This window comes from Lithobates pipiens, unplaced genomic scaffold (assembly GCF_037356315.1).
Source record: "Lithobates pipiens isolate NorthernLeopardFrog02 unplaced genomic scaffold, aLitPip1_a1.2 Scaffold_8, whole genome shotgun sequence".
In the NCBI taxonomy this organism is placed as follows: Eukaryota; Metazoa; Chordata; class Amphibia; order Anura; family Ranidae; genus Lithobates; species Lithobates pipiens.
In genome coordinates this window covers 626985760-627057848 of record NW_027507903.1, presented here as the reverse complement: position 1 = coordinate 627057848, position 72089 = coordinate 626985760, and the positions used below count along the sequence as shown (strand labels likewise).

Here is a 72089-nt window from a genome sequence, read left to right as displayed (position 1 = left end):
GCGCGGCAGGCCGCGCCGCAAATCGAGGCCCCGGCTTCGGCCTACACCGCTTCGGCCCCCGCTCCAGCCAGCGCGGCCTGCCCGGAGGAGCAGACACCAGCGATGGAGGTAGGAGACCCAGCACAAGGCCAGACGGCCTCCAAGACACCCCCTCCCATGCATCCACCTGCCTCCACGCAAGTACCTGGGCCTGTAGCACCTGCGGCCATGCTACATGCTTTGCCATCCCCACAGCTGCAAGACCCACAGACTGAGCTTCTGGCACAAGCCGTGGCTGCTCTCCTCTCCCCTATGATAGCGGCCTCTGTTGAAAAAGCTGTCACCCTGGGCATGCATAAAATTCAGGCCCAACTTGGGGAACATGCATCCAGACTTAATGAGGCTGAAAGTCGCATCTCTACATTAGAGGAAGAATTATACCAAACGCAGTCCCTGGAACAAGCCCAGGACAGAACCAACAAATTTATTTTGGAAAAACTCGATGACCTCGAGAATAGATCCAGGAGGAGCAACCTGCGTTTTGTTGGTATTCCAGAGTCGCTCCACCATTCTGCCCTATCAGACCTGTGTGCAAACCGCATCCCGGAGGCTCTGGGCCTGGGGGGACCCTTCGTCGTGGAACGAGCACATCGTGTGGGGGCGCCGAACTCGGAACGCAAGTCCCCACGCCCGATAATTGCTAAATATCTAAATTACGCAGACAAAGCCTCCATTTTGCAGCAGTATCGTCAGTCCAGATCGCTTCAAATTGATGGAGTCAAAATCCTGATTTTTGCTGACTATTCAGTGGATGTCTCTAAGAAGAGGAAGGCTTTTCAACATATCTGTACGGAACTATTCCAACGGCAGTTGAAATTCACTCTTGCATTTCCGGCAATTCTACGGATCAAAGCACCCAACGGAGAACAACTCTCCTTTCAAGACCCCGATGATGCATCGCGTTTTCTGAAATCGCTACGTTCGGGTCCTCCACTGAGCCCGGCTCCCAAGGCAGCCCCTGTCAATAGAGATCTTGACCAGAGGAGCCCACGGAAGGACTCCCCCAAGCGCTTCAGGGCCTCAGGTCCTGCCCCCCACGCTTTAAATGCTCGTTGATGAACACTTGGACCGTGTTTTCTTTTTTGTTCTCCCTTCTTTTTTAGGGACACAGCTTTACCTACCACCCGTTTCCACCTGGTAGAAGTGGCTCCTGTTTTGACTTACTCTCATCCTGGTCCACCCGCGCGCTGTGCGCACTCATAAGGTATTATTTGCCCAGGGCCGTGACTGGCTCTGGGCGCTGCACTATCTGTTCATATGTCTTCACCATGGCCCATGGGCCCTTGGCCTATGGATGTTTTGTTATTGTATTATTAGAACTGCATGTATCTTATTTTATTCCTCCTCTCTCAATATTTGTGTGTAGCCTCTCAATTCCCTCTTTCAGGTTACAATCACTAGTTCCCCTTGTGGGGTCTTCTGTGTGGACCATCGCATTTCGTTCTGACCCTTGCCTGGGGTGACGGCAGGCCATATCCCTTCTCTAGGGCAGCCGTAATTATATCAGTTCGATGGCCTGGTTCTGGGAGCTGGTCTACACAGTGACCCCCCATGCGGAAAAAAGTGAAGTTCACAGTGAGTTGTTTTGGTTGGCCTGTTTGCCACTCCCTTCCCCGTCCCTTCCTTCCCCCTTCTTATACAGCTGCACTTGTACCTGATGTATTCCCCCTTGCTGTCATTCTACCAAGGTTCATCCTGGCCTTCTCTGGAGCGCAGCTCCTGCTGTTTTATGTCCCGGGTCCTCCCGAACACATGTATTATCTGTTCCCGCTATCACTGCACTTAACGATTCACCATGCTACAAGTAGTATCGTGGAACGTTAAAGGGCTCCGTTCCCCCAACAAACGCATGAAGGTACTGCGTCACCTCAAGAGACTCAAGACTGACGTAGCACTGCTACAGGAAACCCATCTCTCTTCATCGGACTTTGTCCGGATGAGGAAGCTCTGGGTAGGTGAGGTGGCGGGCGCTGAAGCTGTGGGTCGAAAAGCAGGGGTTCTTATTCTTATCAATAAGAACCTCCCTTGTAAGATCCTTTCTACTGACACAGATCATCAGGGCAGACTCCTCACTATCAGGGCCCTCATAGGGACCAAGGAACTTGCTATTACAAATGTTTATGCTCCTAATAGTCCCACAAAATCCTTTTTTGGCACGCTGACCAGTTGGCTTCTGCGCTTCCCACACCTCCCACATCTGGTAGGGGGTGACTTTAATTCTGTTGCTCACCCGGCAGACGACAAATCCTCCCCCCCCCGCCCTATACTTTGCTCAACTGTTATCACTCCCACGACCCTGGCGCTGACTATGGAATCCCTCCACCTCCATGACATCTGGCGACTACACCACCCGACCGACCGGGAATTTTCCTTTTATTCCTATCCACACAATGTCTTCTCTAGGATTGACTATTTTTTAGGCTCTGACGATTTAATCCCTTTCCTTCCGACGGCGGAAATCTATGACATAGCCATATCAGACCATGCTCCGATATCAGTGACCCTAGACACCCCCGGCTTACACCCTAATCCCAGAATTTGGCGCTTCCCCTCCTTCTTACAGCACAATGCAGATTTTCAAACTTACATGTTGAAAGAGTGGGCATCATACTCGCAAACAAACGCAACACATGTCGACAACCCGCACTTGTTCTGGGATGCAGGTAAGGCGTTCCTTAGGGGACGCATTATCTCGTATGCCTCCTCTTTCAAGAAACACGCCCAGTCCCAATACAAAGCTTCCAGTTCCAGACTACATCTGGCCCAGCGGGCGCTCTCTAACTTAAACTCCCCTGAAAATCGCGAAGCTTGGCACACAGCCAAACAGTCATTTGACGCTTGGGCTGAAACATTGGAAACCACTAAAAGGGCCCACTTCGACGCCACGTTACATAAATTTGGCAACAAAGCTGGCAAGCTTCTTGCCAGATTGTGCAAGGGACCCTACCGTCCCACGGTCATATCGTCGCTACGCAACCCCGACGGCACGGTCATGTCTACTCCGAAGGGCATAAATGCGGCAATGCTCCGCTTTTATACCTCTCTGTATGCGGCGGACCCCATTGATCGACCCACTGCTCGCGATTTTCTTGATGGTACGCGCCTGACTCGAATATCTCCCTCTCAACTCGACTCGTTAAACGCCCCCATTTCCCCTTCAGAGATATCTGCCACGATCCGTAAGCTAGCCTCCTCCAAAGCCCCAGGCCCGGATGGTTTAACAGGCGAGTTCTATAAATCCTTGAATACTCTTCTAACTCCGACTCTGGCTGCTGTTTACCAACATATATGGTCTGGTGGCCCCTATCTCCCGTCAGGTAACCAAGCAATTATTAAGTTGTTAGAAAAAAAGGGTAAAGACCCGCAAGAGCCTGGGTCATATAGACCCATCTCGCTCCTTAATCTTGACGTTAAAATTCTTTCTAAAATAGTAGCCAATAGGCTGGCCGACATCATCCCCTCCCTGATTCATTCCGCTCAGTCAGGCTTTGTCAAGGGCAGAACGGCAACTATCAATATCAGGAAGGTGATGATGGCATTAGAATATGCTAGATGTCATCCAACCAGCGATCTGGCTATTATTACTCTGGACGCCGAAAAGGCATTTGATAATGTTAATTTTGAATGGCTTTCCATGGTACTGGGGGATATGGGCTTCACCGGACCTTTTCTGCACCTGATCAGCTCCATGTACACCTCCCCTGCAGCCAGACTGGTGGCCGCCGGCCTTCTGTCTGATGAGTTCCGGCTACATAAGGGGACCCGACAGGGCTGCCCCCTGTCCCCACTTCTCTTTAACCTAGCATTAGAGCCATTATCCAGACACTTGACATATAATGCACCGCTACACGGAATCAGAGTCTGGTCACATGAGTTACGAACCTCCCTCTTTGCCGACGACGTTTTGATATTTTCTGCCAACCCCTCCTCAGACATGCCCACGATCAAATCCATATTTGACCGATTCCGGCAGTGCTCGGGATTGCGTATTAATTACTCCAAGAGCGAAATACTCCCTTTAGGTTCCCTTCCACCTCCGACATGGGCAAACCACTCTATTTTTAAGGTAGCTAACACCCATATCACTTACTTGGGCATTAGGATAGGGAAGCTCCCCTCATCTCTTTATCACTTGAACTACCCCCCCCCTCTTTACTAAACTTATGCAGGAACTGGATAACTGGATGGATCTGCCTCTTTCGCTCCTGGGAAGGTGTCACCTGGTAAAAATGGTTAGTTTTGCTTGCCTTCTGTATCCCCTTCAGACGATACCTTTACTCCTCAGGCATAAGGATGTTAAACTTTTAAACTCATCAATTTCCAAATTCCTGTGGCGAGGTAAGAGGCCCCGCATTGCCTTTTCTAAACTTCACCTTCCTAGGAGCGAAGGGGGTATTAGTCTTCCCAATCTCAGAATGTACAATTTAGCATGTCTTTTAAGGGTAGGTTTGGACTGGATATCCCAAAAATCCCGCTGCTCCAACTATTCACTGGAAGCTGAAATGACCCATCCTTACTCCCTAGCTGCACTTCTCCACTGCAAATGGAAACAATTGGATCCGTCATTGCAACACAACCTTTTACTGCGAGACACGGCCATTGCCTGGAGAGAAACACGAAAGAGCCTTAAGTTGTCTCCCTACATATCTAGGCATCTCCCGTTACAAGGCAACCCGACCTTTACCCCGGGGCTGGACCGCCAACCCTATGATACATGGCGTCAACAAGGCCTTGACTCCTTTTTCTCATTGTGTGACCCGGACTCTGGTCGACCACTTTCCTTCCGCCAGCTAGCCATTAAGTTTTCTTTGCCGGATTCATCTGCTTTCCACTATGGTCAATGCCTCAGTTTCATGCAGAAAACATGCAGAACAGAGCACGCAAGATTCCAATCCTCGTTCATTGATGTACTCCTCCAGAAAGACTCTTATGGTATCTCAGATATCTACAAACCTCTATTGCTGAATACTACACCCTCTTTGGAACTTTCCTCGGTTTCTAATTGGGCTAAAGACTTTCCAAGTGTTGATACTGTGGGCAAGATCCTACAAGGACTACAATCAGTATACAAGTTGGTCCCAAATGAAATTTGGAGGGAAACCCAACTAAAAATTGTACACCGAGCGTACATACCTTTTCTATACTCCCCACCCTCAGGTCAACCTGCGATCTCTTTGTGTCCTCTCTGCCAGCATCCGAGACCTTCCCTTACCCATCGTTACTGGTCCTGGCTGGTTATCTCCTCATTCTGGGATGAAATTTTGGCATTTATCTTCAAGATAACACTTTTGAAAATCCCCAAGGATCCGCTACTCCTTATCTTTGGTCATTGGGACCCCAAACTGCTTCCTTGGTCGGCTACTTCCACACCTCTGGGCAAGGATTGGGCCTTGCTTTGTTTGTTACTCGCCAGAAGAAACATCCTGGCCAACTGGACTTCCACGAACAAACCATCTGTATCACAAGTGGACAGAGAACTCATGCACCTCCTCTTTCGGGACAAATTAAACACTAGCTTTCTGCACGCCAAAGCCAAACTTCGCTTCCACAATAGATGGGACTTATATGTGTCTTCAAAACTCACCCCCCAGGAACGAGCCCACCTTGAGGACCACTCCTTCATCTATAAGGGTCACGCATTACCGGCGCCAATCGCTGCAACCTGAAATCATACCATGCGTGTCTCTGTGCTCCTATCTATCTCCCCCTCACATGGGGCCTCATTCATGCATCGCCTTTCATGGACGGCCGGGAACTGTGCAGCACCTCCCCCCCCCCCCCTCCCCTATGTACTGCATTACTCCTATACTCTATGTTACCTTGTAGATTGTTCCTATATTGCACACCAGGTTATCTTCTAACCACCAGATCCATCCAGGGGAGGCTTCCCCTTCTCCCTTCTTGGGGGAATGGTGAATCCTCCTTTTTGTTATGTACAAATTGCTTAGTTATTATCAAACCCCGAGTTGCCTGATTGTTTTTATTTATTTTCTGCCTTTATCTTTTTTCTGTTTCAATGAGAAAAGTATTAGCCCGCAACTTTTGTACAACTTGTTGTATGCCTTTGTTCAATAAAATTTTATTTAAAAAAAAAAAAAAAAAATATTCTAAATGCATTTTTTACTTTCAACATTTTTATTGGTTATCAAAGATACAGAAATACAAAAACCAAAGCATAAAGGTACAAAGAATAATTGGGATGAGGCGAACCGCCTCGTATTGAGCATCAGTTACAGGGTAAAGTCTCAATCGGGCAAGATCATGGACCATAGAAATAATCTGTTGGTCGGTCTGAAGTTGCCGCAAGCTTCTAATCCCAGGTCCCCCAGAGGTCACTATGAGGAACCCTCGCCCCCACCCTTCTCTGAAAGGTCTGGTACTGGTGGGTCCTCCCGACACCCCTAATGGGAGCTAACTGTTCATGGGAGTTTTGAAGTGGAGTGCACTCAGAGCAGTCATCCCCAGGGAGGGGAAGACCCCCAAATCCCTGGGCTCCCGCTCCACAAAATAAGCTATACCCACTCCGTGACCATATCTCGCCCTCTCGAGGCGGACCAGAAAACATACTCTTCAGTACCTGAGAATCAATAAGGGAAAGCGTAGAAAAGACAGATAAGAAGGGAAGGAGAGAGTAGAAAAAGGAGGGGGGGGAGCCAACCAACAGGTGAAAGGTCTACGGAAGCAAGACGAAGCTCTAGGGTCACCGGTGAATACCTGGGAAAGGGGAGGTGCCAACATAGCTTGCCCAGGGCTCCCAGACCGACTCAAACTGTACCTTGGAGTCGAGGAGTACACTGGAAAGTTTCTCCTGGGACATAATCCAAGATATTTTATGTTTGGCTGCTGTGAACGATATTTAGTAGGGCTACCGTTGGAGTTCTAGCCAGCAAAAGGCCTGTTACTGTGTGAATTAAGGCGAACACCCTCCTCCAGAAAGATCTGATTTTAGGTCATTTCCACCAGGTGTGGGCCATGGTTCCATATAAAGCACAACCCCTAAAGCACAGGGGATTTGCAGTGGGGAACATGCGGGCCAGTTTGTATGGTGTAAGATACCATCTCGTCATGATTTTGAGGTTAGCTTCTATTAGGGAAATATTCTTGATACCTTTGTAAGCTCTGGAGAAGGATGTTCGCGATTGTTCTGGGTCACAGTTAATTTGGAGTTCATTCTCCCACACTGTCATGTAGGGGGTATAACCCATCTGATGAGCAAGGGCTTGTTAGATAACCGATATTCCACCCCTCTGATCTCCGGCCTGACCGGACCATAGCTCGTACTGGGTGAATCCGGGCGGGGAGGGTTTTCCCTTCCATAAATCGGGAAGGAAGTGTTGTATTTTATAAAATCGACAGTGTTCCCTCTCCGGAATTTCCAGTTTGTTTTTACAAAATGTAAGGGTTATTGGACCCGAGGATATGAAGAAATGACCGATCTGGTACAACCCCTTATCCAGCCACCATTTAAAAGCTTTTATGTCTTGTCCTGGGGGAAACTTGGGGTTATTGACGACATGGGCCAATGGGCAACATTCAGAGATCAGGAAGGGAAGGGTCTTCAGTTTATCCCATAGGGACAGGGATTGCGAGAGGATCGGGGAGAGTATAGGGGTCTATCCTTGGGGGGGGGGGGAGCCAAAGCAAATAATCCAAAGTATATGAGGGGATCACCTGTCTCTCAATATAAATCCAGTCCGGTTTTTCCCTTCTAGTGTAAACCATTGAAAGTTGGGCCAGTCTCGCCGCCTGAAAGTAGTGCTCCAATCTAGGGAGCCCCAGGCCCCCCTGAGTGCGCTGTCTGTATAAAGTGTTTTTCGGAAGTCCATGGCCTTTCCTGCCCCATATAAACCCATTCATTTTCCTTTGTATGGATTGCAGATGGTCCCTTCTCAGGTTGATCGGGATAGCCCTGAACAAGTAGAGGAGTCTGGGGAGAAGCGTCATTTTTTATCGAGTGGATCCTGCCTAGCCAGGATAGGTCTTTGTTGGCCCACGATCTCAGTTCCATTTTAAGTCTCTTGTATGCGGGAGGGAAGTTTGCTGAGTACAGCTGGTCAATTTTGGAGTTGAGATTAATTCCCAAATATTCTAAGTGTGTGTCGTTCCATCGGAATTCGAAGGAGCTCTTTAGATTTACAACTATAGAGTATGGAAGTGAGACGTTAAGGGCGTGGGACTTGCCGTAGTTTACCCTGAGACCCGATACCTTAGCAAAGTCGTTCAAAACCTGGCAAAGGTTAGGTAGTGAAGTGATAGGGGAGGTTATGAATAGCAACATATCGTCCGCGAAGAGACCACACTTGCGTTCCTGGGAGCCACAGTTGACCCCATGGATATTGGGGTTGGAACGAATCGCTATTGCTAACGTCTCTATCGATATAGCAAAAATTAAGGGAGATAGGGAGCAGCCCTGTCTGGTGCCCCCTGTATGCCAAAGGGCGTAGAGTGATGTCCATTAAGGCGTATTAGCCCTTAGGGTTTTGAGTAAAGGGAGCGTAAGGTGCCTAAAAATCGGTCACCAAAGCCCCACCGTTCCAGAAGGGCGAACAGATAAGGCCATTCAACAGTGTCGAAGGCCTTGTGGATATCCAAGGAGAGTAACATTCCTGCTTGTCTGGGGCTCCCTGATTGTAGAAGGGAGACTAGATCAATGGCTTTTCTAACCTGGTCTGGACCCTGCCTGCCTGGGATAGATCCCACTTGGTCCTTGTGAATGTAGCGATGGATGAAAGAGGACAAGCGGTTGGCCATGACCTTCGTCAAGCTCTTGAGGTCGTTATTTATGAGGGAGATTGGTCTATAATTACCAACCTCTTCCGGGTTTTTATTCAGTTTGGGGATTACTGTTATATAAGCGGTATTTAGATGGTGGTCTAAGGGGGATCCCTGCATCTTTATGTTAAAAAATTGAGCCATATGGGTTGCTAGAGTATCTGTGAAGTCCTTATAGTAAGGTACGGAGAGACCGTCAGGTCCAGGGGTCGAACCAGGTTTAAGGTTTTTAATGACCTCACCTATCTCCTCAACAGATATGCTCAACTTCATAATCTCTTTGTGTTCTTCTGATAAAGAAGGAATCGGAAGATCCTGAATGACTTTGTGTATTGAAGGGGTACTGATGTCCGGTGTCTTGCTGTAGAGTTTGGCGTAGAAGCTCCTAAATGCTACCAGTACCTTATTGGGGTCCATCGTGGGAGGATGACCCGCTACTCTGATCTTTGGAAAGCAGTAGTTGCGTGATCGAGGGGAAAGTTTGGAGGCCAACATCATACCGATTTTGTCCTTCTGATGGTAGAATTTAGCTCCACTCCAGCGGATACGTTTCTCCACTTTTACTGTGAGGGCTAGATTCAATTCTAGTCTAGTAGCATATATTTGGTCTAACAGTGCTCTTGTGTTGATGTTAAGGGGGGGGGGGGGGGACTTCTTTTCCATGTTAAGAATGTCTATTGACCGTTCTTTCTTTTGTTGTGTGGCTAAGCTATTAATTTTGCCCCTGATGGTGGCTTTGTGGGCGGCCCAAAGGGACTCTGGAGAAACATCATCTATGTTATTTAAGAGAAAGTATTCCTTCAGGGAATTATCTAGTTCGGTAATATTTGCGGGATCGCTCAGAATGGATTCATTTAGACGCCAGTGGGTGCTTGCAGGTCTGGGGAGGGGGTTTTCCATGTAAAGCAGGACTATAGAATGGTCTGACCATGCAGTATCGAGAACGGACTATTTGCATGTCAATGAGATAAGGGAGGGGGGAACTAGAATGTGGTCTATTCTGGCATATGACTTATGAGGGGCCGAAAAGTGGGTATAATCCCTTTTCGATGGGTTCAGTTCCCTCCATATGTCGACGAGCCCGTGAGAGATTGTAGGAGTTTCGCTATGGTAAGGCTGACTTTAGTGGGGCGTGTCAATTGGGCCTTGAGGGGTCTCGATTTGTCTAGGCCTTGGTCGAATGAATCGTTTGAATCCCCTCCAAATCGTTTGAATCCCCTCCAAAAATGACTTTGCCTTCCACTAGATGGAGGAGGGTGTGAAGGAGCGTTTGGAAAAATTTAGTTTGACCCCTATTAGGGGCATAATACGAGACCACAGAGTAAATAGTGCCCCCAATAGGCCTTTTGACTAGGATAAATCTACCTTCGGGGTCCCTGTAATCAGAAATATATGAGAAATGACTTTGTTTTGAGAACAATATCGCTACACCTTTGGTTTTGTTTGAGACATTCACTAGGTAGAAGAGGGGGAAATGGGTATGAAGGAATTTGGGATTGTACTGGATTGGGAAATGGGTCTCCTGGACCATAACTATGTCTATCTTCAGAGAGCGGTAGAGATGGAAAGCTATCCTGCATTTACTCTGGGAATTCAGGCCCTGAGTATTATGTGTGGCTACTCTGAGATCATTATCATATGTGTTGAACGAAGCCATTAGATCAGAGGGGTGGAAAACTGCTCAGGCTACCGCCACTTACCCTCAGCCTGTGTCTCCTCAAGAGTCCAAGGTGTGGAAGGTGGTGCCCACCAAGCTCCATTGCTATCAAGGATACTGGAATCCTGTCAGATGGCTCAAACGAAGGAGAGGGTTAGGGGGGGTAGGAGAAATAGAGAAAGAACAAAACGTAAAATGACATCCCCTAGTAGGACGGACAGTGTCCGGTGGGAGGAAGAACCACCAGACAATAACATGTCGGCTTCGGCGGCCTCTATAAGAGGGCCAAAGTCCCATACCACAGAGGGGGAGTATTCTCATGTGTGGTATGAGTGGAAGTGCATGGGTATCACCCCCTACCTTTACAGATACATGCAATATAACCGCGAAAAATAACACAGCGTAAAGTCAACTTGAAAAACATTCCAAACCAGACCGCAATCTAGTGATTGTAGAACCCACTGATCAGGGTACCATCACCCGAAGGGGGAATCTGTGTGTGACAAAATCGTGTACTTTCCCCTCCCATTCCTGGGGTGCAACCCTGGAGGAGGTTCACCCGAGAACAGGAGTGCCACTGGCGTGAAAAAGAGCCTCAGGGTTAGGCCCTCAATACCAAAATTGCAGTAGTCTTGGTAACCGAGATCAGAAAACAAAAAGAAAAAAATCAAAAAATTGTTCAAGACCACCTAACTAGCAGGGTTCCCCTAAATTAAGCGACACCGGTAGGCCAACTTAAATCTGAGTCTTAGGCCTAGTGTTTCAAGAATCATAGGAGAGCACAAGACAACAAGGGGGGCTTGTGACACACTGGGTCTGTAAACTGAGTGGAGGTGGTCAAACGTTGGGCAACAGGAATAACAGTGAGAGCTTTGAGCTCCCTCAACGGTGAAGAGAACTGTCCCGAGTTGAGGTGCCCAGTTCAGGGCGAAGAGTTGAGAAGATTCGGTGAAGGCATCTTAAGGGGGTTTGGTTTCCTTGGGCTTCTTTGACTTGACCCTGTTCCAGAGGGGGGAAACCGGGCTTGTCGGTGGAGGTCTCTTAGCCGAACTACCAGTCGTGGTGATGAAATCCATGGGTGCTTCCTGGGAGCTCAATTTAAGGTGGAGGAAAAGTCTTTCTCCTTCAGGCAGAGAGGAAAATGCATACGTTTTCCCTTGAACATTAAATTTCACCCTGAAGGGGAATGTCTAACGGTATTCGATGTCTTGCTGGGGCAGCACCGTTAACAGCGGCTTAAGGGATCTTCTTTTTTGTATGGTCGATGGGGCTAAATCCGCAAATATTTGTATTTGATGACCACAAGGTGCTGTTTAATGCGGGCTTGTCTCATCACTTCCTCCTTAACCGCGTAGAAGTGGGGCTTTATTATAACGTTCCTCGGGGAGCCTTCCTGGGGGGTCCCAGGGCTCTATAGGCTCTGTCAAGCTCTAGGCGTTGATTTGGGACGTTTGGGACCAGTTCCTTGATGAGGTCCTGTATAGCCAGGGGGATATCCGTAATTGTTTCAGGGAGACAAGGACTCGGAAATTGTATCTCCGGGACCTATTCTCAAGGTCATCAATCCTGCCCAGTTGGTCCTGGAGGGTCTGTATGTGGGATGCATGCTGGTTGATATGGGCCGCAGTAGTGTCCAGTTTAGTTTCAATAGCCTCAATTCTAGTGCCGAGATTGGCAAAGTCTGTTTTTCTGTCTCTGGTGATTTGGGCAGCTGTATTTGCCAGACTTCTCTCCAAAAGGGCTGCAAATTTGTGAAACAGGTCTCCCTGAGGAGATGAGGCGCCTGGTCCGTCATAGTGGGAGATGGAGTGGACTGCTGAGGTGGAGGAGCAGGCCCTGTGGGGGATAGGTTATAGTCCTCTAACACCCTGCTTAAAATGGATTCTGTGGACACTGCAGAAGGTGCTTGCTGGCCTTGTTGTGCTCCCTAGGCAACCTGGGAATATTTAAGCGTTGCAGGGGCTATCACTTGCCTGTGCTCTGGTTGCCTGTCTGTGTAGGCCGCATGGTGCTGTGCTGAGGAAAGTCCGGCGGCCATCTTGGTACACCCTCCGCGGCCCGCTCGATCAATTTCCGGCCCCAAATCACGCCTTGCTGCCGGTCCAGACATACAGGGGGGTTCCCAGTGGTGTCCCCACTCCGGGACAGTAAGCGTGGTCCCGGTCTGGTGCGTGATGTGTCCGCTGTGGTGCTCGTTCGGCGGGTGTGATGCGGAGCTCTAGGCTTAAGCAGCCATGTCAGAACACCCGTGCATGCGCACTCTCCTAAATGCATTTTTTAAAATTACAAACATGTTATGCCTACCTGCCCTGCGCAATTGTTTTGCACAGAGCAATCCTGATCCTCCTTTTCTTGAATCCCCTGTCAGAACTCTGGGCTCCTCCCCCCTGCTTAGAGCCCCATAGTAAGCCATTTGTTTTGCACTCACGTGTGCTCACTCCTGTCCATTGACACACAGAGCATGGCTCGGTCCCGCCACTGCTTCCTCCTCACTGGCTGTGATTGGCAGTGGTGGGAGCCAATGGCTGCCTCTCTGTCCAATGAGAAGGAAGGGAGAGCCAAGAGAGCTGCTGCTCTTGTATACATTGCTGTAATGAGATGCGAATTTAGGGGAGGGTGGTTGCGAACTGCACAGAGAAGTTTTTTTTTTCCCTAATGCATTAGGGTGACAAAATCTTGTACCTTAAGAACCACTTTAAAGGGTAGCTAAAGCTAAAACCTTTGGATAGTGTTAACAGTTTTGGATAGAGTAGGGTAAGGTTTTAACAAATTTTTATTGCTACATGATCCTAAATTGGAAGAGCCACACCGTTTTCTGGCTTTTAATCGGCCCTTGTGGCATTTTTCTTCCCAATTATATGAGGCACTATTATTCCCATTTACACCAACAGGGGAAATAATTCCTGCCACTGATTCTAATAATGGGGCTTTATTCCTCCCACCAATATCAATGATGGGGCACTATTCTTCCAAATGACACCAACAATGGGACATTATTTCTTCCACTAATACCAATGATGGGGTACTACTCTTCCTACTCACCACAAACCCTAATGCCATGCTTATTCTGATGCTGGGCCCAGGACATTTTCTACCCCCGCTGGACACAATCAGGCCTAAGTCTGAAGGACAGTAAACTTGCCTTTTTTTTTTTTGGAGACCCTTGCTATAGAGGAAAGCTTGTTTTGGTGACAGCTGTCATGGAGGATATTTCCCTGATGTTAGAGACTTTTCCTAACTGAGGTTGACATTGCTGGTAAGTTAGTTTACCAAGTCACATTCAACTGGGCATATTTTGTAATGTTAAAGATGTTTTGGCTGCTTATCCAAGCCCCTTATTTCGTTAGAAAGTTCTAATGTGTGTCAAGAACATACCCCTGCATTTATAGTCACAAGTTTCTCAGTAATATCAATAAAACCATCATGGATTGGATAAGTCAAGCAAAACATATAGGACCATTAAATAGTGGTGGTGGTGAAGGGGGGCAAAATACACAGAGGGGGTCATTTACTAAAGCAAAATCCACTTTGCACTGCAAGTGCACTTGAAAGTGCAATGAAAGTGCACTTGGAAGTAAAGTCACTGTAGATCCGAGGGGGAAATTCAAGGAAAATAAAAAACAGCATTTTAGCCTGCACATGATTGGATGATAAAATCAGCAGAGCTTCCACTCATTTAAGATCTACCCCTTATGCCGCAAACACGCGACATCAAAGGTCCGACGGAACGTTTCCGGCGGACCATTCGATCGTGTGTGGGCTGCAGCGGACTTTTGATTTGCAAAAATCTGACAGACTTTAGAAATGGAAAATGTTTCAAATTTTTCCGCCGAAACTCCGCCGGACCCAGTTCCTACCGAGAAATCTGCTTGTGTGTATGCTAGTCCGATGGACAAAAACCGACGCTAGGGCAGCTATTGGCTACTGGCTATGAACTTCCTTATTCTAGTTCAGTCGTATGTCATCACATTCGAATCCGTCGGACTTTGGTGTGATTGTGTGTGGCCAAGTCCGTTCATTCGGAAAGTCCGTCAGAACTCCGTCAGAACTCCGCCTAAAGTCCGTCGGACCTAGTCCCTCGATAAGTCCGGTCGTGTGTACGCTGCATTAGATTTAGAGCAACTGCACTTCCAAGTGCACTTGCAGTGCACTTTCAGTGCACTTTCAGGTGCACTTGCAGTGCAAAGTGGATTTGCCTTTCGTAAATAACCCCCAGAGTGATGCAGTTATCCTGTATGAATGCTTGAGTATCAATAAAAGCAAACAGCTGGATCAATAAAGGAGGGGGAACTCTGCAGGCGATGTCGGCCGCTGGAGCGGGGGCTTCGATCTCAGGTAAGTAATTCATAATGCGCTAGTATGCTAACGAGCAAAACGAGCTGCACAGTGAAGGTAAGTATAACATGTTTGTTATTTTTTTTTTTACTTTACAATCCCTTTAACCACTTAAGTCCCAACCAATTGCCAGCCTAAGGACCAGAGGTCTTTTTACAATTTCGCACTGCACTGCTTTAACTGGTAATTGCGCGATCATGCAATGTTGTACCCAAACAAAATTTGCGTCCTTTTCTTCCCACAAATAGAGCTTTCTTTTGATGGTATTTTATTGCCTCTGCGATATTTATTTTTTACGATATAAAAGGAAAAAGACTGAAAATGTAAAAAAAAAGATATTTTCTACTTTTTGTTATAAGTAAAATCGAATAAATTCAATTTTAGTCATACATTTAGGCCAAACTGTATTCAGCCACATGTCTTTAGTAAAAAAAATGTCAATGAGCGTATATTTATTGGTTTGCGCAAAAGTTATAGCGTCTACAAACATTACAGTACATTTTCTGGAATTTACACAGCTTTTAATTTATGACTGCCTATCTCATTTCTCTCGGTGCTAAAATGGCAGGGCAGTACAAAACACCCCAAAATGACCCCATTTTGGAAAGTAGACACCCCAAGGAAATTGCTGAGTGGCATGTTGAGCCCATTGAATATTTTTATTTTTGTCCCAAGTGATTGAATAATGACACAAAAAAAAAAAAAATTACAAAAAGTTGTCACTAAATGATATATTGCTCACACATGCCATAGTTATATGTGGAATTGCACCCCAAAATATATTCTGCTGCTTCTCCAGAGTACGAGGATACCACATATGTGGGACTTTTTGGGAGTCTAGCTGCGTACGGCAACCCGAAAACCAATCACTGCCTTCAGGATTTCTAAGGGTGCAAATTTTTGATTTCACTCCTCACTACCTATCACAGTTTCGAAGGCCATAAAATGCCAAAATAGCACAACCCCCCCCCCCCCCAAATGACCCTATTTTGGAAAGTAGACACCCCAAGCTATTTACTGAGAGGCATGTTGAGTCCATGAAATATTTTATATTTTGCCACAAGTTGCAGGAATATTACATTTTTATTATTTTTTTGCATAAAATTGTCACTAAATGATATATTGCTCACACATGCTATGGGCATAAGTGAAATTACACCCCAAAATGAATTCAGCTGCTTCACCCGAATACAGGGATAGCACATGTGGGGGACTTTTTGGGAGCCTAGCCACATACAGGACCCCGAAAACCAAGCACTGCCTTCTGGATTTAAATATAAAACGCTACCAAAAAAAAACTGTAAAGTCTCGTACACACTATCAGATTTTCTGCTGATTTTTTCCTTCAGATTTACCAAAACCATATAATATGAGGTCAAACCTTAGGAGTTTCAATGTGTATGCAATCAGGCAGGCCCTTGCACTACATGGTTTTGGTAAATCTGAAGACAAAAATCAGCAGAAAATCTGATAGTGTGTATGGGGCTTTAGCGATTGCAGGGATCAGGCCTGACTCTGCAAACGCTGCAGTTATGTGTTTAGTGTTTTGTAAGTGACAGTGATTGATCGATACTGCACTTGGGTGGGCTGGGGGAGGGGCAAAACGCAGGTGCTAGCAGGTATCTGGGTTGATCCTGCTAACAATGTGTTTTTTTGGAACCCTAAACTGCTGGGGACGCTAGTATAGATCTGATCAGATATTGATCTGTTCAGATACTATACCACTACGGGAGGTTTATGCTTTGCGCGTGGGTGTTAGCGGTACTGGCACTAACCTAGCGCTGCCTGGGGCGACGCAGACCCTGACCCTAAAACCTAATTGATATCACCCGCCGAGTGATCAGGGGGTTAAACCTTTATTGGGTAATAAATGGTGGGTGCCCTGATGCTATAAAAAGCAAACTAACTAACCAGAGTCACCCATAACACTTATACGGTGATCACTGGTGAAAGGGTTAACTAGGGGCAATCATGGGGTTAAAATCTTTATTAGGTAGTATATGGGGGTCCCTGGCGCTATATAAAAACCTGACGGGGAACCTAAATAACTAACTGGCTAACCAGCGTCACCAGTGGCACTTATACGGTGATCGCTGGTGAAAGGGTAAACTCTAGGGGCAATCAGGGGGTTAAAATCTTTATTAGGTAGTATATGGGGGACCTAACACTATAAAAACCTGGCGGTGAACATAAAAAATAACTAGCTACCTAGCGGCACCAGTGACACTAATGCAGCAATCAGAAAAACGATCGCTTAGTGACACTGGCAAAAGGGGGTGAAAGTGTTACCTGGGGGCAATCAGGGGGTTAAAACCTTTATTAGGTAGTATATGGGGGTCCCGGACGCTATATAAAAACCTGACGGGGAACCTAAATAACTAACTGGCTAACCAGCGTCACCAGTGACACTTATACTGTGATTGCTGGTGAAAGAATTAACTCTAGGGGCAATCAGGGGGTTAAAACCTTTATTGGGTAGTATATGGGGGTACCTAATGCTATAAAAACCTGGCGGTGAACCTAAAAAAATAACTAGCTACCTAGCGGCACCAGTGACACTAATGCAGCGATCAGAAAAAACGATCACTTAGTGACACTGGCAAACGGGGGTGAAAGAGTTAACTCTAGGGGCAATCAGGGGGTTAAACCTTTATTAGGGGGGGTAGGGGGCTACCCTGGACCTAACACTAACTGCCCTGACACTTTTTACTGTCACAACTGACACTAAATGCAGTGATCAGTAAATAAATGATCACTGCAATCAGTGACACTGTGACTGGGAGGGGCAATCGGGGGGGGGGGGTGATCGGGTGGTGACAGTGTGCCTATGTGTACCTACATGTCAGTGTAGTGTTGGTGCACACTTACTATGACCTCTCCTCACAGTCTGGTAAAAAAGACCGCCCCGAGGAGAGTGACATCACTTCCTCCTTGCCTGTGTTTACACTACACAGGCGTGGAAGCTTCTCATTCGCCAGGAGCAATCGAGAGGGGATGGCCAGAAACCAATGGCCATACCCTCATCCCGGATCGCTCCTGAAGCGAAACGGATGGCCGCAGCCAGCGGGAGGGGTCCGATCGGGCCCCCCACCCGCTGGAAGGTAAGCACGTACCGGTACGTGCTTGTGCCTGTCGGTGCCATTGTGCCGACGTATATCTCCATGCGGCAGTCCTTAAGTGGTTAACCAATAAAACTTTTGAAATAGGCCTTTTCTGCTTACTCCAGGCAGTCCTCAGGTTACAAACAAAATGGGGTGCGTGGGTTTGTTCTTAAGTTTAATTTGTATGTAAGTTGGAACAGCTACAGTTTTTAATTGTAACTCCAATCAGAATAATATTTTTTATGTTTTTTTTGGATAGCATAGGGAAGGGTAACACCCTGTGATGTTTGGTTTGCTGTCTGTGCCCCTGTTCAGAAGATTTCACCTCACTTCCCTGTGACAATTGGATTTTGAAAAATGTGGGTTGTTGTAGAAACAAGGATTGGTGATAAACCTTCAGCAGAGACACCTTTTTCTCATGATAACTCTTACAGGAGTTAATTTCCCTTCTTAGGGGTAGATGTTCTTCACACCTTCTGTTGTCTCCCTCCGTCTGTAAGTATTAATCAATTGTAAGTCGGATGTTTGTGAGTTGGGGACTGCCTTTGTATGAAATCCTAATACAAAGATTTTTTTTTTTAATACCAAAAGTCTGTGTCGTTATTGGAAATAGCAGCAAGAATTTCACCATATGTAAATATATCTGGAGCATCCCGCGGGCATTCATTTCAAAACTACCACATTTTCCAGACTTATATACCACCATGAGGGCTACTCAAAAGAAGGACCCTTGTCATAGGAGTTTGGCACCATCTCATACCATATACCCAAATCATTCACTTGAGGTGCAACAATAGCAGCCACAAATCATTGTAAAATAAACTTGAATATATTAACTTGAAGGTCAATCATTAACCACTTCAGCCCTGGAAGATTTGGCTGCTCAATGACCAGGGAATTTTTTGCGATTCGGCACTACGTCGCTTTAACTGATAATTGCGCGGTAGTACGGTGCTGTAACCCAAACAAAATTGATTTCATTTTTTTCCCACAAATATATCTTTCTTTTGGTGGTATTTGATCGCCTCTGCAGTTTTTATTTTTTGTGCTATAAACAAAAGAAGAGCGTCAATTTTGAAAAAACACAATGGGGTTGATTTACTAAAACCGGAGAAAATCTGGTGCAGCTGTGTATGGTAGCCAGTCAGCTTCTAAGTTCAGCTTGTTCAATTAAGCTTTGACATTAAAACCCGGAAGCTGGTTGGTTTCTATGCATAGGTGCACCAGATTTTGCACTCTCTAGTTTTAGTAAATCAACCCCAATTCTTTTACTTTTTGCTATAATAAATATCCCACAAACTTTTTTTTTTCCTCAATTTAGGCTGATATATATTCTTCTACAAAAATAGCAATAAACGTATATTGATTGGTTTGCACAAAAGTTATAGCATCTATAAAATAGGGGATAGATTTATGGCATTTTTATTATTATTATTATTATTTTTTTTACTAGTAATGTCGGCGATCTGCTATTTTTATTGGGACTGCGACATTATGGCTGACAGATCGGCCACTTTTGATACATTTTTGAAACCATTGACAATTATACAGCAATCATTGTTATAAAAATTTACTGATTACTGTGTAAATGTCACTGGCAGGGAAGAAGTTAACACTAGGGGGCGATCAAGGGGTTAACTGTGTTACCTATGTGTGTTTCTAACTGTGGGGGGATGGGACTGTCTAGGAGGATAGAGAGATCGGTGTTCATACATATTATGAACACACAATCTGTCTCCTTTCTCCTGAAAGAACCGGGATCTGTGCAGATCCCAGTTCTCGCTCTGTTACGTGCAATCGCATCAGCTCCGGGGACACACTGCGTGTGCCCCTAGTGGAAAAAGGCAAAGTGATGTAAGGTAAAGTCGTTTGCCCAGCCGTGCCATTCTGCCGCAGTAAAACTGAGGCAGCTAGTCAGCAAGCAGTTAAGAAAGATTCTTGACATTTCTGTCACTGAAGAAGTTCCCCACATTTTCACCTATTGCCAAAAAAATAAGAAAAATTCCCAACTCATTTATCAGCCAACCTGCAACTAACTGAATTGACCCTGTCTAATGCCCTGTACACACCGTCAGACTTTCTGACGGAAAATCATGTGGATCATGTTGTCGGAAAATCCGATAGCGTGTGGGCTCCATCTGACTTTTTCCGTCTGAATTTCCAACGTTTGGTGGGCTGATGGACTTTATAGTTGACCTTGTCCACCCTCTCAACTATCTCAAAGGGTGCTTGCCACGAGAAATTTACTCTCGACGCTAGGCACTAAGACCAGCACCCGGTCCCCAGGTTTAAATGCTTGGCAGATCGGTTGTATGCACGATTCTGGGTGTTTGGCACAGCCTGCAAATGTCCCCATACTATGGGCATAACTTTTGTTATTCGGTCCTGCATTTGAGACACATGTTCTACCACACTCCGATAAGTGGAAGCTTCTTGTTCCCATGTCTCTTTCATTATATCCAGTAGTCCACATATGTCTCCCATAAACCAGCTCAAAGGGGGAGAATACTGTGGAGGCCTGGGGTACCTCTCTTATGGCAAAGAACAAGGGAGGCAACAAGAATTGTTAGTAGCATTCTGCCTTATCACCATTCTTATGTGTGATATTTTAAACTTTCCCTTCTGTACCGTTAAATTAAAGGCCCCTGTAATGAGTTGGCTGTCTTTTGCCCTGCTTGTTCCAGCCAGTTGACTAATAAAGACTTTGAATATCCAAGTATTTTTTTCATTTAGCACTCTATTTGACCTATTATACTTGAATGTTTCAATTTGATTGAAGGTCCTCTTCTAGGGGGTTCTTGTCTTTGTGGTGTGCTGCTGTATACAGGCCAATTGGGCTCCTGTTAAGACTTTTAAGCAAGCTTCAATCTGTGTGTGAGCAGGTTAGAGATCTAGTCTGGTGAATTATGGAACAAGATCAGTAGAGGGCCCAAGACTGGAAGAATAAACATAGCTGTGTGCAAAAAGCCAAGAGGCTGCTAAACAGCCCTTGCATGGACAGACCACTGTGTTGTGATGCTGTTTGTATGAATAGAAGTGGGCAAAAAACAAAACCACATATAGCTGAGTTGACCAAATTCTCGTAAAACGCTCCATTTTAAGCTAAATCTCACAATATGTATAACACACATAATCTTAATGACTGCCATCTTTATTGTAGAATTTGTTTTCACTTTCTGTTGAGTCTCTGTGCATCATGATCTAAATGACTTGATCTAATAAAGAAAAGAAAATCTTGATTGAATAACTAAAATTATTTAACTGTAAAGACACATTCACATTCAATCAATACGACCTGTCAAAACATGAAATGTTTGCACTGATTAATTTATCTAAAGCTTTTTTGATGTCCTTGTTCCTCAGGCTATATATAATAGGGTTCATCAAAGGTGTCCCCACGGTGTACAACAGAGATAGGGTCTTAGCTAGGTGAGATGATTGTCCACTGGTTGGCAGAGTATAGACAGTGAAAAGAGTTCCGTAAAATATGAAGACCACAGTTAGATGAGAAATGCAGGTAGAGAAGGCCTTCTGCCTATCTATGTTGGATGGAATTCTTGCTATGGTAATAATAATGTAAATATAGGATGCTAAAATAATTAAGCAAGGAATTATTACCACAGGGACACTTAATAAGACAACTTCTATCTGAACAATGTAGGTATCTGAACAGGAAAGTGTAAGTAGTGGGGAAAGATCGCAGAAAAAATGGTCAATAATATTTGAACCACAAAATTGTAAATTAGACACGGTTAAAATGTCAATCAGTATAAGAGAAAAACTTAATATCCAAGACAAAGCTGCTAACTTTTGGCAGAAAGCAATGTTCATTATGGAACCATAATGCAATGGTTCACAGATGGCCAAATAACGGTCGTAGGACATGACCATGAGAAGAAAACACTCTGATGTTTCTGAAGCACTGAAAAAATACAACTGAGTAATGCAACCCATAAATGTTATTGTCCCATGTGTATTCACTAAAGCATGAAGCATGTTGGGCACAATGTCTGTTGTTAACAAGATATCATTCATAGAGAGTTGGGTGAGGAAGATGTACATGGGACTTTGAAGATTCTTGCAGTAGAACACCAGCGCAATGATCAGAAGGTTTCCACAGATTGTAAGGCAGTAGATCACAAGAAGGAGGAAGAAAAGAAAAATCTTAATGCTTTTGGTGTTCTGAAATCCCAGGAGAATAAATTCTGTTACTAAAGTGATGTTAGCCTCCTACATTGATTAGGAAAATAAAGATTGTAAATGGCCTCTACATACAATATTCATGGGTAGGATCAATTAAAAGTTGTACCTTCATCCAGACATTTTAGAAATAAAGGGATTGGGAGCCTGGTCCCAGCCAGGTGCTCACCAAAAAGCTAAAGGGCAATTGGACTATCTCATCTGTACAATACAAGGAAGGTAAATTCAGATATAGAAACAAGTAAAAAGATCTACAAAAGTTTATTGATACACAATACATGACAAGGATATCAATGATGAATAAAAAAAATAGGTGATGGTCTATGTGTATCACCAAGATAATACTCCCCTGATCATGGGAGTATTATCTTGGTGATACACATGGACCATCACCTATATTTTTTTTCATCATTGATATCTTTGTCATGTATTGTGTATCAATAAACTTTTGTAGATCTTTTTACTTGCTTGTTTCTATATCTGAATTTACCTTCATTGTATTGTACCAAGATAGTCCAATTGCTCTTTAGCTTTTTGGTGAGCACCTGCCTGGGGACCAGGATCCCAACCCCTTTAATTCATTGAATATGAAAAGTAGAATAAATTATTTAAGATATCAACTGATATCATATTTCAAATTATATTTAATAACCACAGTGATAACAGAAACATTACATTATGTTAGGCTCATTATGTTCCTCCTCATCTAACTGCAACTAAACCCAAAACCCAAATAACCACAGTGATAACAGAAACATTACATTATGTTAGGCTCATTATGTTCCTCCTCATCTAACTGCAACTAAACCCAAAAACAAAAATGTAATATGTTGCAGCTTTGCAGTCCTTACATGTGTTGGCTGTATAATTTATTTTTTTCAGGGTTTTTTTCATCTGTTTTCACAATCCTGCCAGTAACACAATTTGGGGTTGATTTACTAAAACCTGGGGAGTGCAAAATCTGGTGCACCTCTGCATTTTTTTTTTTTGTCAAAGCTTAATTGAACAAACTAAAGTTAAAAGCTGATTTGTCCACCATGATCAGCTCCGCCAGATGTTACTCTCCAGTCTTAGTAATTGACTTCTTTCTAAACAACGTCATGTGATCACTATAATGTCATAGTGATCATTCATGGTGATTGATTCTTGATCCATTAGACACAGCACTGTCACAGAACTAGTGGCAGACACGGATGTAAGCTCTAAGTGAGAACAATTTAACCTTCTTAGCGGTATTCCCGAGTGTGGCTCGGGGGGGGGGGGGGATTTTCCATACCAAGAGCAGTAACCCAGAGTCACATTCCGGGGTGCATCGCAGTATCCAGGGAAAGTTACTTACCTTGTCCCCAGGATCCTGTGATGTCCTCCAGTTGTGTGCGGCGGCTGAGTCCTCCACCCGATGCTCTGTATGCCGGACTCCGTTTCCTGCGAGCGGGGCGACGCACGGGGACGGAGCCCAGTGGGAAATTCAAAAACTGCAAAAAACAGAACACATACAGTACACTGTAATCTTACAGATTACATTACTGTATCAAATTATTTCAACTCCCTTTTGTCCCTAGTGCTTTGTCCAGTGCCTTGCATGTACTTTTATATTATATATACTGTTCTTTCTGCCTGGAAACTGGAGAATGTCCATAGCAACCAAAAAGTGTCCCTTTACGTCAAATGTGGTTTTAGACCAGCTAGAAAACAACGATAGAAAATTTGAATCACCATGTGCGCATGCGCAAGGCTTCCAAGATGGCCGCGATCGTCTAAAGCTCCGCTGCCTCGCGGAACGACGGAACCCCTACCGCACGACACGGCCTCCCTTCCGCTTACCGAGCTGTAGGGACAGACTCCCGGAGAGTTGGGGCACATAACCGAATGACCGGGGGACCGGCTAAACGCAGCCTGGGCCCGCTGTTCGCATCGCTGGACGTGTGGGAGAAATCCAAGATGGCCACCGCAGCACAGCTCCTATCCCAGGAACACAGATCCACAGGCTTGGCGGATTTCAGGTCAGATACAGACTTTCCTCCTCTCCACGCCACCCCAGGCAATCTCAGGGGCCCACCCAAGGAGGCCATGCCGTCCCCGGCCTCCACGGTCTCCCTGCTGAAATGCACCCTCCAGGAATTCTCCCCATCCCCCGCAGGGACACACAGGGCCGCCCAGGCTGCCATGGCCTCACATGAGGCTGCTCATGCAGACCCAGTCTCCCACATGAATGCCCTGTTTGGCAAATTCTCTGAACTATTGGAAAGGGGACTCTCCCAAACTGCCATGAAAATCACAGGGGAATTAAAAGCTGACTTTATTAACCTGGGCTCCCGGATCGAAACGATCGAGCATAAAATGGAGGACACAATTGCCAGATCCATCCAAAACTCCAGGCACATTTATTCAGTGCAGGAGCAACTAGACCTAGCCATGGCCCGTATTGATGACCTTGAAAATAGGTCACGCAGATGCAACATCAGAATCCGAGGGCTTCCAGAATCGATAACTGATGTGTTCAAGGCAGTGCATGACCTCATTACTCAGCTAATCCCTGACATCCCAGCTCCAAAGCTGGAACTCGACAGGGTCCACAGAACCCTTGGCCCCCCCAGGAAGGATGGCACTCCACGTGATGTACTGGCCAAGCCACACCATTTTGCGGTGAAAGAAGAAGTTATGAAGAGAGCCAGATCCCTGCAACACGTCACATACCAGGGCCACCAGGTTCAGATCTTTGCGGACCTCTCCCCCTCCACCATACAGAGACGGAGAGCCCTGAAACCCCTCTTGCTTGCACTGTCACAAAGAGACATAAAATACAAGTGGGCATTCCCATTTGCGGTCAGGTTCACGGACAAAGGAAAGACATATGCTTTCTCCACATTCCCCGAGGGGGAAAAGCTCCTCACCAGGTTGAAAGTTATTTCTCAAGAAGCTGACATGGACACTTCTAACTCTGGCCAGGGCTCACACAAACGGCCCACACCTAACAGCCCACAATCCCCGTTGTGGACCTCCGGAAGAGCCAAGAAGGTCAAGGACAATGCACCCAGCTGAGTAACATTCAGGCCTCCACTTCTACTCTCCATTGTGTGTCTGACCGTCCGAGGTCCTGGAGAGGGCCAGAGGACTTTTCCCCAACCATTGGAAGTTTGGTCCTCCACCTTTGTTGCCCTCCCCCTTCCTAGGACCTGTGCTACCCCTTTCCCCCTTGCCTTCAATAGCCCTGGACGCTATGCAGTCTTCCATCCACCTTCTGGACTGTCCACAACCCCTCACATTATCTGCGCCCCCTCGAGTTAGGCCCTCCGGGCTTCTTAACGGACACTATAGAGGGCTGCAGTCCCCAGCACTCTCCCCGGATATGTAACCTCACTTTATGGTTAATGACTAGCTTTTACTGATCAGCCCCAGTGTCTCCTAAACACTAAGTTTGGCCGTGCCTTAAGTTCTTTGTTTTTGTTTAACTTCTATTACTGTATGCTGTTAAATCAACAGATCGGGTTGTTTCCCGACTAGGGGTCCCCAGTTCTGTGAGGGACCACTTGCGCAACTCCCCCTCCCTCGGTCTCTCTCGGGTGCCTGAGGGTCGGGACATCTGACCTTATGGGTCAGCTGTTAACACTGTTCTTTCTCGGGATTTCGGGGGGTGTGTCCTGCCCTGATCTCCTCTTTCCTTTCCCAGGAACACTTTCTTTCCTTGCCCTATCTCTTTCTGTCTCTCCACTAGATGGTAAGCTACTCCTGTTGAATGTTTGCATGACACTGTCGTTTTTTTCAGGTATGGCTGAGCTAACCCTGTCGGCAATGTATTCCACGAGAAAATCATAGGCCGTCAATCCCAACACTGTTGCCGGGAACTTCGCCACTGACTGGGTAAGTGAGGTCGTCTTCAGATGCTGGGCTCCCCCTCTGCTCCATGGCTGATCAACAAGATTTTAGGCTTAAGATAGCTACCCACAATATACAGGGCCTTAATTCCCCCGTCAAACGCAGAAAAGCTCTTGAATACTATAAGTCCCTGAAACTGGATATAATCCTACTTCAGGAAACGCACCTTCCTGTCTGGTATAGTCCCAAGTTCCTTCACGTCCACTTCCCTCAGTTCTACCTAGCCAAAGCAGAATCCAAAACCAAGGGGGTGGCCATCCTGATAGCCAAAACGTGCAAATTCAACAAAAGTTTTGAAAAGGCGGATCCGGAGGGCAGGTTTTTACTTATAAAGGGCACTGTGGGAGACCACCTTTACTCCCTGGTCTCCTACTATGCCCCAAACACAGGACAGGTCAAATTCTTTGAATCCCTGTTGCGCACCCTTGCGCCTCTTTTAGAAGGGACGGTTATTGTCGGAGGGGACTCTAACGTCGCAAAGCCCCGACAAATCCTCCTCCTCTCATTCCTGATTAACCCGGCCCACGAAGGCAAGCCTGCGGATTGCCAAATTGCTCCACGCTTATGGTTTATCCGACGCTTGGCGGGAATTAAACCCCACAAAGAGAGACTATACTCACTTCTCAGCACCACACCAATCCTATGCAAGGATTGACCACATCCTTGTTCCCGCTTCGCTCCTACCCCGGGTGCTCAAAGCCTCCATCACTGACACGGTGGTCTCGGATCACTCTCTGGTAATTGTGACGGCCCTCGGGGGTCGGGGGTTCGAGTGGGAGACACCCCAGACATTGGAGGTTAAACGAATCTCTCCTGTCAGAGCTATCACGAATTATGGATCTTGACAAAGCACTACAGGAATATTTTTCTATTAATGCGACACCTGATGTCTCCCCCGAAACCCTGTGGGCGGCGCACAAAGCATTTATTAGGGGAAAACTCATTCAACTAGGAACTCAAATAAAACGTGAAAGGCAATCAACCATCCTTAAGCTAGAAGAGGAATACTCTAGACTCAGGGCTCTTCACAAACGGGACCCCCTCCGCACTCCCACCACCTTGCTTGACAAGACTCGTTTAGAACTCAATCTCGCTCTAACCACGAAAGCAGAAAAATCGGTTAGGTGGTCTGGCCACAAATTTTATTCACAGGCAGACAAAATAGGCACACTCCTGGCTAATAGACTCTCCAATAGAACCAAGCTAAGCACCCTCCCCCGGATCAGAAGTGCAGGACGCCCACCCACGTCTAACCCGGTCACAGTTCTGAATGCCTTTCAGGACTTTTACACCTCTCTTTACAGCAGTCCCCCATCTCCCAAAGCAAACCTTCTTCCACAGTTTTTGGAGGGACTCCCCATCCCTGTCTTGTGGGACGCTCACAAACAAATCATGGAATACCCCTTTCAGGCAGAGGAGATTTTGGGAGTCATAAAGGAACTCAAAAAAAGCTCTGCCCCAGGCCACGACGGTCTTTCGATCCCTTATTATAAAGCCTTTGCCAACACGCTTGCCCCCCACCTGGCCAATCTCGGCAATCATAAAGCTAATGGAAGCCCCCTAGATCCCCACCTTAATACGGCGTACATCACGGTCATACCCAAACCTGATAAGAACTTGGAAGATGTCAGTAACTACAGGCCGATATCCCTCATTAATAATGACCTCAAAATTCTTACGAAAGTCATGGCCAATAGGCTGGCCTCCTTTATCGGACGCTATGTCCACAAGGACCAAGTCGGATTTATCCCTGGCAGGTAGGGACCTGACCAAATTCGGAGGGCGGTCTCATTATCTCCATTTTGCAGACTAATTGGAAAGGGGGAACCAAACAATCTGGCTTTCTCCTTTCCTTAGATATCCAGAAGGCTTTCGATTCGGTCTCCTGGCAGTACATCTTCCAGCTCTTTGACAGGTGGGGATTTGGGGCTCGCTTCCTTGGCTTACTGCGGGCCTTATACTCTTAGCCGAGGGCCCAAATTCGACTTAAGGGATACCTATCCACTCCCATTCCCATTACTAGAGGGACTAGACAAGGGTGTCCCCTTTCACCCCTCATATTTGCAATAGCCATTGAAACGCTAGCGATAGCAGTCCGCCACAATATAGACATTGGAGGTGTCCAGTGTGGCAGCCAAACGCACAAATGCGGACTCTTTGCAGACGACATATTGTTATTCCTTACTTCCCCCCTCACTACCTTGCCCAATTTATCTCGAGTACTAGACGACTTTGCCAAGGTCTCAGGCTTACAAGTTAACTACTCTAAGTCTGTGGCACTGAATATATCTCTTCCCACCCATCAAGTTATCTCACTCAAACAATCCTTTCGGTTCCAATGGAGTGACACTGCCATCAAATATTTGGGTGTCTCCCTTACACCTAAGACGGAGATGTTGTATGCCCACAATTACCCCAAACTATACAGACAGTTGGAAACTGATCTCTGTTCATGGTCTAAACACGAATTGTCCTGGCTTGGCTGGATTAACTCCATAAAAATGACCCTTCTTCCCAAAATCTTATACTATTTCCGAGCCCTCCCCATACCGGTCCGGAAGGACCATCTTTGTTCTCTGCAAAGCAAAATATTGAAATATATCTGGAGCAACAAAGGGTACCGTCTCTCGCAAAACACGCTATTCCTGCACAGACGCAGGGGTGGGTTGGGTCTGCCTAATCTCCACAAATATTACCTTGCAGCTCGCCTGGCCCAACTCTCCACGCTCTACTCCAAATACTAGAAACCGGATTGGCTGTCCATTAAACGCTGCTCCGTACCCTCTTTTACACTAGATTATCTATTGTGGTGTCCACCCAAAGCCAGGCCGCCCATCATGTCTCCATCCCTCTCTCACTCCTGTGCCCTATGGGACGGTCTCCGCAGAGAGCCTTCCCTGGTCTCCACTTTAAGACCCCTTGCTCACATCTTCCGAAATCATGATTTTCCCCCTGGCCTGAATATTGAGGCTTTCAGGTGGTGGCTGGACAAAGGACTATAACGGATAGGTCATTATTTCACTTCAAGGGGTCCAATTTCCCTTGCCTATTGTATCGAACACTTAGAGCTACCAGACTCAGAGAGGTTCCGCTTCCAACAAATATCTCATTTCTTACACTCGCTTTGGAAGAACAAGCCCCTTCCTCCCCCCTTTACTTCTTACGAAGCCTGGTCTGGTAGGATCGGGGAGCAGAGGGGCGGTATTTCAGTAATCTATGCGGCTCTCACTGCCCCAATGGGCAAATCAGCTTATATGACGGCATGGGAGTCTGACCTTCAGACCTCTGGCAGTCTTGAAACCTGGCAGTTGGCCCTAGCCAGATCCTTTCGTGGGATCCAAAACACCTCACTCATGGAAGCTAGCATCAAATTGATAACCAGGTGGTACCTCACTCCAGCCAGGCTAGCCAAAATGTATCCCACGGCAACCCCCTATGCTTTAGGGGGTGCCAACTTCGTGGCTCCATGATCCACATCTGGTGGGAATGCCCTAGGCTTCGATCGTTCTGGACTAAAATCTTTAACTTGATTCACAGGGTCACAGGCTGCCGGGTTCCAAAAACTCCTGAGGTTGCGTTGCTCAATGCTCCTGCTCCTTTGTTGCCTGGTTACACTCAGAAACTAACCCATTTTATCCTCTTAGGAGCCAAAATTGCGATTGCCTCCACCTGGAAGCAACCCAGACCCTCCTTCCTTGCAGTAAAGAGGAAGATATCCTGGATAATGTCCCAAGAAAAACTGTCAGGCATTCTGTCGGATACCACGCCTAAATTTAGAAAGGTGTGGGATCCTTGGGCCCGATATATGGGAATATCCCTTCTGCCGGGAATGCCCCCAGGCTCTCCCTTAGCGACCCGATCTCACCCTTAAAGCTCTCCCTCTCTTATTGAGTGCTAAACATTCTGACACTGTACCCCACCACCCTTTTCGGAAATAGCTTACCCCTTTACCCCTCTGTTCTCCTCTTTTCTTCCTCTCTTCTCTCTTCTGTCCTTCTTGATTACCTGTTTTTGTGGTTTGCTCAACGGAGCTATAATTGACAGGTTTACCGTATAGATAAATTGCTTGCAGAGGTGCCCCCTGTGGACGGCTCATCGAGTACTTTCTCCCTTTGAGAGGGGGGGACCCGGGAGAGTACGCCCCCACCCCGACACAGCAAGCTCCCTATTAGGGGTGTCGGGGGGGGCTCCTGGTTGCTCCCCCTCACAGATATTTTAGATGGGCTCCTCACGGGGTGTGACCCTTTGTTTTATTGTTTAGCCCCTCGCTGTGGCGGGGCAGGATGTCTGTACCTATTTGCTATATTCTGATTTCCACAACTGTCTTCTTTTATTTTTACTTGCACTGTGACAGCAGACTTACCCTGCTGAAGATTGTTTGTTTTATTGGTATGTTCTTGCAAGTGCCTTTTTCATAAAATAAAATCTTTTGAAAGTAAAAAAAAAAAAAAAAAAAAAAAATTTGAATCACTTGCAGAAATGAGCGATAGTGATTCATAGAAAAATTTGTCATCAGACACTGAAAGTAACGACAGTGACAATTCTGCAATTCTGAGCAATTTTCTGTGTTTTTGAGTTGATTACATTATTGAATACATTTTATTATTATTATATTATTATTTTTGATAATTATTTATAGTTTAGTCGGATTTTCAGGGGGCCAGGCAAATAGAATTACTAGTAGTCCACCAAAAATATAAAAAAATATCAAAATTTATTAGATATAAGACAGAAATGTAAAAACAATTGTATTGGCTATACATATCTTACGCAGACATCATCACACATCTAGTAAGTAGATGGCAAAGGTCACTTTGCAATAATATCCCGACATGTTTCACCCTATAGGGCTTCCTCAGGGGATGCTTATTGAGAGACAAAAGTAGATGTGTCACTGCATAAGACAAAATACAATTAAAAACGTACAGAACAATATGGAAAAATACAATTAGAGAGTATGCTATTGACCCTCCAAACCCAATGTTCATCAACCACCCAACAAATTATGTATACCTGCAACTTGATGTTGAGCCAAAATATTAAGACGGACACTGAGCTGCACACAGAGAGCAGGCCAGGAAGAGCCCAGGGACAAGGCCAAAGGCCAATTTCTACCCAGTAAAAAAAGGAAGGTAAATATATGATCCATAGAAATGTGGGAATAAACTAATGATGATGGGGAGTGGGGGAAAGGGAAGGTGAAGGGATTAGGGAAGGGGAAAGGGGGAGGGGGAGAAGGAGGGGGGAAGGGAGAGAATGGGCAGGTGAAGAAGGGGGAAGGGGGGGCGAAGGGGGTGGTGGGAGGAGGGGGGACGTGTTGAAAAAGGGGGGAAGGAAAAAGGGAGTGGGGAAAGGGGGTGGGGGAAAACAAGGGGAGGATGAGGAAAGGAGAGGGACAGTGAGGGGGTGGGGAGGATGGAGTGATATGTGAATACTGTGATGTGTGGGTCCCAATGGGGATTGATAAAAAAAGGGGCCCGGGGAAGGGAAGGAGCAGTGGGCAGTGAGGTAAGGGTGGTGATGCAGGAGAGGTGTGAACAAATTAATGTAATATAGTGTACTTACAAATCACCAAGCTGGGTCTGAGGAAAGGCCATGGGTTCCAAAATAAGACAAGATATTATTGGGAAAGTTAAACCATAATAAGTGTCTAATTCCATTAATAATGAATATATTAGACATGTGCATTCGTTTTCGTCCGAATGCATTTTCATCCAAATTTCAGGTATTTTCGTTTTCGTTTTAAAAAAAAAATAACGAAAGCACAGAATCCGAAAAATAAAAGATCCGACATAAATAAATGCTTTATTTTCGTTTTCGATGTTACAACAGTTCGATATAGAATAGGAGATTCGACGTGACTCTGACATTAACAATCTGTGTCTATTGAACCTGTGGTCGAATTTGCCTAACCTTACCTCTATTAGTCCAAGATTATATAGAGAAAAGATTACACAGAGAGAAAATATTCGACATACAGAGAAAAGATTTGACAAAGAGAAAAGATGACACCTGACACTGTGAGACTTAGACCATTCATTCAACATGAATGACGGAGATTCGACAAAGCAAAGAAAAACACACACGTTTATAATAATATTCGACGGAGCATCGAAACTTTACGACACTGCAATCGTACATTTCCAAAGTCAAATGCTCCACCTATAGGCTATATAGAGTTTAGCAGCTCTGTCGAATCTTCTTTATACATTCGACAGACACCATAAGCCTTCAAAGACAGATACGACCGTAATTCATGTGGATTTTCGGACGAATGCAATTTTTGAACGAAAAACTAAATGAATAAAAACGAATTTCGGGAATAACTAAATAAATTTATTTTTCGGACAAAAACGAAATTCCGAAACAAAATATTTCACTCTGCACATGTCTAGAATATATATTAGATACTTACTGCAATGATGGAATCAATTCAATAATAGCCATACTTTAAAGCAATAAAAATATTCATATTCCTGTATACAGATCGTCTATCTCCACTTTGAAAAAAGGTGGGGGACATTTTTTTTTAGGCGGTAACAGGTAATTACAATAGGTGAGTACCCAGCATAAAAAGCATGATTAATAAAATGCAGCAAAACTGTAAAAGATTGAGGGGAGGGGGAGTCAATCCCAGGAAGGTAGTAAAAAAGCGCTTAATTCAATAGACTCTCTCATAAGGAGAGACGTGTCAGCGTGGCAAACCCATCCAGTTTCTGACATGTATAAGTGACATGTTTTTCTTCCCCCCTCCCCTACTCCTTCCCTTCCTCTTTTCCCTCCCTCCCCCGTCCTTCTCGCTCTCCCCCTCCCCCTTTTCCCTTCCCTATTCTCTTCACCTTCCCTTTCCCCCACTCCCCGATCATCATTAGTTTGCCCCCACATCCCTATGGTTCATATACTTACCTTCCTTTTTTTACTGGGTAGAGATTGGCCTTTGTCTTTGTCCCTGGGATCTTCCTGGCCAGCTCTCTGTGCAGCTCAGTGTCCGTCTTCATATTTTGGCTCAACATCAAGTCGCAAGTAAACATCATTTGTTGGGTGGTTGATGAACATTGAGTTTGGATGGTCAATAGCATACTCTCTAATTGTATTTTTTCATATTGTTCTGTGCTTTTTTAATTGTATTTTGTTTTACGCAGTTACACATCTACTTTTGTCTCTCAATAAACATCCCCCGAGGAAGCCCTATAGGGTGAAACATGTCAGGATATTATTGCAAAGTGACCTTTGCCATCTACCTACTAGATGTGTACTGATGTCTGCGTAATATATGTATAATCAATACAATTGCTTTTAAATTTCTGTGTTATGTCTAATAAATTTTGATATTTTTTGTATTTTTGGTGGTCTACTAATAATTCTATTTGGCACCCTGAAAATCCCACTAAAGCATCCTTCTGTCTATATATACTATTCAGGGATGGCGGTGCCTTATTGCTGACATTGTCACCTATCCACATCAACCACAATTATTTATAGTTATTTATTATATTATAATTTATGATTTTGTGTTTCAAACTTTATCATACCCGGGATGTCTACTAGACTCTTTTTTGGACATATTTAAGTGAGTTATTCCTTAGAATTACAGGCCTACAATATAAAACGCCAAATTTCCATGCAAAACATTGTACCGCTTTCAGCATCATAAATCAGACATAATCATACCACCAGGGAGATTAAGGAAACCTTTTATAGATTATGGGTGGAAAGGAGTTAAAGTATAACTAAAGTCCTGAGGGATTATAACCTCTGTCAGTTTGCTTTGCTATCTGTGCCCTTGCTAGGGAGATTTACCCTCTGTGTGTGTCCTGTTTACTGTTATTATTAAAAGTGAAAGAAGATTCCAAATTTTGGGTTGACACCACAGTAATAGAGGGGGAAATCCTTCAATGGGGACAATAGTTCTGGTGACTTTTGTGACTTTTGTGATTCCCTCACATGAAAGGAAGTATATCTCACTTCTTGTTTTGGCTATGGGACACGCAGTGAAGGGAAATCTCCTCAATAGAACACAAATGGCGTAAAGAAAAAACTGACCGGGGTTATAACTCTTCCTGTTTTGCCTTTAGTTACACTTTAATCACTTCCCGCCCAATCAATTGTAGAATGATGGCCTCTGACAGACTCCTGTTATCTTGGGTGGACATCATATGACATGCTCCAGGTGCAGGCCTTAAACACACCTTAAGGTTCACGCATCGGCGTGATCTGTCACCTGCTGTGTCCACCAGACACAGTGGAAGACAGATTATAGTACCTGGCCGTCCCTGGTGCCATGTGATTTCTGTAACCAATCACAGCAATTACATGTCAATACTACACAATGCCTTTCATTCATAGACATTTATTGTATATTACTGTAATCTCTACACAGCGATCACATGGCACAAACAGGAGCAATCGCAGCACTCCTGTACAAGTGCTAGATATGACCAATCACTGCTATCACAACTGTACACAATGGGGGTTATTTATGAAGGCAGATCCACTTTGCACTGCAAGTGCACTTGGAAGTGCAGTCGCTCTAAATCGAAGGGGTCGATCTGAAATGAGGGGGAAGCTCTGCTGATTTTATCATCTAATCATGTGCAAGCTAAAATGCTGTTTTTCTTATCTTCCTTGTATGTCCCCCTCGGATCTACAGCGACTTTACTTCCAAGTGCACTTTCAGTGCAAAGTGGATTTTATTTTAGTAAATAACCCCCAATGACACATGAATGGATGAATGTGTGTGATTTTATAAAAATGATTGCTTATTGCAGTGATCACTGTAATAAGCAATCAGCTTGCTTACTGTTATGATCTGTGATTGGCCAAAAGCAATCACATGGAATAAATGTAAAATATGAGATCCACTGGACAACAAATAAGTGAAAATAAAAACAAACAATTAGATGTACAGTTCCGGCTGCCAGTGCTTTCACCCACTTCCTGACTTACAGGGGGTGAGGTATAAGTGTGTCCTCTTGCAAGCCACGCCACTGGACTGTGCCTTTTCCCTTGGTACGCAGTGACAATTGGGGGCTTCGGGACTCCTTGTATGTGGGGGGCGAGACAAGCGGTCCTTTTAAAAGGGCTCTCCACTGGGACTACTTTATCCATCTCTCTGGATGTGCACCATTGGGTAATTATATTAAGTTATTAGGTACCTACACGATATAGAAGTACTAATTGATACATGTATTTATGATATTCTTTTTTCATAGCAGACCACCCCTCTGAAGAACACCCCCATAGAGGGTTGAAACACGTCAGTGCCATATCTTCACTGTTGCCAATTTTGTACAGTGTCTGTATGAAGTTGTGTCTGCATTTGTACTGTACATCTAATTGTTTATTTTTATTTTCACTTATTTGTTGTCCAGTGGAGCTCATGCTTTAACTTCTTTGCTACATTTTTCTATATTAATAAATATTGAATTTTTATACTAAATTCTTTTAGATTTATTTGCTGCCTAAAAACCTCACTGTGGGGGAATTTGTCCTATTTTTTGTTCCTTCGGGGTGAGCAGCACTCTCCTAACCTTCGTTGGTCGTGTTTTCTTTTGTTGCTAAAGCAATCACATGATACCTTGATATTTGTACCATGTGATTAGCTTAGACAATCACAGATCACCACCATAAGCAAGCTGTTCATGAATGGTTAACACATTCATGACAGCTAAAACTATTGTGTATACAGTGATCATCACTATATAAGCATCAACAGAATTTTATATATATATATATATATATATCACACACTATCACTAGTTAATGACCCTGATCATTGCCCATTGCCCCACCAGTCATATGATGACAATGCTCTGATGACAGGATGTAAATAAAAGTGAATTTTCTTTATTTAAATTCTTAGTTTTCCAAAAAATTGTGACTCAAAATTACAACTTCAAAAAAATGCATCATGCCTCTTAATAAATACATTGAACTATCTACTTTCCAAAAAGGGGTTAATTTGGGGGGTATTTGTACTATCCTGCCATTTTAGGGCACACAATGAGATAGACAGTCAGTACATCAGGATTGATCACATTTCAAATATATATACCAAAGTTTATAGACTCTGTAACTTTCACTAAATAATATACACTGATTTGGGTTCTTTTTTTTTTTTACCAAAGTAATGTAGAAGAACACATTTTGGCCTAAATTTAAGAAGAAATATTATTTATTTGCAAAACTGTATAAGAGAAACAAACAAAAAAAAAAAGCATTTTCTTTTTATATAGTAAAAAAAAAAACTCAGCGGTTATTAACCACTACAATACCGGGCACTTTCGCCCCCTTCCTTCCCAGCCCAATTTTCAGCTTTCATCGCTCTAGCGCTTTCAGTGACAATTGCACGGTCATGCTACACTGTACCCAAATGAAATTTTTATCATTTTGTTCGCACAAATAGAGCTTTATTTTGGTGGTATTTATTCACGACTCAGTTTTTTTATTATTTGCGATATAAGCGCAAAAAAGCGGAAATTTGGAAAAAAAACGATATTTTCTTTTTTTCTATTTTAAAAGAAATCCAATAAAATCAAATTTTGTCATAAATTTAAGCCAAAATGTATTCTGCTACATGTTTTTGGTAAAAAAAATTCCGTTAAGTATATAATAATTGGTTTGTGTGATCACGGACATATGTACGCAAATGATCATGTACATATGTGTTCAGGTGATCACGTATATACATGTGCAGATAATCATTGGAACATGTGATTTTAGTGGGACATATGTGGGGGACATGTTTTTATTATTAGGGACATGTGTTTTTATTATTTGGGGACATGTATGTTTTGGGGACATATGTGGGGACTGTGTTTATACTGTGTGGTGTGTGTTGTGTATTACACTAGACTGGTGATCAGTGAGTAAAAAGCTGTAAAAAACAGCTCATACTCACTGATCACCAGCCGGCTGCAGCGATAATCTCTCCTCTCCTCAGCGATGACTTCTGTGTGAGGAGAGGAGGAGCCGTTTGCCTAGCAACCGGCTGTTTGTTTACATCACATGACTGCCGTGATTGGACACGGCCGTCATGTGATCAGGAGGGCCAATCAGAGAGTCCTTCTGCCAATCTGCTGCGCGGGCACACGCGTGCGCGATCCCGCTCCTTCTGATGGACGTTCCTGAACGTCCTATCAGAAGTAGACGGCTCCCACCCGGCCGTATATGTGCATTGGCCGGGTGGGAAGTGGTTAAATACTACCGAAAGAAAACTCTATCGGTCTCAAAAATGATAAATATTTCACTTGGGTACAGTGTTGCATGACTGAGTAATTGCCGTTCAAAGTGCAAAAATATATATTATTATTATTATAATACATGATTTATATGGCGCCAACAGTTTATGCAGAGCTTTACAATGTAGAGGGGGGACAGCACAATGACAGTACAGTTCAATACAGAAGGGACAGGAGGGCCTGGCTCGTAGAGCTTACACTCTAAAGGGAGGTGGTGGTGGTACAAAAGTTAATAGATGCAGGGAATGATTTGATGGGGGTAGCTCGGGGACAGTTGTTAGGTGGGTGTGGGGTAGGCTTCCCCGAATAAGTGAGTTTTCAGGAATATATATCACTATTTCAATCTAAGCCCTTGTACACATGGTCGGAGATTCTGTCCGTCAGATTTTGTCCAACGGATCTTTTCCGAAACTGTTGCATACACACGGTCAGACGAAGTTGTTGGAAAATCCAATCGTTCAGAACGTGATGACGTTATTTCGTTAGGACGGGACTATGTTCAGGCTAGTAGCCAATAGCTTTGGTGTAGGAATTTGATCTGAGCATGCGTGGCACTTTGTCCGATCGGAATTCTCTACACATGATCCGAGTATTTCCGATCTGACCAGTTTGTCGGAAAATATTTCCAGCAAGTTGGAAAATTGGGTCCGACGGATATTCCGACGGAAACAGTCCGATGCATACCACACACAGTCGGATTATCCGACAAAGCGGTCCGATAGGACACATTCCGATGGATTCTCCGACCGTGTGTACAAGGGCTAACACTATATGAATCTTCCTGCATTTTTCAAAACCACCATACATTTAAAGAGGAAGTAAACCCTGATGGGTTTACTTCCTCTTTCATTCCCTGCAAAGGTAAAGCATAATGGACTACTATGGATCACATAGTAGTCCATTATGTGTCAATTTCCTGACCCTGGAGCCAGCGATGTCACCACTGTCCCCTGTAGTCCGGCGCATCCATCTTCTCGGTGGGCCTCGCTGCTCTGCCGCTGTCCTTTGGCGAAGCCGCGATGACGTCACTCCAGCGCATGCACACGGGAGCCGCCACGCGCGGCATATTCGCCGTTGACGGTCCTGCGCTCAGTGTGCCTGTGCGCCACTGTCTACGGCGCATGCGCCGTAGACAGCGGTGCCTGTCTTTTGGCAAATATCTCCTAAACCATGTAGGTTTAGGAGATATTTCTTGGACCTACAGGTAAGCCTTAATGTAAGCTTACCTGTAGGTCAAAGTGTGTTGTAAGGGTTTACAACCACTTTAAAGTAATGGAGATTATTTTGAAAACTACTGTGAATTTATCAATACCACCTATATACAACATTTAAATATATTTATAAATAATATACTCACAACAGAAATGTCCATAGTATTCCCTTCTGTTGCTTTCCCTGTGTGGACAGCCTGAGCGTTTGGTGTTAGATGTTTTCCGTGTACTCATTAAGAAAGAATGGGATTTTTGTAAATTTTGTCTATACAAATAATAGAAAGTATACAAAATAATACAACTAAAATAAATTAAATATTACAAACCTTTAAAACATTTGAAATGAAAAAAGAAGCCAAGTTACAATTTATATTTTCTCATATTCCTATTATATACAGCGTAATGTATAAAATCTTGAAATTATAATTAGCTCCCAAATTTGCTATGTCTGCAAAATACTCCACTGCTCCTCAAACTTCCATTATTGGAAGACAAGTTGACACAATTGTCAAATTATCAAAGCAAGCCCTTCAGAGAAACGTTTGATATGATTTTTTTATTTTTTTTTGGACACCAGAAAGCCAAAAGCCGCCCTCCTCTTCTTCCAAAGCCTCCTCATCACCTAACACGGAGGCATGTGCATCAAACCAAGCACCGTCAGCGCGGACTCACAGGGAAGATTCTCACATGGGTCCGCATGAAGGTGGACTGTTCAGTAGCACACCATCAAAATATCACATTTACCCTCGTCCTGATATAAGATGGACAAGCCGTGTATTTAACAATGAGAAGAGCTAATTACAATGAATAAGTTGGTTGCCGCCCGTTACAGGAGCCGGTGCTCTTTTTCCTTACTTTTTTAACTTTTACCCTCCTAGTACCTTATATATGCTGTTTCACTGTAAAAAAAATTTAGAAATGTAGGCTAATCCATAGTTGTTACATTTTATGTACAGTAAAGCTGATTTACAAAGGAGATGGGAATCGGATGCAGCAAAGGCTACCAAAATAAAAGTCTTGAATTATTTAGTTATCTTAAAGTGACTATTAAAGGTTCAATAAAAAAACGAACATGTCATACTTACCCGCTCTGTGCAGTGGTTTTGCACAGTGCAGCCCCGATCCTCTTCTTTTCAGGTTCCCCGCCAGTGCTCCTGACTCCTCCTCTACAGCCAGTGCCCTCAAAAGCAAGCCACATGCTTTGGGGGCCAGAGCATTAGGAGGGTGCTGCCCTCCCATCCATCTGTCTGGCCCCCTGATCTACATACAGGGTGCTGGACGCATGGCGGGGGTGTTTTTTTGAAGCATGATTAGAGCCAGAGGCTCTAATAGGCTTCAGAAAAGGGTGGGCTCTGTGCCTCGATTCCACCTAGTTTGTGTGACAATAGCGAATTAATATTTGCTATCTCCACACTGATCCTCCTCCCAGCCAATCAGGAAGCGGGTATTGATGCAGTATTGATGTAGAGAGGACAAAGTAGCCACTGTCCACCATCCATAGGAGCCCACAACCCGGCCAATGGGATAAGTGCCAGGGGGTGTTGCTGACCGACCAGCTGGAGTTTTTTTTGCCACCCCCTAAAAAAGAAACACCAGCCGCCACTGCTGGGGGCACTGGTACATGCTCTATAATAACACACAGAGCCATAGCTTAGCCCAGCACCCCCCAACTCTCTCCTCATTGGCTCACTGGCTGTGGCCGATGGCTCCCACTGCTGTCTCAGCCAATGAGGAATGAGAGACCTGGGAGAAATTCAGCTATCATGTACATCCCTGGATTGATAGGGAGCGCAGGTGAGTTTTAAGGTGGGCAGGTATTAAGGGGGCAAGTTTTTTACCTTCATGCATGCTATGCATCCTGGCCCCTACCATGTGATCAGCTGTCAGCCAATGACAGCTGATCACATGATGTAAACAGAAGATCGTAATCAGCTTTTTGTTCCTCACACTGAAAAATGCCATTTACTGGCTTCTGTCACAGGGACATTGGTCCTGCACATAGACACCAACTGCTGCCAAGCAGTGCCCACCAGTGCACCTGCCAGTGCCCACCCAGTGAATATCAGTGCTGTCTATCAGTGCCCACCAGTGCCACCTATCAGTGTCCATCAGTGCTGCCAATCAGTGCCCATCAGTGCCTCATCAATAGTGCCACCTATCGGTGCTGCCTATCAGTGCCACCTACCAGTGCCTATCAGTGCCACCCATCAGTGCCACCTATCAATTCCCTTCAGTGGCACCAATCATTGCCTTTCAGTTCCGCCCATCAGTGCCCACCAGTGTCACCCATCATTGCCATCTTATCAGTGCCCATCAGTGCTACCTATCAGTGCCCAGCAGTGCCGTCTTATCAGTGCCCCTCAGTGCCACATATCTGTGCCCATCAGTGTCGCTTAAAGCGGTGTTGCAGCCGTAAACATTTTTTTTTAAAAGTCAGCAGCTGAAAGAAAAGTGGCTGCTGACTTTTAATAAGGAGACTTACCTTTCCAGGGCGCCCGTGATGTCGGCCGCCGAGGCTGACATGTCCCTCGGCTCTCAGGTCCCAGCGCTGCCATTCCAACTAAGGCTGCTTTCACACTGGGGCGGGAGCAGCGTCGGCGGTAAAGCGCCGCTATTTTTAGCGGCGCTTTACCGTCGTTTTAGCGGCGGTGTGCGGGCGCTAGCGGGGTGGTTTTAACCCCCGCTAGCGGCCGAAAAGGGGTTAAACCCACCCGCAAAGCACCGCTGCAGCGGCGCTTTGCCGGCGGTATTGCCGCGGTGTCCCATTGATTTCAATGGGTAGGAGCGGTATAGGAGCGGTGAATACACCGCTCCTTCACCGCTGCAAAGATGCGGTTAGCAGGACTTTTTTCACCGTCCTGCCAGCGCATCGCTCCAGTGTGAAAGCCCTCCGGCTTTCACACTAGAGTTAAAGGGGCCGGTTTTTTTCAGGCGTTACACAGGCGCTATTTTTAGCGCTGTAACGCCTGAATACCGCCCCAGTGTGAAAGCAGCCTAAGGGAAACAGGCAGTGGAGCCTTGCGGCTTCAGTGCCCGTTTCCTACTGAGCATGCGTGAGTAGCGCTGCGCTTTGTGAATGGGACGCGCTGTGTCAGGGAACACAGCGCTCACCATTACCCAGAAGACAGAGGGGAAGAGGGGAGAAGACCGAAGATCACCGATGAGCAGGAAGAAGGCACATTAGGAAGACTGCCTAGCAACAGGGATTTCTGGCAAGGTAATTTTTTATTTTTTTTAAACGTTTTTTTACTTTTTTTTTAAAGAATATTAATGCTTTTTTTTTTTTTTAGGGTGGCCCTCCACTTTAATCAGTGCCTATCAGTGCAGCCTCATCAGCACACATCAATGAAGGAGAAAAGTTTCCTGTTTGCAAAATTTTATAACAAACTATGAAACTGTTTGTTTTTTTCAAAATTGTCAGTATTTTTCTTTTAGCAAAAAAAAAAAGCAGTGATTAAATACCACCAAAAGAAAGCTCTATTTGTGTTAAAAAAAAATCCTAAAAATTTAATTTGGGCAGTGTAGCATGACCACGCAATTGTTGTTCAAAGAGTGAACAACACTGAGAATTGAAAACTGGCCTGGGCAGGAAGGGGGCTTAGGTGCCCAGTAAGCAAGATCATGGGTTGCAGACCCGCCATCCCAGAGCATCTTTGTTAATGAAGCCGGCAAAGCAAGCAGCTGTAGAGCAGAGATGTATAAGCTGATACTTCCTGTATAGCGCCGTCTCTTGCCACAGGTGGAGTGATACCAAATGCACTCTGCCGGTGACAGCAACAGCCAGCGATACCTGAATGAAAGACTTTTATTAAAGGTCAGTTTATTGCTAAAATTGCAGTGTATATATGGGCATATCTGCACAGTGGTTACTTGGCTACTTTCAAACTGATCCACACTGAGGCATAGACTTCTGTTATTACCTGCAGGTTTGGTGAGCTTTCAGAAAGTGCACCACACCTGCAGAATATAATGGAAGTCTATGGCAAAGTGTAGCTAACCCACAGGAAAGACACAGGTGCACTGCCCTGCATTATTTTGAAATCGCACAATCGGTCCAACTCAATCGAACCCTCCAACCCTCTATGAAAAGGCAAATGTAAACAGATTTGTGTCCCTTTACACCCGCCTACCCCCAATCTGATTCGCTTAAAAAAAAAAAAAAAAACAAGGGGATCAATCCCCTTCCATCAGGGCAGATCGAAACGAAAGACCCATAGAGTAGAGTGGGCTGTGTCCATGTCCGCTCTGCATGGACCTGTCATCCGCATACTCTGCTCATTGTGGCCCGCGACCAGTTACCAAGCCACTTAAGTGGCCCTCGCTCTTCAACAGGTTGGGCACTGAAATGGATATTTTGTAGATAGACAACTCCTATCCTCATATTGATTAGTGGTTCCAAATTAATAATAACTACTGTAGTAGGGAACAGACACAAAAGGTAGGCTCAGCATCTTTCCAAATAACCGTTCTTCTTTATTATGACGCATTTGAAGTTTTTTATACACATGATTACGTAGGTATCACATTAATATTACAATTGTACGTTTATGGTAACAAGGGGCGTTACATAGGCAGGCTAATTCTAATCAGGACTCGAAAGAATGCAAAACATGTACTGAAAACATTATTAGTGTCGTGTGCCACACATACAAAATAGAATACAATTATATACAGAACTTACAAATTTCCATTACAGGCACCCCTGCTTTAAACCATCAACGCATTTTTTTTGTTAAAGATGGAAAAAAAGGACTTTGCTTATCTGAGGATGAGCATATTATTATTATTAATATTATTATTATTATTATTATTATTATTATTATTATTATTATTATTATTATTATTATTAATAATTATTAATTACTCAATTTTCTGCAGAGTGTGGGTGTAATCTTCAAGGGCAAACACAGGTTTTACCTAGAAGGGAAAAGTAAAAGTGCAATGTCTTACATTTGTCTTCCTTGACGTTGTCTCCTGACTGTTCAGTACACTTGTGCTCTGGCTTACAATAAAGGCCATGCTGTGACATAGAGAGATTGCACTGGTATTTATTAACAGATTGTTCACCTGGAGAATTGGTGGAGATTGGAGAATAACAATACAGCCTTCAGGGACAATCTGTAGTAAGTAAGAAACATCATCTATTTTATGTCAGAACAGTGGTGGCTGGTGCTCAAATATTTTGGAAGGGGGGGGGGGGTGCAAACAAACTGACAAATTATTAAAAATTAAACATCAATTGCAGGCTCACTGTGCCATCAATTGCAGCCACTGTGCCCATCAAATGCAGCCAACGTGCCCATAAAATGCAGCTACTTTGCCCATCAAATGCAGTCACAGTGCCATCAATTGCACCCACTGTGCCCATCAAATGCAGACACTGTGCCCATCAAATGCAGCTACTTTGCCCATCAAATGCAGCCTCTGTGCAATCAATTGCAGCCACTGAGCCATCAATTGCAGCCACTGTGCCGAGCAAATGCAGCCACTGTGCCATCGAATGCAGTCACTGTGCCCATCATATGCAGCCACTGTGCCCATCATATGTAGCCACTGTGCCCATCATATGTAGCCACTGTGCCATCAAATGCAGCCACTGTGCCCATCATATGCAGCCACTATGTCCATCAAATACAGCCACTGTGCCAATTGAATACAGCCACTGTGCCATCAAATGCAGCCACTGTGCCCATTAAATTCAGCCACTGTGCCAATCATATGCCACCATTGGGCCCATCATATGCAGCCACTGTGCCCATCATATGCAGCCACTATGCCCAGTAAATACAGCCACTGTGCCCATCATATGCAGTGACTGTGCCCATCAAATACAGACAATTTGCCATCATATGCAGCCCCTGTGCCCACCATATGCAGCCACTGTGCCCATCATGTGCAGCCACTGTGCCCACCAAATACAGCCACTGTGCCCATCATGTGCAGCCACTGTGCCCATCATATGCAGCCAGGCGCATCCCCCGACTGTCACTTTAACCGGCCAGTCTGGCAGCACTTACCGCTAATGTGGTGGGACTCTACTCCTCCCCTGGAGTGACAGCGCTCTCCTCCTCTTCTTCTGTAGTGGCAGGAAGCGGCGACTCCTGTATCCGATCGGCTCCAGTCCTCAGGCTTCCTCTGCCGTGTCTCCTCTTCCACCAAAGCGTTAGGAATCCAATAGGATTGCCTAATGCTTTGGCCAATCAGGAGGCAGGTCTCACTGACCAGCCTCCTGATTGGCAGGGAGAAACATTAATGTGAAAATAGCGAAAATTCATACACTATGTTACAATAGGGTGGGATCAGGACGCAATGCTCTGTGCCCCGAACCCACCCTATTTTGAAGCCTATTAGAGCCTCTGCGCTCTAATCACGTGCTTCAAAATACACACACCCGACCTATCCCCACCATAGTATTTCATGTGTCCGGCGTCCTGAAAGGGGTCGGGCACATTAATAGGGAGGGAAGTGGAGGTGTCGGGGGTGCCACAATGCATGGGCCATCACTGTTTCAGAAGGAAATAATGTTGTGTATGTCTGGGCAAAAAAGAAAAAAAAGAACCAAAAAACATATTTGGTACATCTCCACAATAATTATCTTTGAAAAATATATATTATTGTACATGATTTATATAGCAGAGTTTTTACAGCACTTTACAATATAAAAGGGAGACAGTACAGTGACATTACAATTCAATACAATAGGGTTAGGAGGGCCCTGCTCCTGCAAGCTTACAATCTAAAAGGGAGAGTCTGGTGGAATATTAGGTAATAACTGTAGGGGATGAACTGATGGGAGAAATAGAAAATGTGGTTATTAGCTGCAGCCAGGATAGGCTTCCCTAAACAGATGAGTCTTCAGGGATCGCCCTAAAGTGGACAGAGTAGGATATAGCCAGACATATCGGGGTAGAGAGTTCTATAGGATGGGAGAAGCTCTAGAGAAGTCCTGGGGATGAGCATGGGAGGAGGAGACAAGGGAGTTAGAAAGCAGGAGGTCTTGGAGTGAATGGAGAGGACAGCTCGGGTGATGTTTGGAGACAAGATTGGTGGTGTAGCTCGAGGCAGAGCTGTAAATGGCTTTGTATGTTATTGTTAATGATTCGAATTTTATACATTGGGCAATGAGAAGTCAATGGAGGGATTGGCAGAGGAGGGTGGCAGACACTGAATGGTTGGTAAGGTGGATGAATCTGGCAGCAGCATTCATGATAGACTAAAGAGGGGATAATCATGCTTGGGAGATGCCCTAATCTGTATGTGGTGTTACATAACAGTATGATTTTCACTGACACCATCAGCTACACTGGATCTAGCGTTATATACTTTGGATATATAGCTGATTTTTAAACGTTTGCATGGATATTGGCTTAAGCACAGCAGCCGCACCCCAGCTTGATTTATTTCAACTTAAAAAATAGACTTTTTTAAGGTAGTTTTGGCTGTGACTGTAAGGTTTACTGGTTCATGGCTTGCTCATCAAAAATGGTAAAGCCTATGCACAGTTTCACCTATAGCAGCCCTTAAGGCTATTATGCAAACTGGTACTTGGATGCCCCTAGGATTTGAGGCATGGTGCTAAATTCAACTAGAACTAGGACACTCCCCAGCAACCCTGAAAGTCATCCTGGGAAAAAGTCCATTGGACGAAATGCATCGAAAGTCAGACACCGGAAGTGACCCTATCACACACAAGAAGGGCTGTTGCAGCCATTTTAACTGTGTGTTTGTTTTTTTTTTGTTTGTTTTTTTACAGTGATTGTAAGTAGATTGTGAATTTGGATTCTTTGCTTTTACTGCTGCACTATGTGCCCTACTTTATTATCTTGCATGAGTGAACCCTAACCCTGGAGGATGGAGGATCGTAAAGAGTATTTATGACAGCATTGACCTGTAACACTCTGGTTGCATGCATTTTGTTTGGATGTGGAAGCGACTGAAGTTCATCAGTGAGGATTATTTTAGGATGCACTTATAATCTCACCTTCATTAGAGTATTTATATGTATATATTCACAAGAGATTTGATGCAGGGTTTAAAGAGATACACACACATATAGATGCAGTTTTGTGAGTAATATTTTATGCAGTTTGTGAAATAAGTTTTGCTGCAGTATCCCAGATAGCAAGGATAACTTGCCACAAATTTGTGTTAAATTCTAAAGCCTCATACACACAATTGGATTTTCCTACGGGAATTGTGTGATGACAAGCTGTTGGCGGAAAATCTGACTGTTTGTACGCTCCATCGGACAATTGTTGGATTTTCCTTGGACAAATGTTGGATGGCAGGCTTTGAAATTTTCCGCGGACAAACGTCTATTGTTGGATTTTCGGAGCATGTTCCATCGGACAAAAGTCCAAAGTACAAGCACTCAGAAGTAAGGATGAGCTGGAAGTGGTCAGTCTTGTAAACTAGCATTCGTAATTAACATTCGTGCCGTGGGAAATTTTGAAATCTCTAAATGCAGCACACATTCTCTTCTTTTTTAATGGGATAGTTATGAAGCTGCTTTGCTGGTGGTGATACTGAGGAATTATTGAAAACACATTTTTTTTCTAGTGATATTAAGAATAATATTATTATGCTAGTTATTTATTTATGTATTTATTTTTGGTGCAAGTTACCTCAACACCATTATCCCGTAGTTTTTTTAAGATCACAGATGCAACTATATTGATGTCCCTTGTTAATTTTACATTTTATATTTTTTTAAATGTAACTGCCTACTCCCAAACTGTCATTTGATGTAAAACACATAGCCAAGTATTATTCTACACAATTTTGTTATTGTGCATTAAAAAAAAAAAGAAAACACGTAAAATTAGACATGCTATCTGCCAATAGAACTTAACCAAAAAGTAAATTCTATGCATCCAAAAATATACCAAATCATTATTCAACCAAAAATTACAATAAAAGCCAACAATGCCAAGCGTTGGTGAAAGCAGTGGTCCGTTATGCAGAGATAATTCCAAATTATTCTCCTGAAGCTCCCGCAGCAAAGGCATATGACATAATTGTTCACGATTAATAAAGCAACCAATTTTTGGTCCAAGAAATCCTCCTCCTCCTCCTGTTCCTGGACTAGACTTGGGTCAACTCTATGACTCCAAGGCCAATAATAAATAACACGTTACCTCCTCTGATTCCGCAACATGGCTGGTTGAAGAACGGCCGTTCAGAAACTAACTGAAAAGTATGAAATTAAAAATGCAAAATGGAAAAGTGAAATGAAAAGCACGAATAAACACTCACCAAACTTCCACTAACACAAAATTAGCAGGTGCCCAAAGGGTGGAGCTGAAGAGCTGAAAAACCACATGATAGTACATATCACTTTGATTCCCAAACCAGAAAAGGATTTAACACTCTGCTCTAGTTACCGACCTATCAGGTCTTTGGTTCGTCTTCAACCACTTCTCCCAAGCTTAATACATACGGATCAGGTAGGATTCATTCAAAGTAGAGAAGCACGTGATAACATGATTAAAACTTTTCTATTAATGAATTATGCACAAAGGGCTAAAATACCAGTATGCCTTCTCTCAGTTGATGCGGAAAAGGCATTTGACCGGGTGGGATGGCTTTTTTTCAAACATTCCCTAATGCAAATAGGACTAGGGTCAAATATACTCCGTAAGATCATGGCACTATACACTAAACCGGCAGCTAGAATAAAGATTAATGGCTCATTGACAACAAGTTTTAATATACAAAATGGTACCCGTCAGGGATGTCCACTATCCCCTTTGCTTTATGTTATAGTAATGGAATACTTAGCAACAGCTATTAGACAGAATTCTTCCATTACTGGTATACAGATAAAACAAAGGGAAATAAAACTGGCCTTGTTTGCTGATGGTTTATTACTTTATATCACTAATCCACATATTGCACTACCTTCTATACTATCTGAATTTCAGCGGTTCGGGACACTGAGCAACTTTAAAGTAAACGTATCAAAATCAGAAATCCTTAATGTGTCGCTTAGACCCAAACAAGTTGCAATGCTCAGAGCTAATTTTTCGTTTAAGATTTGCCGAAACTTGGAGATGATGGAATTAATTTATGAACTCAGAGGAAGGGAAGAATCTGTTGGGGAACACAGTAGAGGAGTGAGTCCGCACGTCCCTGAATGTGTTTGAACCTCCTACGTAGGCTCAGTAAATACTGGGCCTCGGGAGGAACTCGAGGAATTGTGATGTGAAGAACCTATCTTTCGTGGGGGGGGGGGGGGTGGGGGTGGGGGGTAAATAATATATATATTTTTTTGTAGAGATTGGGAGTTGGGTTAAGGGATATAAAAAGATAAAAGGTGAGGGAGGTCTAAGATAGATGGGGACTTATAGTAGGGGGAGATAAGAATTATAACAGATAGAGATGGAAAGAGATAGATAAACAGGGTGGATAAGAGACAAATAGATAAATATATACAAACTGAAAGACATAAGTGTAGACAGAATAACTAGGTTTAATCCATAAATATTAATAGGAAAATGGGATATGTTCTATAGGATAAAAGATATATCTATGTAAGATATGATGTCTCTGTTGTTTCTTGTGATCATTGTTCCCCCCTACATGTCCTATGTGGTATAAATAAAGAAATAAAAAAAAAAAGATTTGCTCTGCAGCATTAAAATATTTAAGTGTTAAAATCCCGCCAGATCTAAATCATCTATATTCAATGAATTATATTCCTATCTTGCAATGTACTTTACAAGATCTAAAAAAATATGATGTTAAGCAACATCCATGGTTTGGGAGGATTAATATATTGAAAATGGATATAATACCGCGATTTTTGTATTTTTTTCAAACTATGCCAGTTTGTGTTCCTAGATAATTTTTTTCCACTTTACAATCGGCTTTTACAAAATGTATTTGGGGCCAAAAAAAACAAGACTGCAAAAGAAATTATTATCATTACCAAAAACGAAAGGAGATGCGGGTGCACCTGACTTGTATTATTATTACGTTTCGGCAGTCTTGACTAGACTGGTGGATTGGTTTTATTGTTCAGAAACTAAACAATGGGTAAAATTAGAACAAGGGTTGACTCAATTAGATCTAAAGGTGTTGCCATGGTTAGATTTGTCTGGTAGCAATATACATCGAGAGTTGTTAGAGACTATGCCCTCTCTTACATCCTATTTGTTGAACATATGGGTTAAAACAGTTATACAAGGGGGGCGGAGTCCAAGATGGACGCGTAGTAGAGGAGCTCCTGACTCAGCGGGAAAGAAGCGGCTAACAGCACCAATCCCGATCGCTTTTCCGGGCACCCACGGCGGCGACCCAGACCCCCGACAGTCAGGGATCACCATGCTGACATGCCGGGGAAGAAACGCAGGCCGGGAGGGCCAGCAAGGCTCACGGAATACTTTGCCTATGAAGGGAAGCAAGATGGCGCCGGCCATACCTCCACGCCGTCCATCGCAGCATGGGAAGCACAAACGAAGCAGCCCTCCGGGTGATCCGAAGTCCCCGCCAGCCACACCATCCTCAGGGAGCCCGGAGAAGGCGCGATTCAAGCCGGATGACGCGGATGGCGTCCATGAGGTGAGCTCCCTCTTAGACTCAGGGGATGACACTAGGGAGCTGCCAGACTCCATAGATACATTCCCCACTATCGGTCAACCGGTTATGGACACTGTGTTAAAGGAGATGCTAGTATCCTTGAGGGGCTCACTGAATTCAGACATGGTTGCATGCATGCATAAATTTGGGAAAGATCTACAATCTGTGACTGCTAAAGTGACCCATATTGAACACAGAATGGGGGAATATGCTACAACTATTAATGAGCTAGCTGACGCCAATGAGGCAAAGGATGATGAGATAGAAGATATCAGAGCTAAAATGGCGGACATTGAGGATAGGTCTAGGAGGAATAACGTGAAGATCAGAGGGGTCCCCGAGTCGGTGCAACAGCAGGAGCTGAGGGACTATGCAATACAGCTTTTTATGGCCATTCTGCTGGACATGAAGGAGCTTGACTTCACAGTGGACAGAATCCACAGACTCCCAAAACCCAGCTACCTATCTGACAACATCCCCAGAGACGTTATTCTCCGCCTGCATTTTTTCCACACGAAGGAAAGGCTCATGCTTGCCACTAGGCAGAAGGACCAGATTCCTCACGAATACTCTCATCTGCAATTCTATGCGGATCTTTCTCACTACACGCTGCAAAAACGCAGAAACATGGTTACTTTGACGAAAGCACTCAGAAATCATAAAATAAGCTACAGATGGGGTTTCCCCACAAAACTGATAGTCACGAAAGAGGGCAAGGAATATGTGATGGACTCCATCCCCAAGGGTATGGCCCTGTTGAGTTCATGGGGGATCATTGCAGACACTCAGAAGCTTCCCCGACAGTGTAGCCCCTGCGATGAGCAGGACACGGAATGGCGCACTGTCAATCACAAAAACGCCCGCAAACACACCTGATCGGGAATAGGGACCCTCAGCTCCTCACCCGCTCAGGAGACGTTGTTTCACTCTGTAAATTTGGATACAAATTTTCCCCCAAGTTATTACTACTTGAGTGGCATCATGTCACACTTTTTCACATTTTTGTTATGTTTGACTTTTCTACTACTTCTGATTTTTTTCCTTTTACATGGTTGGTGGCACTTATCCACTCAGTTCATTGTTGACTCTCACCTTATTTTTCCTTTTGAATGGTCAGTCGTCTCTTCCCTCCCAGATGCAAGGCAAGCTTCCATCCTATGTCCTCCGAATCTATTAGAACATCGGCCTGAGAAGCTCCTATGAAATCTACGTTGGCGTTGTGCAACAGTCGTACGGATGAGTCGCTCCCGCTTGGTAAGCACCTTCTCTACATTCTTCTGTCATGGCGGTTAAATTTTTATCAATCAACGCTAAGGGCCTTAATCACCCCGCTAAACGCAGGTCTCTATGGAAAGAGGCCCTCCAAAGGAACTGTGACATCTTGTGCGTGCAAGAGACTCACTTTCAGAGCACGGCACCTCCAAAATGCACCCATCCCAAATTCCCCCAGGCCTTTTTTGCTAGTGCGGACCAAAAGAAAAGGGGGGTGATGGTGGCGGTCAGAGACACTGTCGCATTTAAGCTACACAGAATTGAGGAGGACTCTCAGGGTAGATTTTTAATTATGATCTGTGAAATTAACTCTTCACTGTATACACTGGCGAACATCTATGCCCCCAACGCAGGTCAATCCAAATTTTTGAACAAACTTATGAGAAAAATTCATCAAGTACTTCAAGGCTCCTTGCTGATCTGCGGGGACTTTAATGTGGCACCAGATCACAAACTGGACTCTACCTCACATCCGAGGAGGCCTCAACCTTCTCTTCTCCCATTTTTGCGCAAGCACTCCCTTTTTGATGCGTGGAGATGTTTGAACGCCAACGCCAGGGACTTTTCATTCTTTTCTCATAGCCACAAAACATATAGCAGGATCGATTTGTTTTTGATTGACAAGCAGTTACTGTTTCAATGCAAATCTACGCAGATCCACGACATAACTTGGTCGGACCATGCTTCGGTGGAGTTGCAAGTGGGGAATCCTATGAACAGGAAAAACGCTTTTATTTGGAGAGCAAACCCCCGACTCCTCCGTCATGGTCCGACCAAGGAATATGTTCAGAAACGACTATCTGAATTCTTTAATACTAATTTAGGCTCAGTATCAGATCCTTTTATTCTCTGGAATGCTCACAAGGCGTTCGCCAGGGGAGTACTGATCCAGCAAGGGGCGAGGGCTAAAAGGGAGAGGCAGCAGCGGACCTCAGCTATTATTGAAACATTGAAGTCCCTAGAGACCCAAAACATGCGAAACACGACTCAAACCTTGACAGATCAACTCACGCTGCTGAGAACAGAATTGAGAATGAGCCTTCTGGAGGACTTTGAGAAAGCCTCCAGGAAAATGAAATTGACTTACTACACTAGTGGTAATAGAGCGGGGAAACTGCTAGCGCAAAAATTAAAGGGGTATAGACATAGGACCCACATTCAATATGTACTACACCATAAGACAAAGACTAAACTACAGCACCCACAGGATATAACGGATGCGTTTAGTAGCTACTATGGCTCATTATACAACCTTAAAGACGACCCTACTATAACACAACCGTCTACTAGCGCTATAGACAACTTCCTACACACGCTTAACCTCCCCAAGCTTACGGAGGATCATTTACAGGTGCTAAATAGTCCCATTACAGGCGCGGAAATTGGCCAGCTAATAAAGGGACTACCTTTAAACAAATCCCCGGGCCCAGATGGTTTCCCCAGGGAATACTATCAATCCTTTCAAGATATATTAACCCCCCATATGGTGGAGGTGTTTGGGTCTGCTGCTGCCTCCTCCTCATTCCCTCAGGAAATGCTGAAAGCCACTATTGTTGCATTGCCGAAACCGGGTAAAAGTCCGGACTCACCGCAGAATTTCGGTCCGATATCATTGCTGAATAATGATGTTAAAATTTATGCTAAGCTTATGGCCACAAGGTTAATGCACAACCTGCCTGAATTGATTGATGCGGATCAATCGGGATTTACTAAGGGGAGACAGTCCTCTGACGCCACTAGGCGCCTGATCAATGTGATCCATACAGTTAATAAGAGAGGAACGCCTTCTCTGCTCCTTGCGCTGGATGCAGAGAAGGCGTTCGATAGAATACATTGGCAGTTTCTTTCTCGGGTGTTGCGGGGGTTTGGTTTTGTCGGTGCAATCTATACCGCCATAATGGCCTTATACTCCAAGCCGTCGGCTCAGGTACTTGTGGCAGGGGCTCTATCTAAGCCGTTTCAGATTACGAATGGGACGAGGCAGGGGTGCCCGTTGTCACCCCTGATCTTTAACCTACTGATGGAACCTCTTGCTATCTATTTGCGACCGCATCCACATGTACATGGAGTACCGTATATACTCGAGTATAGGCCGACCCGAATATAAGCCGAGGCCCCCAATTTACCCCAAAAAAACTGGAAAACTTATTGACTCGTGTATAAGCTGAGGGTGAGACATGGCTGTCCATCCCTGTGTGTCCGTCCATCCCTGTGTGTGTGTTCGTCCATCCCTGTGTGTGTGTCCGTCCATCCATCCCTGTGTGTGTGTCCATCCATCCATCCCTGTGTGTGTGTCCATCCATCCATCCCTGTGTGTGTGTCCATCCATCCATCCCTGTGTGTGTGTGTCCATCCATCCATCCCTGTGTGTGTGTCCGTGCAGCCTTGTGTGTGTGTCCGTGCAGCCTACCTGTGTCCCGAGCCTCCGTCCCGTGCCTCCTCCGTTCCCGAGCCTCCTCCGTTCCCGAGCCTCCTCCGTTCCTGAGCCTCCTTCGTTCCCGTGCCTCCTTCGTTCCCGTGCCTCCTCCGTTCCCGTGCCGAGCCTCCGTCCTTCCAGGATCGCCGCTCTCCATCGGCGCCTCGGCGGCCATTCTACCTTTCAAAAGCCGCGCCTCCGCCTGTGATAGGCGGAACACTCAATTTCCCAGCAGTCTGTGTTCCGCCTATCACGGACATCCTCTCATCCTCGTCCGTAGTACGAGGATGAGCGGATGTCCGTGATAGGCGGAACACTGACTGCTGGGAAATTGAGTGTTCCGCCTATCACAGGCGGAGGCGCGGCTTTTGAAAGGTAGAATGGCCGCCGTCTGTCTGCTCGATACGCTGATCGGGCAGGCAGACGGCGATGACTCGAGTATAAGCCGAGGGGGCACTTTCAGCCTCAAAAAAGAGGCTGAAAATCTCGGCTTATACTCGAGTATATACGGTAAGCATTGGGAGGAGGGAGCACGTTATCAGCTTGTTTGCAGACGATATTATTCTGATGCTCACAGATGTTGAGGACTCTTTAGAAGCGGTGCATCAAGCCCTACAAGATTTTAACGACATATCATACTACAAAATAAATGCAAGTAAATCTTACATACTTAACTTAGGAGTCCCGAACCACTCCAAGAACAAATTGGAACAGAGGTTCCCGTATATATGGAGTCAAGAAGGGATCAAGTACTTAGGCATAACTCTCACTTCCAAGACGGATGGGCTGGTAGCAGCTAACTATATTCCAATGCTAAACAAGCTTGAGGGGAAGTTGAAAGCTATTTCCGTGACAGAATTGTCCTGGTTAGGAAAATTGGCAGCTTTTAAAATGCAGATTCTACCTCAAATATTGTATGTCTTTCGTACGCTTCCTATACCACTACCTAACTCATATTTCCAAGCTATGCAGTCTGTACTGAACAGGTTTGTATGGCAGGGGAAAAAGGCTAGGTGTGCCTTCGGTAGGATGATCAAACACAAGAGAGCAGGCGGAGTGGGACACATCCATATCCAGGATTACTACTTTGCAGCAATCCTGACCCAACTCAGACACTGGATCATCCCCAATTCCGACCAGAGGAAACTGTGGTCAGAAATTGAGGGGACACACCTGTCATCGGGTACGTTGAAAGATTTCTTACTTACAGCACACTCACATTCTTTTCTAAACACTCAATTGTCGCCTACCATATTGGCCGCCCTGAGGGCTTGGCTGTATTTTAAGAAACATTGTAGAGGAGCGGGTACTCTTTCTCCCCTAAAATTAACCATGTCGGCGATCAGATATCTGATACCGGACATTAATTTGAAATTATGGGAAGACCGAGGCATCCACTATCTAGAAGATATCATGCTAGATTCACGTATAAGGCCATTTCCCTCTATTTCCCGGGAATTTGACCTGCCGGAACGGGAGTACTACAGATACTTACAGCTTTCACAGTTCCTCAAGAAGGACACTAACGTAAAGTTTTTACTTCCCTCTAATTTGCATAGCTTCTATAGGGATCCACTTAACAACTCGAGGGGGATTTCCATAATATACATGGGTCTTCAGGGGAAAAACCTGTGTGAGAAATCGCACAATATGGAGGCATGGGAGTTGGAACTGGGAAAGGTTTTTCTGATAGAACAATGGGAGAGGGCTTTCAAACTGACACACAGATCCACAAAAAGCACTAATCTGTGAGAAATGCAACAGAAAATCACACTTAGATGGTACCTAACCCCAAGCCGCCTCTCAAAAATTTATCGCACAACATCGTCTGAGTGTTGGAGGAGTTGCGGGGATATGGATCTTTGAGTCATATCCTCTGGCAGTGTCCTAAGCTAGGCCCACTTTGGAAACAAATTGAGCGAGCTATCTCTAACATTACAGTTATGCAAGGGAAACTGGACCCAGAGACGGCGATACTCTCGCTTGACCTGGACAAATTTCCTAGCACATGTCGAACAGTGGTTTCACACGTGCTGTTGGCTACCAGATTAATTATCCTTAGGCAGTGGCGAGATACCGTAGCCCCATCCCTCTTGGAAGTTATGACTACTGTGCACACCCTTAGCCAATACGAAATTCTGCATTCTTCCACTCTGGGGAAGTATGAGGAAACATGCGAGTCATGGGCTCCATGGCACAAGTGGTACTTGACGTATAGCAATAAGGGTCAGCCCGCCTTCGCTGGGAGTAAATAAGGGAATAGGCAACGATACTATTATCAAGACTGACTTTAAGGTTTCAAGTTTTAAGTTTTGAGTTGTTATTAAAATTGTTACTCGATTTACAAACCATTTGATTTATGACAAATGCAGTCAGATAATGTGATATCAGTAATTTTCCAAGTGCACTTTGCCACCACAAGCTCTTCCGCTTTACCTTATACTTAACAGACTGAATCATAGCGGGGGTGTACCCGCTCGGGGGATGCAGTCTCCTAGGGGGCTTGCGTGGGCTTGCGTGGGTCCACCCGAGCGTATAGGCCCTACATAACGCCCAAGTCCCTACGTGTATCTGTTTAATGCACGGGGGGTGTCACTATTTTGTTAAAGGAATGCTACATGTTGGTTGCGGATCTGTATTTCCAAGTGTAACTGACTGTCGAAGTATATACTGACTGTAATTTGTATGCTTTTGTATGTTTTCTATAAAACTCTAATAAAAATTATTTGAAGTTAAAACAGTTATACAATTGGAACTTTCCTCCTATGAAGGACCTATGACACCTCTATTCGGCAACCCCTTTTTCCCACTGGCATTAAATAAGGACAACTTTTCTTATATGGAATAGGGAATCTCATTATAGACTGAGCAATATTTTATGCCAGGGAACAGTTCCGTCTATATTAAACCTATTTAATAACACAGCGACCATCATTCATGCAAACGCTGGAATACTGGCAGTTACTGTCATTTTGGTTTTCCATTCGTTCAAGTAAGTCCCTGGGTAGAGATTTAACTCAACTTGAAATTCTCCTGACACAAGATCAAAAACCAAAACACGTTTTATCAGCACTTTATAAGATGTTTATTATTAACCGGAATATATAAACAAATGGGCTAATGAGATTATTGTTCAAATTGAGGTTGGGGAATGGGAGAAGGCATTTAATTTATCCCAGTTTATCACCGACAATTAAAGCACAAGAGACAAACTATAAGTTGCTCTCAAGATGGTACTGGAGCCCAGCGACACTCCAACGTATATACCCAGAAAAATCAGATATATGTTGGCGGTGTCATACAGACAAGGGCTCAGTGCTCCATATTTGGTGGGAATGTCCCCCAATTTTTGGTTTCTGGGAAAAGATTATGCAACTATACACATTAGTTACTGGGGAGGTAATCCCAAATACACTGCAAATCACCCTCCTCTCTATGTTACCAGGAACATATAAAAACATCAAAAATAATCTTCTTGGGTACTGGTTGACGGCAGCAAGAACTGTGATACCGCGGCACTGGCGATCAACTCTCGATAAACGAATGGGCCTTAGAAATGGATAATATATAGAGAGAATGGAGATACTTTTATCACAAGAATTAAATACATACGAAAGGTCCCTCCTGGTTTGGACTCCCTGGAGGCAGTATAGGAAATTGGTAAAAAGCTGAAGGAAGAAGAAGGAGAAAGAAATGAAAGGAAAGACTTTGCCGGGGGAGAGAAAAGGAGAAAAGAAATAAAGGAAAGAGGGAAAGGAGAGGAAGGGGGGGGGGTGTTTTTTTTTTCTATGTGTTAAAGTATTCAAGATATGTGTAACAAAATAAATGTGATTACTATGCATGTAAGTAATGTATATGTTTGAAATTGTTTAACCTCCCTGGCGGTATGATTCAGTCTGATTTTAGGTGCTGAAAGCGGTACAATTATTTTGCATGCAAATTTGGTGTTTTATATTGTAGTCCTGTAATTCTTAGGAATAACTCTCTTAAATCTGTTCAAACTAGAGTCTAGCAGACATCCTGGGTATGATAAAGTTTATAATATAATAAATAATAATAAAAATTATTCAATAATGTAATCAAATCCTAAAACACTGAAAAAGGGACACGTTTTGGTTGCTATGGACAATCTCCAGTTTCCAGGCAGAAAGAACAATATATATAATATAAAAGTACATGCAGGGCACTGGACAAAGCACAAGGGACAAAAGGTAGTTGAAATAATTTGATACAGTAATGTAATCTGTAAGATTACAGTGCTGTGTGTGTTTTGTGTCTTTTTACTTTTTTGAATTTGCCACGGTTCTCCGCTCCCGTGCGCCGTAACGTCGCAGGGAACGTAGCTCGGCGGCATTCAGCACTGTGAATCGAGCGGAGGAGGAAAGCTCGATCACACAGTGCAGAGGACATCGCTGGATCCAGGAGACAAGGTAAGTAACTCTCCCTGTGTCCTCCACTGCATCCAACGATGCGATCCCGAGTCTGGCTCGGGGTTACCGCTCCTGTTAGTAAAATCCCAACCCGAGCCAGACTCGGGATTACAGCCAGGGAGGTTAAGAATGTGTAATACCTTATAATAACTTAAAATAAAATTGGAATTGATATAAAAACCACATAGTACATCACTACGTTTGTTTTTGTTGGCCGACAATTCCTTGCCGTTTATATGCAAGACAAGTTTCTGGCCAACGCCCTTCAAACAAAAGTCTGAACGCCCTTTGGACAAAAGTCTGAGGTTTTGTCTGCAAAAAATGTGTGTGTACGAGGCTTAATGTCTTCTTAACTTACTTCACATTTTCACTGGCAAGTTGTACGCTTGCAGAGCACTTAAAGCACAAGTTCTAGCTGACACTTTTCCAATTTGTAGCAAAGTTGCATTGATGAGTCTACAGCAAAAGCTCTGCAAATCTACAGCACGAAAATTCAGCCACAGTGACCCCCTGTGGTGGGATGACTATTGCACAACATAAATGAACCAGAACTTGCAGCAGACTTGCAGAATGTTTGTAAAGAAAGTTGATCTGAAGTCATGCAATGCAGACTTGCTGCAATTGTGCAACAGACTTGTGAAAGCCTGGCAAGTCTAGCAACAGCTTAGCAAGTCATTTTCAAACTTGCAGCACAATCGTTTGCCATCTATGGAAGAGCCCTGGGGCCATCATATATATATATATATATATATATATATATATATATATATATATATATATATATATATATATATATATTTTTTTTTTTTTTTTTTTTTTTGACAGAATTCTGAGTTGAAAAAAATAAATATTTACAGACTTTATAAAAGTTTTTTTTTTTTTTACAGAACTCTGAGTTTGAATGTCTGAATTCAGAGTTTGGATTTTTTTTTTTTTTTTACAGAATTCTGACGGTGATAGGAGTCAGGATTTTATATAAGGCCCGTTTTACACCTGTTTCTGTATAATTCATTACCAACGGGGATTATTAATGCACGAGGTGTTGGTGATGGTATCCAGATGAGAAATCTAGTCCTGGTTGCTAAGAGTTACAGGGCACACCTTTACTACATTTCTATTACATTGAATTGATGTGGACTTTTAAATTTTTGTATGTTGATTGATTCCTCAAAAGACTTTTTTATCTCTTTTATTTTCTTGATTTCACTAAATATTGTACTTTATTATTCTACTAGCGCTGTTAATGCTGAGATGACTGCTTTGTTTTTATCGTTGGCATATTTTATTGATCAATTGTATTTATAATAGCCGCTGCTGTGCATTGAACCTATTTGTCCATTTGAGTGTTTGGATCAGTGAAACACTCTTTGTTACTGATATATTTATATATGGGTCATGATCAATGATAAACTCACCTGTGCCTTCCAAAAAAACTCAAACTAAGTTTAATAAACAAGGGACCCTGGGATTCACTAGATTAGAGAGGCTTAAGGAGGATCTTCCATACTACTGACTACTTATTCCATTTTTTACTCCTTTATCTTTTTCTATTTCTTCTTTTTCTCCTAATATGTGCAATCTCCTAAAACAATCACTCTATTGATATACAAAGTGGTAAAATTTTCTACTCACAAAATGGCAATAGAATCAACAAAGTAGCATAGGCCACTATTCAACAATATATAGAATTTCGCCCAATTTGAGATTGCACCTCCCCGCCCCTATTGGTTAACTCCTTCACTGCCAATGTAATTTACACAGGAATCAGTGTATTTAAATAGCACTGATTGCTGTATAAATGACAATGGTCCCAAAAATGTGTCAAAAATGTCCAATGTGTCCGCCATAATGTCGCAGTCACAATAAAAATTGCTGATTGCTGCCATTACTAGTAAAAAATAAATATATTAATAAAAATGCTATAAAACTATCCTCAATTTTGTAAACGCTATAACTTTTGCGCAAACCAATCAATAATCGATAATTGCACCAATGGTGCATCGATGGTACCACCAAAAGAAATCTCTATTTGTGGGAAAAAAAGGACGCAAATTTTGTTTGGGAGCCATGTCGCACGTCCGCACAATTGTCAGTTAAAGAGACGCAGTGCCGAATCGCAAAAAGGGGCCTGGTCCTTTGGCTGCAAATTGGTCTAGGGCTTAAGTGGTTATACAGCAAATAAAAAGCACAGGTGAGAGAGGGAAGCCTTGTCTGACCCTGGAAATAACCGGGAAGAGGTCAGTTTTCCAGCGATTCACCAACACCAAACTACAAATGTCATTATACATCACATTCACTTACGAACAAAACATTTCCCCAAGACCAAACCTGCGCAGAGCTCTGCACATAAACTCATGAGAGACATGGTCAAAGGCCTTATCCTAGTCAAGACTGACCAGGGCTGCGTGCACATGGCGGCCATGGATGTACTGCACCATGTCCCGGACAAGCGCAGGGCTGTCCGCAGTCCTGCGACCAGAAATGCCACAAGTCTGATCCAGGTGGATGATCTGTCCGATGACAGACGTCAGCCTGTTGGCCAAAACCTCGGCAGGGAATTTGTAGTCCACGTTCAAGAGAGAGATCGGACGCCATTTTTTCAAGTCTGATCCCTCCCCCTTCCGCTTATACATAATCGTGATCATCCCCTTCCTCAGCAGCGGATGCATTCTGCCCTCCACCACCATGTTCTCATACAGCTCAAGTAGGTCCGGTCCCATAAGATCCCACAGTGCTACGTAAAGCTCTGCTTGGGTGGCTAAAGGATTTAGCGGCAGCTCCTACAACTCCAAGGGAGTGTTGGTGTCTGTTGAACCTGCAGGATCAATTTTGTTAGAGATACCTGACAAGAACCTGTTGGTTGCATTTGTGTCTGTTCTTTCGGGAAGTAGAGGTTGGTGTAGTAGTCTGGAGTGTTCCGGTCTTGCCATGCCGCCCTGACAATGGTGTGTGTCCTGAGTGAAGTTTCCTGAAAAAGAAATAATTACACTTCTAACCTTTCTCAAGATTCTCCACCTTGGCACGGAAGACAATGTGCCTGGATTCTTCCTCTAAGTGCCCTTTCAGGCTCTTCTTGGTGTCCTTCAGGTCCTGTCTAACGTCTCAGCCACAGTGGTAAAGGTCCTGCCGTCTCCGGAGTTCCCTCTTCCTGGCACACACTTGATGGTGTCCCCTTGCCTGAAAGAAGCTGTGCAGCTTGACTTTCACAAACTTCCACCACTCACCTTTCTGAAAAATCTATTTTCCTCTTTCCAGGTAACAAAGGCCTACCTAAGTTCCCCCATCAATTCCTCATTTTCCAGCAGGGTGCATTTCAGCTTACAGGAGCCCAGGCTAGGGGCAAAGCCCTCACCCAGGTCACCCCAAAAGTGAAGGGCCCTGTGGTCAGATAAAAAGCAGGGGACCATGAAGAACTCAAGATATCTGACTGCCCTTGAAGTGAGCACAAATACAATCCTGGAACGCATGGATCTTTCAGGACTGCACCATGAATAGTTCACTGAACCTTTCCTTATGGATCCCACGGCATCCTGCAAGCCTCTGAGATCATCTCCCTGGGCAGCCTAGAAGTAGCACCAAGTTTTGCGTACAGGCTGGAGCTGTGCCCATCCTCCTCAATCGGACAGTTAAAATCACCACCGATCACTACTGTACTGGTGGTAATGAATAGGGTCGGCAGGGTCTGTAAGAGTTCCAGTCGTGCATTCTTATCTGGGTAGGCGTACACATTGATATGCCTAACTGGCTTTCATGCCCATGAGCCGTCTATGACCAAAAGACAGCAACAAACGAGCTCCTGGACAGAGACAACCATGAAACGCCCACCCCTGACAAGAATGGCTATCCCCGCAGACTTACAATTGCCAACCCCGGACCAGTAGGAGGGACCAAGGGTCCACTGGGAGGATAGATGCATGTGCCTCCTCAAGGGAGGAAGGGCACACTGCTGAAGCATGGAGACATCACTTTGCTGAGTGGAAAGAAAAGTCAGCACCCCTTGCCTTCTAGACGCATCCTTGATACTCCTCATATTAATGGAAAAATATGGAGTTTTCAGCCATCATGAGGGTATGAGGGCTTGTCAACAAGGGGCCAAACTTACCTGCCCGGAGGGGGTGTTAATCTTCCACTGCCACCAGTGCCTGTCATGCTTTCTGGGTCAGGCCAAGCTCCTCGTGGACATCATCCATCATCTCATTGAGGTTAAGGGTGAGGTCAGGCTCCAGGTCGACCATGATCTCCTCCTCTTCCTCCTCCCCCACAGACTCAAGGTCCTCCACTACTGGGCCCAGTCCAGCGCTGTTGTGCTGGACCATGTTGGGCCACTTGGTGGAGGTGGCGTGCCCCTCTGCCATTGGGCTTTCTGGCTTCTGTTTCTGCCTTCCTGTTGGGCCACTGGTGGGGTTGAGCAGGGGGGTAAGTCCTCGAGGAAGGAAAGGTCTGGGGTGGGCAGGCAGGGAGGTGGGGCGGGCAGCATCACCTCCAGCACAGATGGGGTGGGGGAGGGGCCAGAGGCAGGGACAGGAACCTGAGGAGAGGATTCACCTGTGGTCTTCCAAGGCTCCTTTGGCTTCTTCTTTTCTGGTGGCTTCTTCTCGGCACTGGAAGATGACGTGCTGTGGATCAAAGCTGCAACGTAGGTCTGGGTTCTCTGGGGGCAGTCTTTGAAGCTCCACCAATCCACAGAGGTTGCAGGCTCTGGACCTCAGACAGTCCTTGGTCTCGTGGACTGCAAAACCTCTGGAGGTAGATGGCTATGACTTTTCCTAGGGTATGTTGGTTATTCATGGCAACCATCACTCGCCTTTCATGCTGTTGTATGGGAGTGTTCACAACAAAGTTATGAAAGGAGATTCTGGGCCACAAGTCTTCACCATTTCCCGATAGCGTCTGCAGACCTGTAAAGACACAAAGGTGATATAAAATATACCTCTTGTGAAGGTCTGCATAGACAGTGTCTCTGCTTTGCTGAACCCCTGCACCAAGATCATCTTCCTGCCAAAGATCTCTGGGGTCATGTTGGGGACTCTTCCGTCTACCTCTTTCAGCTTAAGCACCACCATCTGCTTCATCCAAGGCTCCAGGGAAGGGAGCCCGTCTGTGGACAGGTACAGCTTGGGTGATCGCTATAGGCTGGTGCCAGCTGGAGCAGCGGTGGAGGTTGAAGCGGCGACTTTCTCAGGGGCTTTGGACGAAGTGATTGGAGCAAGGGTCTTCTTCGTCTTGTTGCTCTTCCTCATCGTCGAGGAGTTGGTTAGATGTCGCTTCAGAAGGTCTTTGAGAGCAGAATAGCAGCAAGTAAGTGAAGCTGAATTGAATCAACGATCCTACAAGACCGAGCAGAGGGTACCCCACAAGACCGCTGGAGTGGTGAATGAGGACCCCTGCGGGGGCTTCGATCTCAGGTAAGTAATTCATAATGAGCTTGTATGCTATGCATACTAGCTCATTATGCCTTTGTCTTGGCGTTTTTTTTGTTTTGTTTTTTAGGGTTTACAACCACTTTAATTCAATTCAGCTTTTATGCATATCTATAAAATGTTCTTGCTTAATATAAAAAAGTTATTTAAAGCTTATTTCTCAGTAGTTTAATTAGCAAAACAGACAATTATAGAAAATAATTTAACAAAAAAAAGAAGTCATCTTTGTAAACATTTAAGATAAGTAATCTCAGAAGAATATTGTATTATTTTTATTAATCCTATAAAATCAGGGCCCAGTTTCTCAATGCAGACTATTATATCTAGGTATCATCTCTGTCAACACCCATGGAAATATGGTATGGATATGGAACAACTTTTATATAGTGTTAGGATATGAGTGGGAGCATATAACCCTATGAATGGATAGATACCCTAAGGCCGCGTACACACGGGCGGATTGTCTATCCAACTTAGTCCGCTGAACCGTGTTTCAGCGGACAATCCGCTCGTGTGTGGGCTTCAGCGGACTTTTTCAGCGGACAATCTGACGAACAAAGTCTTACGGAATTTCCGTAAGACAGTCCGTTCAAACTTGGTTTTGTCCGTCCAAACTTGGTTTCAGCGGACAGTCCGCTCGTGTGTAGGCAAGTTGGACGGACTAAGTATGGTGCATGCTCAGAAAGGGTTTACACGGCCAAAGGTTGCATTGCAGTGTATAGGACGTCGTTTTTCTAGTCCCGTCGTACGTGCTGTACACGTCATCACGCACGCTTTCAGCGGACTGTCTGCTCATCGTGTGTGGTCAAGTCCGTTCATGCTTTTGAACGGACTGTCTGCCGAACTTAGTTGGGCAGACAATCCGCCCGTGTGTACGCGGCCTAAGAAGTACTTGTATACAGACTTTCTTTATATTATCCATAAAATCTTCAACATGGAACAACTATGACAACCAAAACAGTACAACCTGAACTGCCAGGCTGTTTGTCCTTTTTTGTAAAAAAAAAAAATATTTAAATTTTTTGATAATTTAGCTTTTTAATCAAAGCACACTCATGTGTGCATTTAGAAAATGGTTTTACAACAAGCCAACATATTTGGTGTATAGAAAACATTATTTTGGGTAACATTTTTATAACTTGGCGTTTTTTTTTTATCAAAATAGATTTTTATTAACATTTTGAAATCACAGAAAGTTACAAATTCAGGCTTTCCAGATCAAGTTATACAACTATACAAAGTAATCAATATTGCTTCAATATATTAAAATGTCATATCAAAGTAAACAGTAGTACATGGCAGACACACTCGTTCTGAGTGTATTTTAGACACATCTAGTAGCTAGTGAGTACAGCGAGTATTTGTCCTGCCGGACATAAAGTCATCCGGCCTTCAGGAGGTTGGGAAGGTCTCTCCACAGGTGCACCCCTCAAAGAGATGCCCCCCCCCCCAACTGCACTTGAAACATTTTCTAGCAGTATTAGTAATCAAGGTTCAGGAGAAAATGTCTTAACCAGTTCGGGGGAGTTGACCCAGTCAAACCATTGTTGCCATTTTTGGCTTGGACGCATTTTGCCTTGCTGGCGTAAATTTAGGGTTGTTTCATAGATACAGTGTTCATGTGTGGATCTTATTACATCAGTTATGTTGGGGGGGAAGCGGATCTTTCCATTTTCTAGTTATGCTGATGCGGGCTGCTTGCAGGATATGAATAATGATAGATTTTGCTGGGTTTGAGAATCGGTCAATGGTCAAGGATAGTAATGCCAAGGCTGGGTTCGCTTCAATGGTTCTTTTTTGTTAAAATTTTAATTGTCATACTATAATGCTATTTTTTTAGAACTTGCGCCTTTGGGCAAATGCATTCCACTTGTAGTTCTCATCAGTTTAAGACACGTTGGAGAGCATTCAAAGTTTAAAAATAGATGCATTGGACCTCCTTCTGTATCAATTTGCTTAAAGTTGCTTTTGTATTTCCTTTGACTTGTATAAGGAGTTCTTATGAGGACAAAAAAAGTTCAATAACACCAGTCCTAATGAAAACATTTTTAATTTATTATACTTTATAGGAAGCAATAACAGTTACATTGGTCATATTTTACCTTCTTATCAGATGGTCCACCAAACTAATATCACTTCTGTCATACTTACCGGATTTTCAAATCAGAAAAATATTAAAATGCCACTTTTTATGGTCCTGTTCATCATATACTGTGTGACCATTTGTGGGAACCTTCTTGTCATGACATTGAGTCTACTAAGTAAAAACCTTCAGTCTCCCATGTACTTCTTCATTTCTCAGTTGTCATTGTTTGATATAATGTTGAGTACGGTCATTCTTCCTAATCTTCTATATATTGTTCTTTATGATGGATGTACCATGTCTCTTACTTAATGCATCATCCAGTTTTCCTTCTTTACAACTACTGAAACTTGTGAGTGCCTTTTATTGACTGTAATGTCCTATGACCGGTATTTGGCCATTTGTAACCCTTTACTTTACAGCTCTATAATAAACCAAAACTTTTGCAATAAATCTGTGCTTATCATCTGGTTATTAGGTTTTAAAATAACATTGGTCAATCCTATATCTATGAGCACTCTATGCTACTGTGGGCCAAATGTCATTGACCATTTCTATTGTGACTTTGAACCCATACTCAAACTTTCTTGCTCTGATACCTTCTGGATTTATGTTCAGACAATGATAATGGCTTTCTTTTTTGTTGCAGTTCCCTTTTTGATCATTGTTATATCATATATCTATATAGCTGTAATTATCCTAAGGATCCCATCGGTAACAGGAATGCAGAAAGCCATTAGTAGTGATGGACGAACTTCCGACGGGACGTTTCGCGAACGCGAAACGCGAACGGACACAAACGTTCGCGAAAACGACCGTTCGCCGCGGGCTCCATTGACTTCAATGGGAGGCGAATTTCGCAAACCTTTAGGTCGAATTTGCGGCCACGGGGTAATTATTAGGGGGTAGCACGTAGTCCCACCACCTGGACAATAGCATAATACATGTATGAGGTGAATTTGGGATCGATAACTACAAGCATTTTTTTTTTATTTGGGAAATTGTTCTGACAATTCAGGACTATGGAGCTAATGAAGGCAATGGAGGAGAGGGAAGGTCAGGGACCAGGGTAGGCAAACAAGAGGGTGCAGGAGATACAGAGCACTGACAGCAGCACCGTAATACAGAGCACTGACATCAGCACCGTGACATACAGCGCTGACAGCAGCTCCGTGACATACAGCGCTGACAGCAGCTCCGTGACATACAGCGCTGACAGCAGCTCCGTGACATACAGCGCTGACAGCAGCTCCGTGACATACAGCGCTGACAGCAGCTCCGTGACATACAGCGCTGACAGCAGCACCGTGACATACAGCGCTGACAGCAGCTCCGTGACATACAGCGCTGACAGCAGCTCCGTGACATACAGCGCTGACAGCAGCTCCGTGACATACAGCACTGACAGCAGCTCCGTGACATACAGCGCTGACAGCAGCTCCGTGACATACAGCGCTGACAGCAGCACCGTGACATACAGCGCTGACAGCAGCTCCGTGACATACAGCGCTGACAGCAGCTCCGTGACATACAGCGCTGACAGCAGCTCCGTGACATACAGCGCTGACAGCAGCTCCGTGACATACAGCGCTGACAGCAGCTCCGTGACATACAGCGCTGACAGCAGCACCGTGACATACAGCGCTGACAGCAGCTCCGTGACATACAGCGCTGACAGCAGCTCCGTGACATACAGCGCTGACAGCAGCTCCGTGACATACAGCACTGACAGCAGCTCCGTGACATACAGCGCTGACAGCAGCTCCGTGACATACAGCGCTGACAGCAGCACCGTGACATACAGCGCTGACAGCAGCTCCGTGACATACAGCGCTGACAGCAGCTCCGTGACATACAGCGCTGACAGCAGCTCCGTGACATACAGCGCTGACAGCAGCTCCGTGACATACAGCGCTGACAGCAGCTCCGTGACATACAGCGCTGACAGCAGCTCCGTGACATACAGCGCTGACAGCAGCTCCGTGACATACAGCGCTGACAGCAGCTCCGTGACATACAGCGCTGACAGCAGCTCCGTGACATACAGCGCTGACAGCAGCTCCGTGACATACAGCGCTGACAGCAGCTCCGTGACATACAGCGCTGACAGCAGCTCCGTGACATACAGCGCTGACAGCAGCACCGTAAGCAGCCCCAGGAGGAAGTCAGCACAGCACAGGGATGGTGTGATCCCCTCATAATAAGAACCCCCAGGAGGAAGTCAGCACAGCACAGGGATGGTGGGAGCCCCTCATAATAAGAACACCCAGGAGGAAGTCAGCACAGCACAGGGATGGTGGGAACCCCTCATAATAAGCAGCCCCAGTAGAAATATGACACCGCTCAACCTCTTCAAAGAGGAGGGTAGGGGCATATAGTACGGTGTGCTTTTTTGGGTCAGGGAAGTGAGCCAAATGAATTAAGAAGGTCTGTGTGCTTGATTCCAAAAATTGTTTATAGACATATACATGGTCTACTGATCACATGTGTTGAATTCCTCCGAGATCCATGCCTCATTCATTTTTAGAAATGTGAGGTAGTTAACACTGTGGTGAGCTAGGCGAGTACGCTTATCGGTCACAATCCCCCCTGCTGCGCTGAACGTCCTTTCGGACAGGACACTGGATGAGGGGCAAGCCAACAGTTCGATTGCAAATTGGGCAAGCTCTGGCCAGAGGTCAAGCCTGCCCACCCAGTAGTCTAGGGGTTCATCACTCCTCAGAGCGTCCACATCGGCCGTTAACCCAATGTAGTCGGACACCTGACGGTCTAGGCGTTCCCTGATGCTGGATCCGGATGACACCTGTCGATGGGTCGGCTGAAAGAATGACCTCATATCCGAAGTCACCAACACATCTTCAAACCGGCCTCTTCTTGCAGGCGCTGTTGGATTGGTACCCGCAAATCCTTCTCTGGGAGTGGGAATTGCTCCTCTGCCAGCGCACGCAAAAGCAGAATGCAGCATTTCTCGAAGCAAGGCCTGGAAGTGCTGCATTCTGACAGCCCTCTGCGACGGCGGTAACATTTCCGCCATTTTGTGTTTGTACCGGGGGTCTAAGTACGTTGCCACCCAGTACTGGTCCTTGACCCTCATGCTTTTTATACGGGGGTCCCTATTAAAACACTGGAGCATGAAGGCCCCCATTTGCACTAAAGTGGAAGCGGTGTGGTGGCCTGGCTCCTGCTCATCATCCAGGATAATGTCGTCCTCTTCATTCTCCTCTCCCCATCCTCGCACAACAGGGATCCCAGAAAGGTTTAAAGCATGCTCTTCTTGCTCCTGCTCATCCGCCCCGGCACCATCCTCCTCTGACTCCTCATCAGACTCCTGTTGTTGACTTGTCTCAGATAGAGTAGCCCCCCCTGGGAATTCATCCAGCATTGCGACTTCCTCATCTTCCCGCTCCTGCTCCTCCACAGCCTGATCAATGACACGACGCAATGCACGCTCCAGAAAGAAGGCATAAGGTACCATGTCACTGATGGCGCCATGGCTGCGACTGACCAGTTTGGTGATCTCCTCAAATGGCCGCAGAAGTCTGCATGTGTCGCGCATGAGCAGCCACTGGCGCGGTGAAAAAAAACCCAGCTCCCCAGAACCGTTTCTTTCGCAGAGTTCATACAGGTAGACGTTAACTGCACGTTTCTGCTGGAGCAGCCTATCAAGCATATAGAAGGTTGAGTTCCATCGCGTCGGGCAATCGCAAATAAGACGTCTGACCGGCAGATGGTGTCGCCGCTGAATGTCAGCAAGGCGAGCCATGGCCGTGTAAGATCTTCTGAAATGGGCCGAGATTTTCCTTGCCTGCCGCAAGATGTCCTGGACCCCAGGGTATTTGACAAGGAATCGCTGCACGACCAAGTTTAAGACGTGTGCCATGCACGGCACGTGCGTGATTTTGCCCTGTTTCAATGCGCTAAGCAGATTGGCACCGTTGTCACACACCACTTTACCAACTGTCAAATTGAGCGGTGTTAGCCACTCATCTGCCTGTGAACGCAAAGCTGAAAGGAGTGCCGGGCCAGTGTGGCTCTTTGCTTCCAGGCACAACAGACGCAGCACGGCATGGCAACGTCTCACCTGGCATGTGGAATAGGTTCTGGGGAGCTTGGGCGGTGCAGTGGAAGAGACGCTAGCAGCGGAAAAGGAGGAGGCAGCTGAGGAGGAGAGGGAGGAGGATGGAGTAGGAGGAGGAGAAGAAGAGTCAGGCCTGCATGCAATCCGTGGCGGTAAAACCAAATCTACACGGGTGCCACGGGTTACATGCTTGACGGCCGTCAGAAGGTTCACCCAGTGGGCAGTAAAACTGATATACCTTCCCTGCCCGTGTTTGCTAGACCACGTGTCTGTGGTCAGATGTATCTTGGCACCGACACTGTGTGCCAGAGATACATTCACTTGCCGCTGAACATGGCCATATAGCTCTGGGATGCCCTTCTCTGAGAAATACTTCCTTCCTGGGACCTTCCATTGTGGTGTTCCAATGGCCACAAATTTGCGAAAGGCCTCCGAGTCCACCAGTTTATATGGCAGTAGTTGGCGGGCTATGAGTTCTGACAAGCCAGCCGCCAACCGTTGGGCAAGAGGGTTATCCGGCGTCATCATTTTTTTACGCTCAAACATTAGGCCCACGGAAGCCTGCCTTTTTGCAGAAAAATGTGAGCTTGGCGTGATGGAAGGTGGAGTGGAGGACAATTGTGAGGAGAGAGGAGAAGGAGAAGTAGAAGACGAGGCTGGACGGTGAGAGCCTGCAGTGTGGCTTTGTGTGTTCCGTTGCTCCCACTGGGCTCGGTGATGGCTGCTCATGTGCCTTCTTAAGGCGGTCGTCCCTAGGTGAGTATTGGGCTTACCGCGACTAACGCGTTGACTGCAAAGATTGCAGATGGCAACGCTATTGTCAGCAGCGGACACGTTAAAAAAAGCCCACACTGCGGAGCCATGTGCCGGTGTCCTGGGAGCGCCAGATGTGACCGTACATGGTCGATGACTCGCTCCTGATACATTTGCAGTCTGCTTTGTCCCTGCTGTGCAATGTAAGTCATTGCTGCTTCTCCTCCCTATCTGCTGGTCCATATCTCCCTCTGAACTCCCCTCCTCTTCCTCTCTTGTGGGCACCCACGTGACATCACTAGACACGTCATCATCAACGTCACCTTCCCCACCGCTATAAGTAGAGTAGGCAGCAACACCGGGGACCAACCTCCTCCTTGGGCTGATCTGGGTACTGGCGTCAGACTGCTGAGTAGCGCTTGTTGCTACCTCCTCTTCCTGATCCAATACCAAGAGTGGCTGCGCATCAGAAATGTCCTCTTGATATGGATCGGAAAATAATTCCAGTGACTCAAGCGGAAGGTATGTGGTGGTGGTGGTGGTGGTCGTGTTGTTGGTGGTAGTGTCTTTGGGGGTGCACATAGCAGAGAGTGAAGAAGAGGGTGCAGATCGAGAGGATGAGGAGGGTGCAGAAGAGTAAGGCTGAGCGAGCCACTCAACCAAGTCTGGTGCATCCTTTAAAGTAATTGAACGCACCTTCTGCAACTTCCCACTTTGGCTCAAGCCTGTTGCTCCTGCCCTACCCCTACCACCCCTGCGGAAGGGCCTGCCTCTTCCTCTGCATGTCATTTTTTAAATGACCCTGTGACAAAACTCTTAGTCCCTATACCGCTGAAGGACTGCTGCAGTATAGGTGAGCGGTCAGCAGTGGTGCACGTCAACCCTATCTATTGTGGACCTATAGCGGTCCTTACAGAACAGCAGACTGTACCGCACTCAAGCCTATGTACCGTAGCACCCTATACCAAGTTACCAGTCCTTATAAGAACTTTTGTGGACCAAGCAGGTTGTGTATTAGTGTTTAGCAGACTGTACGTCAGTCCCTATACCGCTGAAGGACTGCTGCAGTATAGGGCAGCGGTCAGCAGTGGTGCACGTCAACCCTATCTATTGTGGACCGATAGCGGTCCTTACAGAACAGCAGACTGTACCGCACTCAAGCCTATGTACCGTAGCACCCTATACCAAGTTACCAGTCCTTATAAGAACTTTTGTGGACCAAGCAGGTTGTGTATTAGTGTTTAGCAGACTGTACGTCAGTCCCTATACCGCTGAAGGACTGCTGCAGTATAGGGCAGCGGTCAGCAGTGGTGCACGTCAACCCTATCTATTGTGGACCGATAGCGGTCCTTACAGAACAGCAGACTGTACCGCACTCAAGCCTATGTACCGTAGCACCCTATACCAAGTTACCAGTCCTTATAAGAACTTTTGTGGAACAAGCAGGTTGTGTGTTAGTGATTAGCAGACTGTACGTCAGTCCCTATACCAATGAAGGACTGCTGCAGTATAGGGCAGCGGTCAGCAGTAGTGCACGGCAACCCTATGTATTGTGGACCGATAGCGGTCCTTACAGAACAGCAGACTGTACCGCACTCAAGCCTATGTACCGTAGCACCCTATACC

The 72089-nt window shown here is 45.0% G+C and overlaps 1 protein-coding gene and 1 pseudogene across 2 annotated transcripts in view; one reads left to right on the top strand and one right to left on the bottom strand.

The window, feature by feature from the left end:
• Positions 1-21189: 21189 nt before the first annotated feature.
• On the bottom strand, positions 21190-43450 carry LOC143962391 (olfactory receptor 1500-like). Its single transcript, XM_077471677.1, has 2 exons — positions 43382-43450; positions 21190-22134 (listed from the first exon to the last, which is right to left on the bottom strand). Exons 1-2 carry the CDS (start codon positions 43448-43450, stop codon positions 21190-21192), a joined length of 1014 nt encoding a protein of 337 aa, XP_077327803.1.
• Positions 43451-63878: 20428 nt separating this feature from the next.
• LOC143962390 (olfactory receptor 10A7-like) overlaps positions 63879-72089 on the top strand; it is a 49115-nt pseudogene continuing 40904 nt past the window's right edge. Inside the window, exons 1-2 of the transcript XR_013270678.1 lie at positions 63879-63908; positions 65619-66371. The product of XR_013270678.1 is annotated as an olfactory receptor 10A7-like (transcript). The remainder of the gene's footprint in view (positions 63909-65618; positions 66372-72089) is intronic.

What these genes read in the sequence shown, in the direction of transcription:
- LOC143962391 (XM_077471677.1), bottom strand. Translation starts at nt 43,450, where the DNA reads ATGGCCTTTATTGTAAGCCAGAGCACAAGTGTACTGAACAGTCAGGAG. An exon ending in CAACGTCAAGGAAGACAAAT is followed by an intron (nt 22,135 to 43,381) that starts GTAAGACATTGC and finishes TAATCAATGTAG; the next exon opens with GAGGCTAACATCACTTTAGT.